Source organism: Coregonus clupeaformis, chromosome 15 (assembly GCF_020615455.1).
Source record: "Coregonus clupeaformis isolate EN_2021a chromosome 15, ASM2061545v1, whole genome shotgun sequence".
NCBI lineage: Eukaryota > Metazoa > Chordata > Actinopteri > Salmoniformes > Salmonidae > Coregonus > Coregonus clupeaformis.
In genome coordinates, this window is record NC_059206.1 from 59,278,159 (window position 1) to 59,339,106 (window position 60,948).

The window sequence follows — 60,948 nt, forward strand, 5'->3', positions numbered from 1 at the left end:
AAACTCGGGACAAGACTTTTCCTCGTGACAGCCACCTTGCTTCACTGTGAAACAGCACAGCTTGATGTTCAGCTCTCATCTCCTCACAGATAGCAGAGAAGACTCTTGTTTTTAGTGGTCTGGTCTTTATAAAATTGACTACACCTACAATGTCAGTCATAACCTCACTTAATTCAGAGAAAAGGTGCCTTGATGCCAGTGCTTCTCTGTGTATAACACAGTGTGTCCACTCAGCATTAAGTGAGGCCTTCTTGATGAGTGCCCGAAGTCCTTTTCTCATCCCTGCCATGGTCTGTGCACCATCACTGCAAACACCAATGCAGTTCTCCCACTTTAGCCCATTCTCAGTCAGGAAGCAGTCCAGCATTTTAAATAGCTCTTCAGCTGTGGCTCTGTCTCTGACATATTTACGAAAAAGTAGATCCTCACACAGGGAGTTTGTCATGTCAAAACGTACATAAGCGATAAACAAACAGTCTTTGTTGCTGTCAGTTGCTTCATCGAACTGTAAGGCAAAACGTTTGTCTTTGGGTTTATCTACCAGCTGTTCTTTAAGATCGTTAGCAATGTCATTTATACGTCTGGCGACAGTGTCATTGGACAGAGGGATAGTTTTTATTTTTGCAGCACTTGCGTCATCCAGCATGACAGAGACCATGTCTAATGCTGCAGGCAGTATCAGCTCCTCTGCTATGGAGTGTTTTTTTTTGCACTGAGCAATTTGGTACGCCACCTTATATGATGCTAACAGTGCTCGCTGGTTTACTGAAGTAGCATTCACAAAGCGGGACGATTGTTTGCAATTTTCGGCACGTTTTTGCTGAAAACTCAAGCGGCTTATCAGCGTGATTGAGGTGTAATGTTTTTAAGTGACGCATTAATTTATTTGGCTTCATGCTGTCCGCTGCCAACATTTTTAGACACAGTAAACATACCGGTCTTTCCTCGTCTCCCACCGTAGTCACAGTGAAGCCAAGCGCTACATACGCTTCATCATATTTCCTCGTCTTAGCTTTCGGGAGACTTACGTTTGTCTCAGTATCTCCGTCTCTCTCCGCCTTTCTTTTCATCCCTGTTAAATATTTTTCCATGGTGTCTCCTAAGGGTTTGTTATCTGCACTTCATATCTCCTGCTCTGTGCTGTGTGCTCTTGTTCGGTGCAAAAAAAACCTACTCCCTGCGGCAAAAAAAAGCATGTTCCCCGGGGTCACACGCGCCCCCCCGACATCGCTCCGAGCCCCCCCAGGGGGGCGCGCCCCACTATTTGAGAAGGACTGCCCTAAACAGAGTACACAGTGGCAGAATACCTGATTGGCCACTGTGACTGACCCACATATTTCCCACAGATCACACAGACCCACAAATAATTTGAAAACAAATCAAACATTGATAAACTCCCATATCTCTTAGCTAAAATACTACAATGTGCAATTACAGCAGCAAGATTTGTGGCCTGTAGCCATGAGAAAAGGGTAACCAGTGGAGCACAAACAACATTGTAAATACCACCAATATTGATCTGTTTATCTATCCTCCCCCACTATTTGTACATTGCTAAAACACTGTAGATAGCTGATAATAACACTTGAAATGCGCAAGTTGCAGCGGAGGGTGCAGAGCTGGTGGCCGGGGTAGTGGTAGCCAGGTGGAAAGCATGGCCAGCCGTAGCAAAATGCTTGTTTAAATTCTCAATTATTGTAGATTTATCGGTGGTGATAGTGTTTCCTAGCCTCAGTGCAGTGGGCAGCTGGGAGAAGGTGCTCTTATTCTCCATGGACTTTACAGTGTCCCAAAACTTTTTGGAGTTAGTGCTACAGGATGCAAATTTATGTTTGAAAAAGCTAGCCTTTGCTTTCCTAACTGCTTATATATTGGTTCCTAACTTCCCTGAAAAGTTGCATATCGCGGGGGCTATTCGATGCTAATGCAGTACACCACATGATGTTTTTGTGCTGGTCAAGGGCAGTCAAGTCTGAGGAGAACCAGGGGCTATATCTGTTCTTAGTTCTGAATTTTTTGAATGGAGCATACTTATTTAAGTTTGAGAGGAAACCTTTTTTAAAGAACAACCAGGCATCCTCTGCTGACGGAATGAGATCGATATCCATCCAGGATACCTGGGCCAGGTCCATTAGGAAGGCCTGCTCGCTAAAGTGTTTTAGGGAGCGTTTGACAGTGATAAGGGGTGGTCGTTTGACCGCAGACCCATTACGGACGCAGGCAATAAGGCAGTGATCGCTGAGATCCTGGTTGAAGAGAGCGGAGGTGTATTTAGAGGGTAAGTTAGTCAGGATGATATCTATGAGGGTGCCCATGTTTACGGATTTAGGGTTGTACCTGGTAGGTTCCTTGATAATTTGTGTGAGATTGAGGGCATCTAGTTTGGATTGTAGGATGGCCGGGGTGTTAAGCATATCCCAGTTTAGGTCACCAAGCAGTACAAACTCTGAGGATAGATGGGGTGCAATCAATTCACATACAGTGGGGGAAAAAAGTATTTAGTCAGCCACCAATTGTGAACGTTCTCCCACTTAAAAAGATGAGAGAGGCCTGTAATTTTCATCATAGGTACACGTCAACTATGACTAGACATAATCGAGGAAAAAAATCCAGAAAATCACATTGTAGGATTTTTTATGAATTTATTTGCAAATTATGGTGGAAAATAAGTAGTTGGTCACCTACAAACAAGCAAGATTTCTGGCTCTCACAGACCTGTAACTTCTTCTTTAAGAGGCTCCTCTGTCCTCCACTCGTTACCTGTATTAATGGCACCTGTTTGAACTTGTTATCAGTATAAAAGACACCTGTCCACAACCTCAAACAGTCACTCTCCAAACTCCACTATGGCCAAGACCAAAGAGCTGTCAAAGGACACCAGAAACAAAATTGTAGACCTGCACCAGGCTGGGAAGACTGAATCTGCAATAGGTAAGCAGCTTGGTTTGAAGAAATCAACTGTGGGAGCAATTATTAGGAAATGGAAGACATACAAGACCACTAATAATCTCCCTCGATCTGGGGCTCCACGCAAGATCTCACCCCGTGGGGTCAAAATGATCACAAGAACGGTGAGCAAAAATCCCAGAACCACACAGGGGGACCTAGTGAATGACCTGCAGAGAGCTGGGACCAAAGTAACAAAGCCTACCATCAGTAACACACTACGCCGCCAGGGACTCAAATCCTGCAGTGCCAGACGTGTACCCCTGCTTAAGCCAGTACATGTCCAGGCCCGTCTGAGGTTTGCTAGAGTGCATTTGGATGATCCAGAAGAGGATTGGGAGAATGTCATATGGTCAGATGAAACCAAAAGTAACTTTTGGGTAAAAACTCAACTCGTCGTGTTTGGAGGACAAAGAATGCTGAGTTGCATCCAAAGAACACCATACCTACTGTGAAGCATGGGGGTGGAAACATCATGCTTTGGGGCTGTTTTTCTGCAAAGGGACCAGGACGACTGCTCCGTGTAAAGGAAAGACTGGGGCTTTTGAGTGAAAACCTCCTTCCATCAGCAAGGGCATTGAAGATGAAACGTGGCTGGGTCTTTCAGCATGACAATGATCCCAAACACATCGCCCGGGCAACGAAGGAGTGGCTTCGTAAGAAGCATTTCAAGGTCCTGGAGTGGCCTAGCCAGTCTCCAGATCTCAACCCCATAGAAAATCTTTGGAGGGAGTTGAAAGTCCGTGTTGCCCAGCGACAGCCCCAAAACATCACTGCTCTAGAGGAGATCTGCATGGAGGAATGGGCCAAAATACCAGCAACAGTGTGTGAAAACCTTGTGAAGACTTACAGAAAATGTTTGACCACCTGTGTCATTGCCAACAAAGGGTATATAACAAAGTATTGAGAAACTTTTGTTATTGACCAAATACTTATTTTCCACCATAATTTGCAAATAAATTCATTAAAAATCCTACAATGTGATTTTCTGGATTTCTTTTTCTAATTTTCTCTGTCATAGTTGACTTGTACCTATGATGAAAATTACAGGCCTCTCTCATCTTTTTAAGTGGGAGAACTTGCACAATTGGTGGCTGACTAAATACTTTTTTCCCCCACTGTATGGGGTCCAGGGCACAGCTGGGGGCTGAGGGGGGTCTGTAGCAAGCGGCAACAGTGAGAGACTAATTTCTGGAAAGGTGGATTTTTAGAAGTAGGAGCTCAAACTGTTTGGGCACAGACCTGGATAGTATGATAGAGCTCTGCAGGCTATCTCTACAGTAGATTGCAACTCCACCCCCTTTGGCAGTTCTATCTAGATGGAAAATGTTGTAGTTGGGGATGGACATTTCTGAATTGTTGGTGGCCTTCCTAAGCCAGGATTCAGACACTGCTAGAACATCAGGGTTGGCGAAGTGTGCTAACGCAGTGAATAACTCAAACTTAGGAAGGAGGCTTCTGATGTTAACGTGCAGAAAACCAAGGCTTTTACGGTTACAGAAGTCAACAAATGATAACTCCTGGGGAGTAGGAGTGATACTGGGGGCTGCAGGGCCTGGTTTAGCCTCTACATCACCAGAGGAACAGAGGAGGACTAGAATAAGGATACGGCTAAAGGCTTTAAGAACTGGTCTTCTAGTGCGTTGGGTACAGAGATTAAAGGGGGCAGATTTCCGGGCGTTGTAGAATATTCAGGGCATTATGTACAGACAAGGATATGGAAGGATATGAGTACAGTGGAGGTACCCCTAAGCGTTGGGTAACAATGAAAGAGATAGCATCACTGGAGGCACCGATTGAGCCGGTCTCGGCGTGTATGGGGGGTGGAACAAAGGAGCTATTTGAGGTAGTTTGAGAATGACTTGGGGTTCTATATTGAAATTGTATAATAAGAACTAACTGGAACAGCAATAGGCAAGGCATATTGACATGGGAGAGAGGCATAAAGCAATCACAGGTGTTATTAGAGAGAGCTAAGACAACAACTGGTAATGGCGACGAAAGTTTGGGCTGAGGTTAAACAGATAAACAGGACAGGGTACTGTGTAAAGGAACAGTCCAGCAGGCATCAGCTGTGCAGCTGAGTGATCATAAGGTCCAGTGAACAGCAATATGTGAGTCCGAGAGTAGTTCGAATTGGTGCTAAAGCACAGCAAGCAGGAAGCACGGCTGTTGTTTGCGTGTGCTAGCGGACCGGGGCTAGCAGATGGATCTTCATGGTCATCGCAACGGGAAGCCTGTTGAAACCACAGACGATTACGTCGGCAGACCAGTCGTGATGGATCGGCGGGGCTCCGTGTCGACTCTAGGAGGTCCCGTCCGGTTGACAGAGAGGTAGATAGCCGGGAGATGTGCCTAACTCGAGGCTAGCTCAAGGCTGATTAGCCAACAACAACATCCATTTGGTTGCAGCTAGCTAGTAGCGATGATCAGGTGTTAAAGGTCCAGTGATTTAGTGATTCGGCAGAAAATCCGATATGTTCTGGGTCGATAACGCGCTGTGCAGACAGTGCAGACTGGCGGATAATAGTCCAGGCTAGAGCTGGCTGGTAGGTAGTGCAGGCCACGGACAATGGTGAAAAACCACTAACGGTGGCTAATAGCAAGTAGCAAGTTAGCTGGCTACTCCCGTCCGGTAGACAAAGAGGTAGATAGCCGGGATATGGGCCTGGCTCAAGGCTAACTGGTGTTTGCTTCGGGGGCAGTGGGGATTAGCCTACAGCAACATCCATTCGGTTGCGGCTAGCTAGTTGCGATCCGGTGTTAGGGTCCAGTGATTCAGTTATTCTGGCAGAAAATTCGATGTGCTGGGTGAAAACCGCTAACGGTGGCTAATAGCAAGTAGCTAGTTAGCTGGCTAGCTAGTTTCAACTGGAGATTCTAGATAAAGGTGAGTAAATAATAGAATCCGTTCCACATTGAGTGAGGCGGGTTGCAGGAAAGTATATTTAGTAGAAGGATGAAAAGTGTGATAGGGAAATATGTACGAAAAATACAAAAAAAATACAAAAACAGGCTATTTACACGGACACACAACAAAGAACATGACCACACTGCTACGCCATCTTGGCATCTTGGCATCTATACTTCACCTCGTTGACCCTCTGGAGAACCTTGAACGGCCCCACAAACTGGGGGCTCAGCTTCTTGCAAGGCAGGTGGAGGTGCCTGGTAGAGAGCCAGACACAATTCCCAGGATGGAACATGGGAGTCTCACTGTGGTGGCGGTCTGCCTGCTCCTTCTGATGGTGGACGGCGCACTGGAGTCTCTCGTGAGCGTCGCTCCACACTTCTTCTGCGCGCCTGAAACACACATCCACCGCAGGATCTTCAGTCTGGCCTGGGGTCCACGGAGCCAGGGCCAGCTGATAACCCAGGACACACTGGAGGGGAGTAAGCCCGGTGGAGGAGTGACGTAATGAATTCTAGGCATATTCCGCCCAGGGAAGGAGTCGGGCCCACTCCCCCAGCAGGTCCTGGCATTGACTCCTCAGGAACTTCCCCAGCTCCTGGTTCATCCTCTCCACCTGCCTGTTGGACTGAGGACGGTATCCGGAAGTGAGGCTTACCGTGACCCCCAGTTTCTTCAAGAAAGCCTTCCATACCCATGACGTGAATTGGGGGCCACGGTCGGAGACGATGTCCTCCGGAAGGCCATAGTGCCGGAAGACCTGCTGGAACAGTGCCTCAGCGACCTGGAGAGCAGTAGGGAGACCAGAGAGAGGGATAAAACGACAGGATTTAGAGAATGTATCCACAACCACCAAAATGGTGGTGAAACCATCAGAGGAGGGGAGATCAGTGACAAAAATCAATGGATAGATGAAAACAGGGACACTGAGGCACGGGAAGGGGAAGGAGTTTCCCTGCAGGAGCATGCCGGGGGGACTTAGCTTGGGCACACACATAACAGGAGTTGACGTAGCGAACAACGTCCTGCGCCAAAGTGGGCCACCAATACCTTTCGGAGAGAGATTGAATAGTACGGGTGATCCCAGGATGTCCAGCGATGACAGCTGTGTGTGCCCAGGTCAACAGCCGCTCCCTTATCCCCTTGGGAACGTAGATGCGCTCAGGAGGACAGGTAGTGGGTGGGGGTTCCATCTCCAGAGCCTGGCGAATGTCCACATCTACGTCCCAGACCACAAGGGATACGACTCGAGAGGGAACGGGAAAGCAGGTCCTCCGGCATTCGGGTGACCAGTCTGTGATTCTCATCCTCGACCATGAGATGGTGGGGTTATGGCGTTGGAGCCATGGAAGGCTGAGGATGATCTTGTGAGCTGGTGCACTAATGATGAAGAAGGGAATGTTCTCCTGATGAACAGACTCCACGGTGAGGGTGAGTGGTGTGGTGATGTATGTGATGGTTCCGGATCCTAGAGGCCGATTATCAAGGGCTTGAACCGGAAACGGAGAGGAGAGCGGTTATGAGGTGATGTTCAGAGAGGAGGCAAGGGTCTGGTCAATAATGTTCCCCGCGGCACCGGAATCCACTAGCGCTGTAGAAACAGTACATGAGGGACAGCCAGCTAGTGTGATCGACACTAAAAAGGGTTTGACAGAAAATGATGAGAGGGGATACTCACACCTGCCCCAGGAGGTGGAAGATCACGTGACCATCCCTCTGCTCTCGTGGATCCAGAGTTGGAATGTACAGGACACTGCTGAAGCTGGTGCCCCCCTTGACCACAATAGAGACAGAGCCCCAGCTGTCTCCGTCTGTGTCTCTCCGCCGCGGGGAGGCGTGTGACCCCTACCTCACTAGGTTCAGGCTCTGATACAGAGTGTTCACTGAGGGAGGGAGATAAGCGATGTGGGTACCGACGCTCCCGATGTAGGTTATCCAAACGGATGGCCATCGCGATGAGTGCGTCCAAGGAGAGGTTGTCGTCACGACATGCCAGTTCCGTTTGGACCTCCTCGCACAGTCCTCTTCGGAATAGCGTACTTCCATCCGCTGGATGCTGCTACTGTCCGAAAGGTGAGCGTGTACTCAGCATTGGTCTGGTCATCCTGCCGTAGTTGGAGTAAGCGCTCACCCCCCTCTCTGCCCTCCGATGGCTGATCGAAGATGCCTCTGAACAGAGCCATGAACCCCTCATACGAAGCCAGCTCCTCCTCTCGTCTCTCCCAGACGGCCGTAGCCCACTCCAACGCCCGCCCAGTCAGCAGAGAAATAACAATGGCAACCTTGGACCTCTCGGTGGTGGGGTCTCCCATCTGGTGCGCAAAATAGATGGAGCACTGGAGTAGGACGCCACAGCATTTAGAAGGGGTTCTGTCATATTTATTAGGGAGGGACAAACGGGCATCGCTGACCTGGGCGGACTGCTGAATGGACTGGTGTGCTGGCTCACCTGGTGGCAGAGTATCCTCCGCTAGTTGAAGGCAATGCCTCTCGGCTATGTTCGAGACGTTGAAGACTGTAAAGAACCTCTTCCATAGCCGTTCCATAGCCGTTGCCAGCTGGTTGTGGTGTTGACGAAGTAGGTGTCCCTGTTCGTCGATCTTCTGGGAGATGTCCTGATTTCCTGCTGCATCCATTTGTTGAGGCAGTATTCTGTAACGAAGGCGGTGGGAGTCGGGAAGCAAGTGCAGGTGGTAAGTTTAATACAACAGAGAACATGGAACGATACAACAAAGGCGTGGCGTCTTGACATGAAACACAGAAACAATACTGCCTGGGGAATGAACCTACGGGAGTGCCAGATAAAGGGGAGGTAATGAGTGAGGTAATGGAGTCCAGGTGTGCCTCATGATGAAGTGCAGGTGCGCGTAATGATTGAAGCCAGGTGTGCGTAGTGATGGTTGCCAGGACCGGTGGTTAGTAAACCGGCGACGTCGAATGCCGGAGGGGAGGAGCGGGAGTAGATGTGACAGTACCAATCTGTAACTAGAGCTGTAACCCATCACCTGCTCTCTTCTATCAACAGCTCTCTGTATAATCATTGAGATGCCAAAACGGAGCCTTTGCTATGATACTCACAGACACAGAGGGCCAAAATTATGAGGAGAGTGAAGAGAGTGACCACAATTACTGACCACAACAACTGACCACAACCACACAACAACTGACCGCAAAAACACAACTGCTTACCATATCTAGTGACCACAAACACAAAACTTTTGACCACAACCACACAACTTCTGACCACAACAGCACAACTTCTGACCACATCTAGTGACCACAACCACACAACTTCTGATCGCAACCACACAACTGCTTACCACATCTAGTGACCACAACACACAACTTCTGACCACAACCACACAACTTCTGACCACAACCACACAACAACTGACCACATCAAGTGACCACAACCACACAACTACTGACAACAACCATACAACTTCTAAATACAACCACACAACTACTGACCACATATAGTGACCACAACCACACAACTTCGGACCACACAACTTCTGACCACACATCTAACTACTGACCAAATCCACACAACTTTTGACCACAACCACACAACTACTCACCACAACTACTGAACCACATAACTACTGACCACTACTACTGACCACAACTTCTGACCAAATCTACTGACTATCGATGGGAATTAAAAATGATTTCACTATTTAAATAATATAATCAAAGGACAACTTTTTTAACTTATTTCACTACCACAAAAACAAGCCTCACACCTTTACTTGTAAAGTTACCATCTAGTTAATATTGTTTTTGTTTCTTCTCACTTTTGTTTATTGTTTATTTCACTTGCTTTGAATTTATTTTATTTCACTTGCTACAGGCAGACATCTCTGAGATTTTCCTCTTTTGATATATGTCATAATCTGTTTGTTTTTTATGTTAGATAGACTATTTTGTGAGAGAGAGAGAGAGAGAGAGAGAGAGAGAGAGAGAGAGAGAGAGAGAGAGAGAGAGAGAGAGAGAGAGAGAGAGAGAGAGAGAGAGAGAGAGAGAGAGAGAGAGAGAGAGAGAGAAAGAAACTGGCCGTATTGTTCATCATACTTAAGAGAGTAACAACTCCTACAGAGCTGAGAAAGTATTCATACCCCTTGATTTATTCCACATTTTGTTGTGTTACAGCCTGAATTCAAAATGAATTAAATAGATTTTTTTCAAACACATCTTGCACACCTGGATTGTACAATATTTGCCCATTATTATTTTCTAAATTCTTCAAGCTCTATCAAATTGGTTGTTGATCACTGCTAGACAACCATTTTCAAGTCTTGTCATAAATTCTGAAGCAGATTTAAGTCAACAACGTAACTCGGCCACTCAGGAACATTCACTGTCTTCTTGGTAAGCAACTCCAGTGTAGATTTGTCCTTGTGTTTTAGGTTATTGTCCTGCTGAACGGTGAATTAATCTCCCAGTGTCTGGTGGAAAGCAGACTGAACCAAGTTTTCCTCTAGGATTTTGCCTGTGCTTAGCTCCATTCCGTTTCTTTTTTATCCTGAAAAACTCCCAGTCCTTAGCGATTACAAGCATAGCCATAACATGATGCCGCCACGACTATGCTTGAAAATATGGAGAGTGGTACTCAGTAATGTGTTGTATTTGCCCCTAACATAACACTTTGTATTCAAAAAGACAAAAGGTTGTTTGTAGTATTACTTTATTGCCTTGTTGCAAACAGGATGCATGTTTTGGAATATTTGTATTCACCTAATATAAAAAGAAACAAACTCTCACACAATACAAACTTGTCAGCCATGTCTTTTTATGGGGTCGGTTTGCTCCATTTCGGTTTGATCTCACCTCACCCCAATGGAGATATCAAACCAATATGGTCAGACCTTTTAACTGCAGAGGCCCATAACATTTTGTATTCAGGATGTTGAGGAAAACTCATTCATGGAATCAGGCAGAACTAATTTATCAGCAATAAGAGGTTTATTTGAGCAATTGCAAGGAAGATCACTCTCTCAGGATGAACCCGGAGAGGATATTGTTCATTTACATATGACACAGTCTTCATATACTTCATCTACACAAAGAGCTATACCCCCTTTTAGGGGGAGGTACGCTTAGAAAAGAGATGGGGTATTTGGCTCCACTTCCTTAGAAAAATAGCACAAATGAGAACAGGTTCTAACCACTTCTCACAGCCTATATGTCCAAGATAGTATGAAAAAATATATATGTATGCACTCACTAACTGTAAGTCACTCTGGATAAGAGCGTCTGCTAAATGACTAAAATGTTAAAATGTAATAGATGAGCGATAAGATCTTTAAACCAGAGGAAACTAGATTTCCGCCTGGCTTTTAGAGGCCTTTAAATAATGAGCCAGTAATAACTTACTCCTCTGTGCAGTATGTAAAGAGGTTACTGGACAGCTGTGGAAAATTACCAGTGACTGTGGAAAATTACCAGTGGCTAGTACTATTCAACTCAAGCATTTACAAAGCATTAGACTGTAACAAAACCATATTGCACCCACAAGGACAAAAAGTTAATTGCTTAGCCACATTTTTGGCAGTATTACTTTAGTGCCTTGTTGCAAACAGGATGCATGTTTTGGAATATTTGTATTATGTACAGGCTTCCTTCTTTTCACTCTGTCAATTAGATTAGTATTGTGGACTAACTACAATGTTGTTGATCCATCCTCAGTTTTCTCCTATCACAGCCATTAAACTCTGTAACTATTTTAAAATCACCATTGGCGTCATGGTGAAATCCCTGAGCGGTTTCCTTCCTCTCCGGCAACTGAGTTAGGATCTTTGTAGTGACTGGCTGTATTGATACTCCATCCAAAGTGTAATTCATATCTTCACCATGCTCAAAGGGATATTCAATATTAGCTTATTTTTTTACCCATCTACCAGTAGGTGCCCTTCTTTGCGAGGCATTGGAAAAACCTCCCTGGTCTTTGTGGTTAAATCTGATTGTATGTGTTTGGTACAGAGATAAGGATGTCATTCATAAATTATGTAAAACAATATTTTTGCACACAGAGTGAGTCAATGCAACTTATTATGTGACTTGTTAAGCAAATTCTTACTCCTGAACTTATTTAGGCTTGCCATAACAAAGGGGTTGAACACTTATTGAGTCAATACATTTCAGATTTTCATTTTGTATTAATTTGTAGACATTTCGAAAAACATTATTCCACTTTGACATGATGGGTCATTTTGTGTAGGCCAGTGACAAAAAAAATCTCAATTTGATCCATTTTAAATTCAGGCTGTAACACAACAAAATGTGAAAAAAGTCAAGGGGTGTGAATACTTTCTGAAGGCACAGAAACCACTATATAAAAAAAATAGAAAGTGAGAGTATAGTTAATAACCTAATATGAAAAAGAAACATAAACTCACACAATACAAACTTGCCAGCCATATCTTTTTATGGGGTCGGTTTGCTCTCTTTCGGTTTGATCTCACCTCACCCCAACGGAGATGTCAAACCAATATGGTCAGACCTTTTAAGTGCAGAGGCCCAGAGTGCAGCCGTGAGTCCGGCTGAAGTGTTTACCCACCAGTGGCTGTATCTGTCAGGGTGACATATGAAGGCGCTTAGCCCCCGTTAGCTAGGAGAGGAGGGGGAAGCAGGGGAAAGAGGGGGAGGCACTGGGAGGATAGTGAGACAGGGGGAGGAGGGGATACACAGGAGAGCAGAGTGGGGTCGAACTGCAGGCACAGCATGTTTATAATGAGGGGAACACCACACTGCAGCAGTATACAAAGAAAAAGAGACTATCGCACATTAAGGTCTGAATGTTTTACCATGGGTAATAAAGACCCTCCTGGCTAATCAAATTCACAGAGAAAACACCATCCCTCAAGCAGTGTCCACGACCGGTAAGGAGAGTTGTTTTCCTCTAGAGCAGATCATATAAAATGTGAATATATCTGCCCTTAATGTAGTAGGGGTAGTTCTCAGATAGTTAAGGGGTGGGGGGATAGGGATTAGCATTGAATGTCCAAGTGGTATTTGGAACATCAAAACAGGTCATATTATTGACCATATCAAAGTCATCCCACTGGGCACAAACTTGTTGAATCAACGTTGTTTGAAGGTAATTTGTCAACGTATTGTGATGTGGAATCTACGTGGAAAATACATTGGATTTGAAAAAAATGTATCAACGTAACCTGTTGTTTTGAGGGTGACATTTCAACCACAGAATGATGTCAAAATGGTAACCAAATTTCAACATAAACAAACCGTGTATAAAATACACTGCATTCGGAAAGTATTCAGACCCCTTGACTTTTTCCACATTTTACAGCCGTATTCTAAAATGGATATATTTTTTTTATCCTCATCAATCTGCACACAATACCCCATAATGACACAGCAAAAACTGGTCGTTTTTTTGTGTGTTTAAAATAAATAAATAACATATATTCATATATCTCATTTACATAAGTATTCAGACCCTTTATTCAGTACTTTGTTGAAGCACCTTTGGCAGCGATTGCAGCCTCAAGTCTTCTTGGGTATGACGCTACAAGCTTGGCACACCTGTATTTGGGGAGTTTCCCCCATTCTTCTCTGTAGATCCTTTCAAGCTCTGTTGTATTGGGGCAGATACAACAACTCCTGCGTTGTCTTGGCTGTGTGCTTAGGGTCGTTGTCCTGTTGGAAGGTGAACCTTCGCCCCAGTCTGAGCAGGTTTTCATCAAGGATCTGTCTGTACTTTGCTCCGTTCATCTTTACCTCGATCCTGACTAGTCTCCCAGTCCCTCCCGCTGAAAAACATCCCCACAGCATGATGCTGCCACCACCATGCTTCACCGTAGTGATGGTGCAAGGTTTCCTCCAGACGTGACGCTTGGCATTCAGGCCAAAGAGTTCAATCTTGGTTTCATCAGAACAGGGAATCTTGTTTCTCATGGTCTGAGTCCTTTAGATGCCTTTTGGCAAACTCCAAGCGGGCTGTCATGTGTATTTTACTGAGGAGTGGCTTCCGTTTGGCCACTCTACCATAAAGGCCTGATTGGTGGAGTGCTGCACAGATGGTTGTCCTTCTGGAAGGTTCTCCCATCTCCACAGAGGAACTCTGGAGCTCTGTCAGAGGGTCCATCGGGTTCTTGGTCACCTCCCTAACCAAGGTCCTTCTCCCCCGATTGCTCAGTTGGGCCGGGAGGCCAGCTCTAGGAAGAGTCTTGGTGCTTACAAACTTCTTCCTGCAGAAATGTTTTGGTACCCTTCCCCAGATCTGTGCCTCGACACAATCCTGTCTCTACAGACAATTCCTTCGACCTCATGGCTTGGTGTCTGCTCTGACATGCACTGTAAACTGTGGGACCTTATATAGACAGGTGTGTGCCTTTCCAAATCATGTCCAATCAATTGAATTTACCACAGATGGACTCCAATCAAGTTGTAGAAACTTCTCAAGGATGATCAATGGAAACAGGATGCACCTGAGCTCAATTTTGAGTCTCATAGCAAAGGGTCTGGATACTTATGAAAATAAGTGATTTCTGTTATTTATTTTTAATACATTTGCTAAAATATCTAAAAACCTGTTTTCGCTTTGCCATTATGCGGTATTGTGTGTAGATTGATGAGGAAAATGTTTTATTTAATCCATTTTAGAATAAGGCTATAACGTAACAAAATGTGGAAAAAGTCAAGGGGTCTGAATACTTTCCGAATTTGTACCTTTAAAACAACGTCAGCTCTTCAATGTTATATCTATAGGCTGGGCAGCACCTCCTACTGGATAATTGATTCATCTACAGCTACCCTTTGGTCTGTTGAGTGAGCTCCACTTAAAAACTAAATCGATTCATTGTTGCTATAGAAGTCATTCCAAAGGTTAGGTTAAGCAGAGCAAATTAAATGTGACCACTTTATCACTCATATATAATCAATTATGCTATTTAGGCCTATATTGCATGGCAGTCACCAACAGCTATTGTTTCCCAGAATTCTTTCTAAAAATAGACAATACAATAATTATATTAAGTGATATTATCATTAGTGATATTAATTACATTGAATTGTGTTTGGTTGTCAACGCAACAATATATCAACATTTTAAGGAGATTAATCTTCTTCTTAGATAGTTCCATCTGACTTAGTCTATCTTTAATTCCAGTTCGTCTACAAATTAATAATTGATATGTTAAAGAATATGACTAAATCAAATTAAACTTTATTTAAAGTGCATTTAACATTTTATTTTATTTTGTCGTTAACGTTGACTTTTGGCTGAGATGGTGACGTGAATCCAACATATCAATTATTCATTTGTAGATAAACTGGAATTAAAGACAAACTAAATCAGTGGCATAGATGGAAGTATCCAACAGAAGATAAATCTCCTTTGAATATTGATAGTTGGTTGCATTGACAACCAAACACAATTCAATATCACTTTTAAAATACAATAAATAGCCTATTAACTTGTTGACAGGTTAACAGTAGCAGAAAAAGCACCTAATTTTCATACTTGAGTAAAAGTAAAGATACCTCAACAGAAAATGACTCAAGTCAAAGTGAAAGTCACCAAGTAAAATATGACTTGAGTAAAGGTCTAAAAGTATTTGGTTTTAAATATACAGTACCAGTCAAAGGTTTGGACACACCTACTCATTCCAGGGTTTTTCTTTATTTTTACTATTTTCTACATTGTAGAATACTAGTGAAGACATCATAACTATGAAATAACACATATGGAATCATGTAGTAACCAAAAAAGTGTTAAACAAATCTTCAAAGTAGCCACCTTTTACCTTGATGACAGCTTTGCACACTCTTGGCATTCTCTCAACCAGCCTCATGAGGTAGTCACCTGGAATGCATTTCAATTAACAGGTGTGCCTTGTTAAAAGTTAATTTGTGGAATTTCTTTCCTTCTTAATGCATTTGAGCCAATCAGTTGTGTTGTGACAGTTGTGTATACAGAAGATAGCCCTATTTGGTAAAATACCAAGTCCATATTATGGCAAGAACAGCTCAAATAAGCAAAGAGAAACGACAGTCCATCATTACTTTAAGACATGAACATGAGTAAATCCGGAAAATGTCAAGAACTTTGAAAGTTTCTTCAAGTGCAGTCGCAAAAACCATCAAGCGCTATGATGAAACTGGCTCTCATGAGGACCGCCACAGGAAAGGAAGACCCAGAGTTACCTCTGCTGCAGAGGATAAGTTCATTAGAGTTACCAGCCTCAGAAATTGCAGCCCAAATAAATGCTTCACAGAGTTCAAGTTACAGACACATCTAAACATCAACTGTTCAGAGGACAGTGCGTGAATCAGGCCTTCATGGTCGAATTGCTGCAAAGAAACCACTACTAAAGGACACCAATAATAAGAAGAGACTTGCTTGGGCCAAGAAACACAAGCAATTGACATTAGACCTTGGAAATCTGTCCTTTGGTCTGATGAGTCCAAATTTGAGATTTTTGGTTCCACATGCCGTGTCTTTGTGAGATGCAGAGTAGGTGAACGGATGATCTCCACATGTGTGGTTCCCACCGTGAAGCATGGAAGAGGAGGTGTGATGGTGTGGGGGTGCTTTGCTGTTGACACTGTCAGTGATCTTTTTAGAATTCAAGGCACACTTAACCAGCATGGCTAACACAGCATTCAGCAGTGATACGCCATCCCATCTGGTTTGCACTTAGTAGGACTATCATTTGTTTTTCAACAGGACAATGACCCAACACACGTCCAGGCTGTGTAAGGGCTATTTGACCAAGAAGGAGAGTAATGGAATGCTGCATCAGATGACCTGGCCTCCACAATCACCCGACCTCAACCCAATTGAGATGGTTTGGGATGAGCAGATTGAAGGAAAAGCAGCCAACAAGTGCTCAGCATATGTGGGAACTCCTTCAAGACTGTTGGAAAAGTATTCCTCATGAAGCTGGTTCAAAGAATGCCAAGAGTGTGCAAAGCAGTCATCAAGTTAAAGGGTGGCTACTTAAAATAATCTAAATGATGCTTTAGCAGTATGCTTAGGGTCATGGTCCTGCTGGAAGGTGAACCTCAGGCCTAGTCTCAAATCTCTGGAAGACTGAAACAGGTTTCCCTCAAGAATTTCCCTGTATTTAGCGCCATCCATCATTCCTTCAATTCTGACCAGTTTCCCAGTCCCTGCCGATGAAAAACATGGTTGGTGTTCTCTGGGTGATGAGAGGTGTTGGGTTTGCGCCAGACATAGCGTTTTCCTTGATGGCCAAAAAGCTCAATTTTAGTCTCATCTGACCAGAGTACCTTCTTCCATATGTTTGGGGAGTCTCCCACATGCCTTTTGGTGGACGGCCCTCTCTTGGCAGGTTTGTAGTGGTGCCATATTCTTTCTATTTTTTAATTATGGATTTAATGGTGCTTCGTGGAATGTTCAAAGTTTCTGATATTTTTTTTATAACCCAACCCTGATCTGTACTTCTCCATAACTTTGTCCCTGACCTGTTTGGAGAGCTCCTTGGTCTTCATGGTGCCGCTTGCTTGGTTGTGCCCCTGCTTAGTGGTGTTGCAGACTCTGGGGCCTTTCAGAACAGGTGTATATATACTGAGATCATGTGACACTTAGATTGCACACAGGTGGACTTTATTTAACTAATTATGTGACTTCTGAATGTAATTGGTTGCACCATATCTTATTTAGGGGCTTCATAGCAAAGGGGGTGAATACATACAGTTGAAGTCGGAAGTTTACATACACTTAGGTTGGAGTCATTTTCAACTCATTTTTCAACCACTCCACAAATTTCTTGTTAACAAACTATAGTTTTGGCAAGTCGGTTAGGACATCTACTTTGTGCATGACACAAGTCATTTTTCCAACAATTGTTTACAGACAGATTATTTCATTTATAATTCACTGTATCACAATTCCAGTGGGTCAGAACAGCTTGGAAAATTCCAGAAAATGATGTCATGGCTTTAGAAACTTCTGATAGGCTAATTGACATCATTTGAGTCAATTGGAGGTGTACCTGTGGATGTATTTCAAGGTCTACCTTCAAACTCAGTGCCTCTTTGCTTGACAACATGGGAAAATCAAAAGAAATCAGCCAAGACCTCAGAAAAAATTTTTGTAGACCTCCACAAGTCTGGTTCATCCTTGGGAGCAATTTCCAAACGCCTGAAGGTACCACGTTCATCTGTACAAACAATAGTACGCAAGTATAAACACCATGGGACCACGCAGCCGTCATACCGCTCAGGAAGGAGACGCGTTCTGTCTCCTAGAGATGAACGTACTTTGGAGCGAAAAGCACATGGGTGGCAGCATCATGCTGTGGGGGTGCTTTGCTGCAGAAGGGACTGGTGCACTTCATACAATAGATGGCATCATGAGGAAGGAAAATTATGTGAATATATTGAAACAACATCTCAAGACATCAGTCAGGAAGTTAAAGCTTGGTCGCAAATGGGTCTTCTAAATGGACAATGACCCCAAGTCTACTTCCAAAGTTGTGGCAAAATGGCTTAAGGACAACAAAGTCAAGGTATTGGAGTGGCCATCACAAAGCCCTGACCTCAATCCTACAGAAAATGTGTGGGCAGAACTGAAAAAGCGTGTGCGAGCAAGGAGGCCTACAAACCTGACTCAGTTACACCAGCTCTGTCAGGAGGAATGGGCCAAAATTCACCCAACGTATTGTGGGAAGCTTGTGGAAGGGTACCCGAAACGTTTGACCCAAGTGAAACAATTTAAAGGCAATGCTACCAAATACTAATTGAGTGTATGTAAACTTCTGACCCACCGGGAAAATAAATCATTTTCTCTACTATTATTCTGACATTTCACATTCTTAAAATAAAGTGGTGAGCCTAACTGACCTAAAATAGCGAATTTGAACTAGGATTAAATGTCAGGAATTGTGAAAAACTGAGTTTAAATGTATTTGGCTAAGGTGTATGTAAACTTTCGACATCAACTGTATGCATGCACCACTTTTCCGTTACTTATTTTTTTATAATTTTTTGAAAAAAGTTATTTTTTTCATTTCACTTCACAAATTTGGACTATTTTGTGTATGTCCGTTACATGAAATCCAAATAAAAATCCATTTAAATTACAGGTTGTAATGCAACAAAATAGGAAAGGCAAGGCACTGTATGTTATTTCATAGTTTTGATGTCTTCACTATTATTCTACAATGTAGAAAATAGTAAAAGTAAAGAAAACCCCTTGAATGAGTTGGTGTGTCCAAACTTTTGACTGGTACTGTACTTAAGTATCAAAAGTAAATGTAAATGCTAAAATATACTTTAACATCAAAAGTAAAAGTAAAAGTATGAATCATTTCACATTCCTTATATTAAGCAAACCTGACGGCACAAATTATGATATATATTTTTATTTTTTACAGATAGCCATGGGCACACTCTAACACTCAGACATCATTTACAAATGAAGCTTCACAAGTGCTGTAATAATTACATTTACATTTACATTTTAGTCATTTAGCAGACGCTCTTATCCAGAGCGACCTACAGTTAGTGAGTGCATACATATTTTTTTTCATACCCCCCGTGGGAATCTGCGCAGAATCACGAACGGCATTGAAAATACATTAATCTGTTGTATAAATAAACAATATTTCTGACATTGTATTCCCATTTTAACTTTATTGTGCTTTTAAATGGTTGAAAGTGCAGTGACAGACACTTGGGTGACAATTAAACCAAAAATCAGACATAGTTTTTCCATTGGAATTTGGTTGTGCTTTTAGATGTTTGAAAGTGATAACACATTGGAAATGCAACTAACTGGCAGTTTCTTTGAGTGGATGAATATAGGTTGTACTCACTGATCAACGTCTCAACCAAATATTAACCAATTATCCACGTTGAAATTAAGTGGTGTGCCGAGTGGGATATGCCATAGCATTGCATTACCATGTCATTAAAACATTTCCATTGTAGTCTATAATACCAGCCTATCCCTGAGGAGCTTATTGTAATGTTAATCTGAAATCCAGCCTGGCCTATACCACTTGAGTCTGGCTGTAGTGTTTACAGAGACCACTTCCCTCACACTATGAGCTCATCCTTTACATGTTTACATGCACCCACAACCTTATCACCATGACAAATACGAGGCGCAATCCACCGCTTTGTTCAACCGCCCTGTCGGTAACACCTAATGACACCAGTGTGTGTGGATGAGTGTATCTTACGATTAATTTAGCTCTAGAGGATTCTGGTCATTAAGAGTCTAATTCATTATGAGGTGCATCCCTCTTAATGACAAGTGGAGGCCCTTAGGGAGCAGAACAAAATGGAGTCCTTAAAAATGGAGCGAACATGGCCATTATCAGGTATTTTAATCTCTGCTCCAATCCTGTTGGACGTTATAGTAAATGTCATTTTTGTTTATCCTTTGATGCATGTAAAATTGGGGGAGGACGGATTCAATAAATGAATAAATACATAAAATCCCAGCCTATAGACCATCTGCTCAAAAACAGTCCACAAATAGCTCTACCCATAGTCATTCAATATCAATACCACTGACTTTGGTCTCTCAAACCATTTCTCATGATAGGTACAGTTGAAGTCGGAAGTTTACATACACTTAGGTTGGAGTCATACAACTTGTTTTTCAACCACTCCACACATTTCTTGTTAACAAACTATAGTTTTGGCAAGTCGGTTAGGACATCTATCTTGTGCATGACACAAGTAATTTTTCCAACAATTGTTTACAGACAGATTATTTCACTTATAATTCACTGTATCACAATTCCAGTGGGTCAGAAGTTTACATACACTAAGTTGAGTGTGCCTTAAAACAGCTTGGAAAATTCCAGAAAATGATGTCATGGCTTTAGAAGCTTCTGATAGGCTAATTGACATCATTTGAGTCAATTGGAGGTGTACCTGTGGATGTATTTCAAGGCCTACCTTCAAACTCAGTGCCTCTTTGCTTGACATCATGGGAAAATCAAAAGAAATCAGCCAAGATCTCAGAAAAACTATTGTAGACCTCCACAAGTCTGGTTCATCCTTGGGAGTAATTTCCAAATGCCTGAAGGTACCATGTTAATCTGTACAAACAATAGTATGCAAGTATAAACACCATGGGACCACTCAGCTGTCATACCGCTTCATCTCCTAGAGATGAACGTACTTTGGTGCGAAAAGTGCAAATCAATCCCAGAACAACAGCAAAAGATCTTGTGAAGATGCTGGAGGAAATAGGTACAAAAGTATCTATATCCACAGTAAAACGTGGATATATATCGAACGAGTCCTATATCGACATAACCTGAAAGGCCGCTCAGCAAGGAAGAAGCCACTGCTCCAAAACCACCATAAAAAAGCCAGACTACGGTTTGCAACTGCATATGGGGACAAAGATGGTACTTTTTGGAGAAATGTCCTCTGGTCTGATGAAACAAAAATAGAACGGTTTGGCCATAATGATCATCGTTATGTTTGGAGGGAAAAGGGGAACGCTTGCAAGCCGAAGAACACCATCCCAACCGTGAAGCACGGGGGTGGCAGCATCATGCTGTGGGGGTGCTTTGCTGCAGGAGGGACTGGTGCACTTCACAAAATAGATGGCATCATGAGGAAGGAAAATTATGTGGATATATTGAAGCAACATCTCAAGACATCAGTCAGGAAGTTAAAGCTTGGTCGCAAATGGGTCTTCCAAATGGACAATGGCTCCAAGCATACTTCCAAAGTTGTGGCAAAATGGCTTAAGGACAACAAAGTCAAGGTATTGGAGTGGCCATCACAAAGCCCTGACCTCAATCCTATAGAACATTTGTGGGCAGAACTGAAAAAGCGTGTGCGAGCAAGGAGGCCTACAAACCTGACTCAGTTACACCAGCTCTGTCAGGAGGAATGGGCCAAAATTCACCCCATTTATTGTGGGAAGCTTGTGGAAGGCTACCCGAAACGTTTGACCCAAGTTAAACAATTTAAAGGCAATGCTACCAAATACTAATTGAGTGTATGTAAACGTCTGATTCACTGGGAATGTGTTGAAAGAAAGAAAAGCTGAAATAAATAATTCTCTCTACAATTATTCTGACATTTCACATTCTTAAAATAAAGTGGTGATCCTAACTGACCTAAGACAGGGAATATTTACTAGGATTAAATGTCAGGAATTGTGAAAAACTGAGTTTAAATGTATTTGGCTAAGGTGTATGTAACTTCAGACTTCAACTGTATATCTCAAAATGCAAGGACGTACTGTATGCATCCTGCATATGAACATATGGCAGTAATGTATATAGCCAAAGAATATTCAAGAAAGACACTCTCAAGTGTTAATGTAAGTGCTGTTTGATCAAAGGGTTTGTGTTTCTATATCAGACAGAGGGTTTCCTGGCGTTTCCTGGTGACTCCTCGCTGAGAGGGGTCCTGGAAGACAGACTGTTCCGCTCTGCCGTACCGCTGACAGTATTTTTACTGAAATTAATTCCTGTCATCTCCTATGATTTTCTATGGAGTGCCAAGCGTCTCCAGTCATGAATGGTTAATGGACAAGACCCCACTTCCCCCATCCCCACCTGCTGAGTGGAATTCTGGGTAAGCAACAGAGTAAGTATTATGTATGATTCATTGTCTATGTAACTCTCCAATGAGCTGAATAGGGGTTCTGGGATAAACATTTTATTTTATTTTTTTACAGATTGGTAGAAAGCTCTGAGGTCATGAAGAGCTCAGGAGTTGAAAAGTTGACAGCTGAAGTTGATCAGAGTTGAAAACATAGTGTTAAATTTGACTTTGATCGGAATCAATAAAACTGATGTGCCATTAAGAGCATATTTTCAATTTTGCAGTGTATACATTTCAGCTTTTGGTTTTCTAATTCTCATGAAAAACTGCTACTGATATAAATCAATAATGTTTGTCTACGACATGCGATTGACAAAAACTTTGAACATACAGAATTTAAAATAAATAAAATGATACTGTTTTCTCCCAAGGTACTGAGACGGACCCTGACAAACACCACCAAATGTAAAAGGGAAAAATAGGCCTGTGAGTAAAATGAACCCAATTCATCAGGCTGGACAAAAAACAACAATGTTGTATCCCTTGACAACACTGTATGTCTGAGCTTCATTATGTTTTGAAGTTGAGCTTGAATAACCCTCTCTGTGAGAATAAAAATATCTTACTGTATGTCGCTGCTCACGACACTGTTGTTGACGAAGAATCTGCAAATAAATTGAACAGAATGAATGAAAGCACCTGAATGCATGTTGCTAACCATGGACGGCTCTTCTTTAATGAAATACAATTGGCTCTGCAGTCTGCTTTGAGCACTCCCTCCATTGTCAGAGCTGTGCGTCTGAAATGGCACCCTATACCCTATTTCGTGCATTACTTTTCCCAGAGCCCTATAGGAATAGGGTGCCTTTTGGGACACAGTATCTGTTCGTTTCTACTGGAGAGAGTTTGAGGGTGACATTAAGGAGACTCTGGGAGTGAGAGACAGGATTGGAGTGATAGGAGAAGTCAGTGATGCTGATAACAGACAGCCATCCCAGCAAGCCTTAATTCCATTTGTCTATCCTGTCTTTCAAAGAGCTGTGAGGGGGAAAGTCTTAAGAACTGGGATTGGGCAGAAAAAGAGTCTGGATCAGCGTAAACTGGCTGATAGTCACTGTTGGAGTGGAGTTATCCGCACATCCTATCCTCAGACTGAGAGAAAGGAAAAGCTAGCAGGGGTCAAAAAGTGACTAGGCCAAGCCACAGCTTATATCAGACTTAATGGATAATCTCTCTGTTTTTCAGAAGCCCCAACCATGGAGTTGACCCACCACAACAGCCGTTCCTCCTACAACAGCAAACACCAACAATAATATTGCCAAGCCATCTCCCACAGCTGTTGGATGCCTTCTCTACCATCTCTGGACCATCATCACCCACCCCACCTCTCTCCCCATTCCCTCCTCCACAACCCACTGCCTTGGCCTGGACAGCCAGGGGCGTCATGCACCCCAAAATTCTGAGGGGGCACAAAGTACTTGAGGATGGCTGGGGGGGGGGGGTGAAGATGAACAATTTTGCATTTTTCAAACACCTGAAACAGCTTTTTCCTGCAATCTAGAGGCATAATCATTATGACAAAAATGTGTTTATTTTTCTGTATATCTAAGCATACCTCTTGAGCTGTCTGTATCCTCCTGACTGGTGGTTCTTTTTTTTAAAGAAACTAAATATACTTCTCTGCATCTCTGCTAAAATCTGGGTAAAAGATTGAAAGGCATGTGAGTCTTATTCAGTACATTTAGTTATTGCTTGCTTTTCTACAGCAGGCATGCCAGCTAAGATAGTTAGACAAGCTAGCTACTCTAACTTGATTGATAGCCTGAAATGGCTTCTTGGTAGCTAGTTATGAGGTAGCTAGTTATTAATTTCATAAAATTGCTATGTGGCTAGCAGTATCACAAAGAAACAACAACAAAATGTTCTACCATTTATTATTATTGACGTTTTTTTAAACAGGACAAATCTGAGGGGGCAAGTGCCCGTGAGCCCCCTATGGGCATGACGCCTCAGTTTACAGCTGCCATGGCTGGGCTGGAGCCATGAGATCCATCATCCCACTCCATCCCCGCCACTCCGGCTGTCTGATCAATGATAGCGCTAATAATAACCTCCACACTGTCACCTCCATCTCGCCGGCCCAACCGGCACAGCCAGAGGCAGCTCTCTGCAGATTGCTTCCTCCGATTATGACCCCATTAGAGAGGGTTTTTCCCACACTCTCCCCTAGGGGCTGTCACGCTTTGTTTGCCCATCAAAAGACCCCGTGGAGACCAAGGTGACCTTTTGGTCAAGTTGGAAATTAATGTTATTTATGTATTGGTTAAATTGTCTGACAATTTAACCAATACAATTTTCATTGGCTGAGGCGATGCATTTTTGAATAGCACCTTGGGTGATGTTATATCACACAAGTTTTGAACTGTTTCTCTGTGCAGCCAACTTTTTACTATTTATGAATGCTTAAGCATCATGCATGTGTATACCCCTCCATAGTTCCACATTCTGAAAGGTTAAGCAAGGATACAGGCCACTCATCCCCTGTTCCCTCCATCACTATTGTATTCTAGGCCACATTTCACTGAGCTGTGGTGGACACTGTTTAAAGTTGTATTAGTCGTATGTACAGGATATGGTATACACCGTCCAACAAAAAGCTTACTTCCAGGTTCCTTCTTGACAATGTAACAACAATAAGAAATAATAAAAGATAAGAATACAAACATAAATGGTTCAGTAGAATAAACATTTTAGCATGGCATATAGAAGCAAACCGGATGGACATCATGAAAATGATCGGAGAGGTTCAGGAGCAAAAACAAATAAAATAGAATTATTGTAAAATTGACTGTGTCCATAAAATGTAGATAGTAAGTATAAGCTGGAAGTAGAGGCCTAAGCATTGTTGTTCACTAACTTACCCCAAGTAGGGAAAGGATGGCGGGGTTGAAAAGTTATAAAAGGGGAGTATATATATAAAAAACATGGGAGATTGGAAGTGATGCAGACAATTACATTGATGGAAGTTACAATCTATCTGCAATATTAAGCTGATCTACCCCCCCCCCCCCCCAAAAAAAAATAACATTTTAGCATAAGTTATAATATAGGAAGGCACAATTTATAGTCCAATACTTAACATGTGTTTTTGGGAAGGGGGATTGGGGGTCAAGTATTTCAATTGTGCAGTACTTAGCAATCAAAATAAAAGTCTGGTAGCAGCAGTTGTGATGTGTGTGTAGCATAAATGTGTGTGTGTGTGTGTGCGCACACTAAGGTGCAGAGAATCAGCGCAGGTGGACAGTCCAGTTCAAGTGTTCAGCATTCTGATGGCTTGTGGATAGAAACTGTCTCTGAGCCTGTTGGTATCAGACCTCATGCACCGATACCGTCTGCCCGATGGTAAGGGAGTGAACAGCTCGTGGCTGGGGTGTGTGGGGTCCTTGATGATGCTGCCTGCCTTCCTCAGGCACCATTTTGAGTAGATGTCCTAGATGGCTGGGAGCACCACCCGCTGGAGGGCCTTGCGGTCATGGACCGAGCATTTCCCGTACTGGACAATAATACTTCCTGTACTGGACAGTAATACTCAGTTTGTGGGTGATTGGAGCAGAGGGACGCCCAGCCTTTGTGCTCCTCTGTAGCCTTTAGCCTGTCTCTATGCCCTGGTGATGGGCAAAGGCCCCGTAAATCATTGGCCCTAGCACCCAACTCCATTACAGCACTCAGTTAAAACAATCATTAGAGAAAGAAGACATACAGTCTTGTCTATCCCTGCCCCAAGCCCTGCCATTAGAGCTCTGGGTATCAATCACTCGCTTCGCAAGAGGAAGAACAGAAAAGAACAAAGATCTTATTTTCCTTCAAAATAAGAGGAGGTGATTCACTGAGTTTCCCCAAGGGTAACAAATTATAATCCAACCTTTATGGAACATGTTTAACCAAGGACTTATAATACATGCAGAACATCATGGATGTCAGGCATTGTTGCCAAATATAGAGTTTACTGAAAGGGGACACTAGGGGCAAGGCAAGCACTACTAATGTAATTTCATAACAGAGATGGGAAAAAGCGTATTATACGATAAATACTAATGCTCTACCGTGATAATGTAACCTCCACTGCCATACATAACCAACTTGGCACCCTAAAGTGTTTCTCATTTTCAATGCCACTCTGCCCTTCCTGTGCAGCGAGAGAGAAACTACTGGAGTGAATCTCAGTCCATTATCAGGCAGGACTCTCTCCAGGTAATTTTTCTGGCAACCAAGTAATCCCGATAGACAGAATGGAAAAGAAAAATGTAATATTTCCTCTTCACTTCTTAATTCATGGGTCTTCTCCCTTATCAGCTCACTGGAGTCCTGACCTGTTTAACTTCCTGCAGGCGTTCATTGTGCGTGGGAGTGTCACACATACAGAGATACAGTATCAGGATAGGGGACATGGCTTCCCAAATTGCTTTCTTAAATTTGATTAGCATTTCACCGCCTCCACTCATCTCTGAGCATTAAGGGGGCTGGCCACAGCCTCGTTGTTCTCTGCTGTGTTCTTACAGTACAGTATGTCTGGGTTGTGGTCCTCTGTAGCTCAGCTGGTAGAGCACGGCGCTTGTAACGCCAAGGTAGTGGGTTCGATCCCCGGGACCACCCATACACAAAAATGTATGCACGCATGACTGTAAGTCGCTTTGGATAAAAGCGTCTGCTAAATGGCATATTATTTATATTATTGTTTTATGCTGGGGTGGGATAAGGTCGGGACTTGAATTTGCACCGATACAGGTTAAATGCCAACACACGTGCAATCTATACTTTGAGTGTGATCACTGCATCTAGATACATTTGTAATGTACATTCTCATTTCCATCACTCTGTTATGGAATGTAAAATCAAATAAGACACAGTATCTGATTAGATGTGACTGGACTAATCAAATAGCAGTGGGTTAATTGCACTGTTATTGAATGTAATGCAATCAAAGCAGAGTAGTTAAAACATAATTAAGATGAGGATTGGATTGTGGATGGGCTTTTGGTCGGGACCATAACTCAGGGAATTGATCAGTGGAGATGTGAGGAAGGAAGCTGCCAGGCAACGATGCCAATGAATGATAGATAATTAATCAGAGGGATCAGGTTGAATCAATGTCATACTGTACATGTATGCACTTCTGTGATCAAGACTTGTCAAAAAATATATAAAAATATCATATCCCCATAGAGTCTATTGACATGCCGGTGTGTCAATCTAATTGGTATAATAAAAAAATCCCCATCAAAATCTGTCTGTTTAAGCTAGAGATACAGTGAGCTCCAAAAGTCTTGGGACAGTGACACAGTTTTTGTTGTTTTGGCTCTGTACTCCAGCACAGGATTTGAAATAATACATTGACTATGAGGTTAAAGTGCAAACTGTCAGCTTTAATTTGAGGGTATTTTCATCCATATTGGGTGAACCATTTAGAAATTACAGCACTTTTTGTCCATTGTTCCACCATTTTATTGGACCAAAAGTATTGGGACAAATTCACTTATATCTGTATTAACAAAGTCAAAAGTTTAGTATTTGGTCCCATATTCCTAGCACGCAACAATTACATCAAGCCTGTGACTCGACAAACTTGTTGGATGCATTTGCTGTTTGTTTTGGTTGTGTTTCAGATGATTTTGTGCCCAATAGAAATAAATTTTGGAGTCACTTTTATTGTAAACAAGAATATAATATGTTTCTAAACACTTTTACATTAATGTGGATGCTACCATGATTACTTGTAGTCCTGAATGAATCATGGATAATGATGAGTGAAAAAGTTGCAAAGGCATAAATACAGTGCATTCGGAAAATATTCAGACCCCTTGACTTTTTCCACATTTTGTTACGTTACAGCCTTATTCTAAAATTGATTAAATAGTGTTTTCCCCTCATCAATCTACGCACTAATGACAAAGGAAAAACAGGTTTTTAGAAATTTTTGCAAATGTTTAAAAAATAAAATACTGAAATATCACATTTACATAAGTATTCAGACCCTTTACTCAATACTTTGTTGAAGTACCTTTGGCAGAGATTACAGCCTCGAGTCTTCTTGGGTATGACGCTACAAGCTTGGCACATCTGTATTTGGAGAGTTTCTCCCATTCTTCTCTGCAGATCCACTCAAGCTCTGTCAGGTTGGATGGGGAGCGTTGCTGCACAGCTATTTTCAGGTCTCTCCAAGTCCAGGCTCTGGCTGGGCCACTCAACGACATTCAGAGAGTTGGCCCGAAGCCACTCCTGCGTTGTCTTGACTGTGTGCTTAGGGTCGTTGTCCTGTTGGAAGGTGAACCTTTGTCCGAGTCTGAGGTCCTGAGCGCTCTCGAGCAGGTTTTCATCAAGGATCTCTCTGTACTTTGCTCGGTTCAACTTTGCCTCGATCCTGACTAGTCTCCCAGTCCCTGCAGCTGAAAAACATCCCCACATCATGATGCTGCCACCACCATGCTCCACCGTAGGGATGGTGCCAGGTTTCCTCCAGATGTGACGCTTGGCATTAAGCCAAAAGAGTTCAATCTTGATTTCATCAGACCAGAGAATCTTGTTTCTCATTGTCTAAGAGTCTTTAGGTGCCTTTTGGCAAACTCCAAGCGGGCTGTCATGTGCCTTTTACTGAGGAGTGGCTTCCGTCTGGCCACTCTACAATAAAGGCCTGATTGGTGGAGTGCTGCAGAGATGGTTGTCCTTCTGGAAGGTTCTCCCATCTCCACAGAGGAACTCTAGAGCTCTGTCAGAGTGACCATCAGGTTATTGGTCACCTCCCTGACCAAGGCCCTTCTCCCCCGATTGCTCAGTTTGGCCGGGCGGCCAGCTCAAGGAAGAGTCTTGGTGCTTCCAAACTCCTTCCATTTAAGAATTTTTTGAATTTTTTGTAAAGTGGTTATCCCACTGGCTATAGGGTGAACGCACCAATTTGTGAGTCGCTCTGGCTAAGAGCGTCTGCTAAATGACGTTAATGTGCCCTTGAGCAAGGCACTTAACCCTAATTGCTCCTGTAAGTCGCTCTGGATAAGAGCGTCTGCTAAATGACTAAAATGTAAATGTAAATGTAAAGAATGATGGAGGCCATTGTGTTCTTGGGGACCTTCAATGCTGCAGAAATGTGTTGGTACCCTTCCCCAGATCTGTGCCTCTACACAATCCTGTCTCGGAGCTCTACGGACAATTCCTTCGACCTCATGGCTTGGTTTTTGCTCTGACATGCACTGTCAACTGTGGGACCTTGTATAGACAGGTGTGTGCCTTTCCAAATCATGTCCAATCAAAATAATTTACCACAGGTGGACTCCAATCAAGTTGTAGAAACATCTCAAGGATGATCAATGGAAACAGGATGCACATGAGGCTCGAGTCTCGAGTCTCATAGCAAAGAGTCTGAATACTTATGTAAATAAGGTTTTTATTTTTTTAATTTTTAATACATTTTCAAACATTTCTAAAAAGCTATTTTAGCTTTGTTATTATGGGGTATTGTGTGTAGATTGCTGAGGAAAGAAATGTATTTAATCAATTTTAGAATAAGGCTGTAACGTAACAAAATGTGGAAAAAAGGAAGGGTTCTGAATACTTTCCAAAGGCACTGTATCTCACTAACACAATGCTGTTCTCCTTTTGCTTTATTTATAAGCCCACTAGGCTACATGACCCACAGGACTTGTCTGAAGTTAACCCAGTACAGGTTTAAAAAATGAATGGAAGCATGGAAGTAGTTTTGTGCCAAAAAAGGGGTTAATTATGGGTACTATCTTATATCTCTCAGATATAGGACAATCACTTCAAAACATACTTCCTTTTGATTAATTTTTTGCCATGTATGAATTTTTTATTCAATGCGTTTCTATGGACTAATAACAGTAAGGCCAAATTCAATGTTTCATCAACTAATTGTGATACCTACAGGGGTCATAAAATTCAAAATCAAACAGCAAAATGATCCTTGGTATGACCATCTTAAAACAATTCCATATGTTAGCTTAGTAGAAACCCAGCCCCGGGCCCTTCGACTTTCCGTTTCTGTTTATGAGTATTTTATTAAAGAATGTGAAACAGTGTTGTGTCTATTTGCTGCTTTTCATTTAATCATGTAGCTGTTCTTTAGGCTATGGCCTAAAATAAAATCATTCATACGGTCAGAATATTATACTTTGTAGCATAGGCTACTGGATTTATGAAAATAAACAGTTCTAAAATATTTGGATCTGGTAAAAGGCCAACATTTGGTTGTTTCAATAAAAAAAATACTATTTGTCACATGACAATAGAAATGGAAACATTGTGATTTCAGAGACACAAGTTAACAATAGCCTCTATGATTAAAGGGAGCGGAGTCCATCTATTACCATCATCATTATCAAGCCCACTAGGCTACTAACTTGTTGTCATTAAATGTCCTGAATAATAGAAAGAAAAATACCTTTGGGGGATCGTACAATAGCCTAGGCTATCCTACACAATTGCGCATAGTAGCCTTCCTCAGTGTCCAATCCGATGCACAGAAACATATGAAAACATTAACTCATTGCCTTAATGCTTTCTCTGTTAAATCTTTTAGACACTACTGTAAATTTGTAGACAATAGCAGATAATCAACATACATCAAATCAAATCAAATCAAATTTTATTGGTCACATGCGCCGAATACAACAGGTGCAGACATTACAGTGAAATGCTTACTTACAGCCCTTAACCAACAGTGCATTTATTTTAAACAAAAAAAGTAAGAATAAAACAACAACAAAAAAGTGTTGAGAAAAAAAGAGCAGAAGTAAAAATAAAGTGACAGTAGGGAGGCTATATATACAAATAGATAAAGTGACAGTAGGGGAGGCTATATATACAGGGGGGTACCGTTGCATAGTCAATGTGCGGGGGGCACCGGCTAGTTGAGGTAGTTGAGGTAATATGTACATGTGGGTAGAGTTAAAGTGACTATGCATAAATACTTAACAGAGTAGCAGCAGCGTAAAAAGTATGGGGTGGGGGGGCAGTGCAAATAGTCCGGGTAGCCATGATTAGCTGTTCAGGAGTCTTATGGCTTGGGGGTAGAAGCTGTTGAGAAGTCTTTTGGACCTAGACTTGGCACTCCGGTACCGCTTGCCGTGCGGTAGCAGAGAGAACAGTCTATGACTAGGGTGACTGGAGTCTTTGACAATTTTGAGGGCCTTCCTCTGACACCGCCTGGTATAGAGGTCCTGGATGGCAGGGAGCTTTGCCCCTGTGATGTACTGGGCCGTACGCACTACCCTCTGTAGTGCCTTGCGGTCAGAGGCCAAGCAGTTGCCATACCAGGCGGTGATGCAACCAGTCAGGATGCTCTCGATGGTGCAGCTGTAGAATTTTTTTGAGGATCTGAGGACCCATGCCAAATCTTTTTAGTCTCCTGAGGGGGAATAGGCTTTGTCGTGCCCTCTTCACGACTGTCTTGGTGTGTTTGGACCATGATAGTTCGTTGGTGATGTGGACACCAAGGAACTTGAAGCTCTCAACCTGTTCCACTACAGCCCCGTCGATGAGAATGGGGGCGTGCTCAGTCCTCTTTTTTTTTCCTGTAGTCCACAATCATCTCCTTTGTCTTGGTCACGTTGAGGGAGAGGTTGTTGTCCTGGCACCACACGGCCAGATCTCTGACCTCCTCCCTATAGGCTGTCTCATCGTTGTCGGTGATCAGGCCTACCACTGTTGTGTCGTCGGCAAACTTAATGATGGTGTTGGAGTCGTGCCTGGCCATGCAGTCATGGGTGAACAGAGAGTACAGGAGGGGACTGAGCACGCACCCCTGAGGGGCCCCCGTGTTGAGGATCAGTGTGGCAGATGTGTTGTTACCTTAGGGATATTGGAGTGGATCTAACGTGGATCAAAACTGTCTTCACTGGCGCAACAAAAAACACATTAACATATTCTGGACATTCTTTCTGGACACTGTTTTCCAGACTGGATGCTTTTGCATCAAGTGCTATATCACAACAGCTGTTTGTCACTTGACTGTAATTCAGAAAGATATTTCCTGGATCAGCTGATAATGGTTGACAATATCACTAGGCCTAACTAACAGCTGGATATGTGCATCCAACAAGTAGGTCTATTAGCCTACACATAGCCTATTGAAGACCAACGTAAGTTAGGAGACTTTCGGTTAGCTAGCAGCATTAGATTTTGCAAGCGCATACATCATTTTGGATTTGTGTTCCCATGAAATCTGTTTTCACAGCGTAGCCTAAAATATCAATATGAACATTTGATAAATCGGTGCTGCCGGTAATAGCACTCCATCTCATAGACACAGCAAGACTTGTTCCGCAGATGAGCCAAAAGGGGTTGATGGGTTTCGTATTCAGATGATTAAGCTTTCAGAACATTCACACCTAGCCTACTGGTCAATCAGCTCACAGTCGTCTGGACAGTTTCCTATGTGCAGTGCAGGTCAGTAATATTTCCGACTCCTTTTCACAGTGGTGTAAAGTACTTAAGTAAAAATACTTTAAGTACTACTTAAGTCGTTTTTGGGGGTATCTGTACTTGACTTTATTATTTATATTTTTGACAACTTTAACATTTACTTCACTACATTCCTAAAGAAAATAATTTACTTTTTACTCCATTCATTTTTCCTGACACCCAAAAGTACTCCTTACATTTTGAATGCTTAGCAGGACAGGAAAAGGGTCCAATTTACAAAATGATCAAGAGAACTGCCTCTGATCTGGCGGACTCACTAAACACACATGCTTCATTTGTAAATGATGTCTGAGTGTTGTAGTGTGCCCCTGGCTTTCCGTAAATTAAAAAAACAAGAAATTGGCGCCATCTGGTTTGCTTAATATGAGGAATTTGAAATGATTTGTACTTTTACTTTTACTTTTGATACTTAAGTATATTTTAGAAATTATATTTACTTTTGATACTTAAGTATATTTAAAACCAAATACATTTAGACTTTTACTCAAGTAGTATTTTACTGGGTGACTTTCACTTTTACTTGAGTCCTTTTCTATTAAGGTTATCTTTACTTTTACTCAAGTCTGACAACTGGGTACATTTTCCACCACTGCCTTTTCATATCGAAAAAATGCAACTGGTAGCATACTGATATGACTTTACATAGGCTGTTGGTGCCGATCACTATAGCCTAATACTCCAATCGATGGAAAGATTTAGTGTGCTGCTGACAAACAGCGGTGCAGAATCTCTAATAATTAACCTATCCTAAAAACACTCATCATAATGTGCTGAAAATGAATGAATCGGCACTCCTTGCTAAAGCCAATTATGATGTTTGAGTAGGCTATAGGCCTATTCAAGTATATCATAGGCCTAGTTTTATTATATTGATAATTAGATTCTATAGAGCAAATTGAAAGAACATGTATTATAACAGGGTTGAAATGTGAATACTGTTTTTCAAGATATTCGCCCAAGCCTGTTTTATTTATTCTGTCCAAAAGGAAGGCAACGAATGTTCGGCCCATTTTAACAAATGTATATACAATATTCTGCCCATATAAACAATCTTATTTTAGGGCATAAGTGAACCAATATATGAGAGCCTTCAGACAGGTTTCCCCACCGAGCCACCATCCAGCCGTCTTTCCCCAGCCAACCACGCACACACAGGCGCGTGTGCGGACAAGAGTCGCAGACAAAGGAGTTCGCTTCTGCTGCAGCCTTCACTGTAAAATTTAACGCATTGCGGCGGTGCTTCGCTTTTGACCTATGGGCAAATCGATCATCACGTCAATTGAGATCATACTGGAGACCATCATTTCCACATCTACAGTTATTGGACATGCTCTAATTTTATGAAGGAAAAACATTTAAGCACAAATATATTGCTAAAGATAGCTAAGAACATATAGCAGAGTACAATTCAGGTCAAGCATTAGAGGACCTTCATTAATAAACAGACAGTTAATTAAGGACTAGGGTGGTATTGTTGATGATACAGAGTTCATTTATGGTCTTCCTTTTTTCATTGATTGACAAAAGAAAATAAATGTAGAGAGAGAGAGACTAACCAATGGTTTGGCCCCTCTCCAGGTTATCTAGTCTGGTGTGGGACAAAAGCAGCTCTAGCAGGAAAGCATCACCATTTTGTAGGAAAGATATCACGTGTGACTAACACATTTCAGTTAATTACTATAGCTCCCGCCTTGGGCCATTCAGTGTAATTTTGTAAATGCTGGATTTCTATGGCAAAGAAGCATAATTCATTTCGTCAAAATCGGGCCAGTGCTGTCTGAGATATCGCGTGTGACTAAGGTATGTACGAACGGACAGAAACAGATCCACAGTCCCCTCCCTGATTTCATCTTGGGGTACAATATGGAGCTAGAGAGAAAAATAGAGGAAGGGGGAGAGGGGAGGGGGCGTAATCCACACTAACCGATGGTTTGGCTCCTCTCCAGGTGATCCTGGTCACAGAGGGGTCAAGGAGGTGACATCCATCAATGGGAACAGAAAAAAACACCCCTAACCGCTTTACTACTCCCCTCGCAGCAGCAGCAGCAGAGTGATGACAGCCTTGTCTCAAATAAGGGCCGATCCATTGGTCTGATTTGTGGCCGGCGGAGCAATTTCAATACCCGTCTTTGCACTGATAGATGAGGCCCCGTTAGATAAAGGGTCGATTTGCCACAGGGGCAATAGGGATGGAATTGCAGCGGTCACCTTTATTTTGTCCGCCCCTCAATCCCAAGTAAAACAGGTTTGAAAAAAACAATGCGTAGACCCAAGCAGGTAGAGTAAGAGGAGGTTTTCATTGCAATATAGCTCTCTTATTATCTGTGCCAGAGATAAAGATAAAGCCCCCCCCCCCCCATCCATTTACATTTTACATTTTAGTCATTTAGCAGACGCTCTTATCCAGAGCGACTTACAAACCAAACCCCAGGTTACAAACCCCAGGTTTGTTGTCTCTTCTTATGACTTTAAAGTAACTGTCCAGTGTTTCCAGATTTCTATGAAATATGACCTATGATTATTTTCAATATGAGTGAAAACGTTTCCTTACAAGAAAATTGTAATTAAGTATATGTTAAAAATCTGCTTTTCTGTGTTGAAATGGTGTGGCTGTAACCCAACAACAGAATTGTGTGGGCGTAAAATGGTCATTAAATATATTAATGCGAGTAGACCGATAATTGGCCAACTCATCCTCATCAGGATGATGACATCATCCTCTATGAGGAAATAGCAAGCATTTTTTAAACAGTCTGTTTGGGCAGCTGGGAGAGCAGTGTGAGGAGGGAGTAAGATGGCAGAAGTGGATGCTGAGTTTGAATCAAGCAGCAAAGTTGGTGAAGATGAATGTCCTGAATGGACAACAGTAGTGTCGAAAACTGGAACAAAAAGGAAATTGTCTAAAATTGGAGTGGAGGATACAAGTGTATGAGTCATAATGAATAGCTTCTTGTTGGGATGCATTTGTTGAGTAAGGATGCATATGTGGGAGACCCGTTTGAGGTGTCAAAAATGGTGAAGTGTGCGCTGGGAAAAGTGGAGTCTGTCGAAGTGACCAGGAGTGGCCTTATTTTGATTAACTGTATTTCTGAAGAATAGAGGAAGATTGCATTGGGCCTCAAAAGAATCCGGACAACAGAGGTTTCTGCTTTGAACTTCGGCGTAGAGCACCCGTCAAAGGAGTCATCTCAGGGGTGATGATGGATATTCAGGTTGAATATCTGAAGATATTTCTGGTGTGGTTGGTGCCTGGCATCTGATCCACTTGGTGAATGTAGAAAAATAACAAAATGTTGGTCCTGTTGTTTTTTGATAAAGAGCACCTAGCTACGCATGTGAAGCTTGGTTATGTAAGATAGGCTGTAAGAGCTTTCATCCCCAAACCACTGCAGTGTACAGACGGACGGAGTATACTGAAGAACGGTGTGTAGAAGGACAATGGTGTTGCAATTGTGGTGGGGATCATGATCCCGAATTCCTGGAGTGACCTGTAAGGGTGAAGGAGATTGAGGTGACAAAAGTTAGATCTATCAATCAAATCTCCTATGCGAAGGCGATTTAAAATAATTGAGAAAACAGGTGATGCTAGTGAAGATATGGTAGTGGATGCACCACAGCCTGTAGTATATGTTTGCTGCCAGTCAAAAGATACCCTGTGTGTTAAAAAGGTGGATTTTGTGGCGTTCATTGCCACAGTTATAAACTGTACGGCTCAAGTCTCAAAGAAGTCTAAGAAACTGAACAATTTTTGGGGCTGCGGCAGAAAAGTTTTTGGGACATAAGGATTTTACATATGAAGACTTGCTAAGGGGTACTGGCGCCAGAAGACGGCCCGCCCCCTTGAGCCTGTGTAGGGATCAGATCTGTAAAAAACATTTAACAGAAAAGTTGTTTGATTTAGTTGATTTTTTTCCATCCCGCACAGTAGGTGGCGGGATGCACATTAAATTGTGTGATCACCAATACACCATAGAAGAAGAAGAACAGTCTTTAAGATACAAGTTTGAGGTGGATGTTTTTCTCAAATTTAGGATGAGTCAACAACATTATTTGGGTATGAGTTAACAGAATATGAATAAGATTTTCACTTGACAGTTACTTTAACAAAAGAAGAGGGGGAAAACTGGACGATTTTGTTATTGGATTATAATTTGACAGGTGAGTTAATTTCACAGTCAACACAAACGTATGTTGTTCTATCAATCCTAATGAGGTTACTGTAAGATGCGGCCTAGGCATAGTCTGGGTACCAGACTGTTTAACTATCATTCCACTCCTTGCCCCTCCTGTCATGCTAAACATCTGTGTCATATGACAGAGAGTACAAGGAGTGGAATGTTAGCTAAACAGACTGGTACTTAGGCTAGCCTAGATGCTAGATTTTTCACATGACACTGGAATAACTTTTTTTGCAGGGCTAGTAGAAGGCTAGGCCTATTTGTTATCGTGTGCTGTTGCATCCCACTGGGCACACACTGGTTGAATCAAGGTTGTTTCCACGTTATTTCAATGAAATGACGTTGACCCAGCCTGGAATAGATGTTGAATCAACGTCTATGCCCAGTGGGGTGTAATTGCCTATTTATTCATGTTTAGATTAGAGCTCAGCATGTGTTAGAAATGGTGGTTCTTTACATTCATGCTTAGACCATGTCATTACGTTGCTTATTTTGCTAAAAATTACCTGTTTCTTTGTAACATTTCTACCGCTACTCACTATCTTGAGAGTCTTATATTGGGTGTTCTTCTGGGGAGCGCACTAGCACACCTGTCTCATCCACTACTTTCCTGTGTAGTGCGCACATAGTTTGGGATAATCCATTCTGAAATGTCAGTGACACAATATTACGTTTTGTGCTAATCAAAATGCATTACACTATTTCCACATTATATTTGTTGATGTAAAATACATTTTTATTGTGTCTTGTTTTGGGATATATTTTTGTTTCATGTGTGGATCCACCTGAGAAAGACCATTTCCTTTTTCAGCCATTTGCTTTTTCTTGTTAGTCATCATTTGCACTGTGGGCCTACAAAACTGGAAATTATTATTATTATTATTACAAATATATTTCTGATAACACTGCTCCGTCTTCCACCTGCTGTCCAACTGTGTGCTACAAAACCCAACTAACTAGGCTGTTGGGTCTTCTATCTTAACAATTACATACACAACATGAACTGCAGTGTGGTGTGTGTCTAAAAACAACATTGAAATAAGCAGGTTAGTATTCATATGCAGAATAGAATTATGCCATATTTGCAATGTCTCAGTGAAAATCACTGTCTTTGTGTCTCCTCCTTGATTCTCATTACAAAAAACATTTTTCAAACCTATCAAATTTGATTTGTCACATACACATGTTTAGCAGATGCTTGTGTTTCTAGCTCCAACAGTGCTGTATATCTAACAATTCACAACAATACACACAACCTAAAAATAAAAGAATGGAATTAAGGAATATAGAAGTATTAGAAATATTAGGATGAGCAATGTCGGAGTGGCATAGACTAAAATACAGTAGAATAGAATACAGTATATACATGCAACCAAACCTATGCAATCAAAGTGCACAGACGTGGTTCAGCATATTCATGAATACCATGCATACATACACCTTTATTCATCTGCTTTCATTTCACATTCAAGTGGTGCCTGGCATGAGGCCAATTAGCATTTCTGTCATAGAGGAAGCAGAGAGGGACCAGGGCAAGTTATTTGTTTCTCAACACTGTTGCTAAGGAACCTGTTTAAAAACATGTATTGAAAAGGTGACAAGGTATTGCTCACAATTCCACACAGGGTCTTTGTAGCCTAAAATTGTTCTCTCCGGGTTGCCATAGGTTAATGGGGACTTGGTCCCACATTAGTGGTCATGGCTAGAAGGGATACAGCTTTTGTCAAATTAACGTAAAAAGTTAAATTTATTTTGCATTTTAGCTAACCCTAATCCTTTTCCTAACATTAACCTAATTATCCTAACATGTTACGTTAATTCTCCTAACCTGCTGCGTAAATTCCAACTGCTACAAAAAGTCAAATCTGACAAAAGCTGTATGCCATCCAGTAAAAACCCACATAAGTGGTATTATGTAATGGGGTGGAGAGGGGTTTGGATCTGAGGGAAATTAATCTGATTATTATTATATTTATGTGCTTGCCCTCCACTGCCATATGTATTATCACTGATCATGGGCCTTTTCTTTTCCTAATCGGGTTTTACAGTAATAGATTATTAAAATATGCTCCAAAAGGACACGTCTTGGTTTACAGAGAGTCATTGGACCATGAGATGCATACAGTACCTCATTCAACTTTTTGTGAGCATAAATACATAAATAAGATCTATTTTTAGGGTATATTTGGTGCTTAAATGTTGTATTATCCTGAGAAATCTGGTTATTGTCCTGTAATCCTGTTTGTTTTTGCATTATCCTTATGAACAAAATACAGTCATTAAATGTAAATAGTCCCTTTAATCAGAGGAATTATCAGATCAGATAAGCCCATATCGGCCTCCACAGAGAAAGACAGGAGTTTATTGAACACTTGGACGGGGATGCGCATGCAATAACGCTCTGCAGTTTACAGTGATGAAATTATAATTATGAATCAGCCATTGATTAATCATTTTGACACATTGCCTAATTTCCCGGCAGAACAGGAGACTCCAAAGGGTATTTGTGAGGGATGCATGCACTTAAATCAAAACAGGATGTAATACGTTTTATAAGGCTGTTCCGCTGGGATTTAATACTCCATTAACACAGGGGCATGTCATTGTTAAAACACACATACACTCAAAGATATACACAAACCAATAGTTATCCCACTGTGATGAGGTGGTGATGAAGGAGTCAGGTGCAGGAGGGTAAATCACAGAATAACAGGCTTTAATCCGCAAAATACAGGTTTACGCAGAAATGCGTCAAACACACTCCGGGGCACAAAACAGGCGCACTGGAAAATACAAGGCATACGGGAAAAATACTCCTGTAGATACACGATACACGATACACGATACACGATACACGATACACGATACACGATACACGATACACGATACACGATACACGATACACGATACACGATACACGATACACGAGCTCCACGGCGCTTCACTAACCTCCACAAATAAACAATCACCCACAAGGACAAGGGGGCAGAGGGAACACTTATACACAGACTAATTAGGGGAATAGAACCAGGTGTGTGTGATTGACAAGACAATTGTGATGATGATTGGGGCGGCAGTGGTTAGTACTCCGGTGACGACGAATGCTGAAGCCTGCCCGAACAAGGAGGGGAGGCAGCCTCGGCGGAAGTCGTGACATCCACATACTAGGCTACACTAAGCACACAACTTTGCACTTGCAAAAAGCATACTTTGCACCTATCTTGATTTAAATTAGTTTATTTCCGTCAAGGGTTTTGAAAGCATCATGATAATTGATTCACCTGATAGATTGATTGAATGTTGATATACTTAGAAAGTTTATGTAAATGTAACAATATTTAACAGTAAGTCAGGGCTGGACTACAGCATTTGGGGCCCAGGGGCATCAACCTTTTTTAGCTAACTTCCTGCATTTCAACACATTTTGTGTAGAAAAAATGTGCCGTTTTATAAGGCTATTCTACACATTTTGTCATGAGGGTATGAGATAATGTTGCAATTTTAAAGCTAATTTCCTGCCATTCTACACTTTTTGCCATGGGTCATAGAGAAAATGTTGCTGTTTTATAGCTCATCTCATGCTACTGTTCACATTTTGCCATGAGGCTGAGAGAATTTGTTTTAGTTTTAAAGCAAATTTCCTGCCATTCTACACATTTTGCCATGAGGCTGAGATAGAATTTTGCAGTTTTAAAGCTCATTTCCTGCAATTCTACACATTTTGCTATCATATGCTATCTGGGGGGCCCCCAACCTCCAAGGGGCTCACAACCATTCGGTAAACCCACCCTGCAGTAAGTAATATTGCTTTATCACAATTCCATGTAGCCTATGAGCCAGCTATCATCCTAGACCTAGGCCATAGTGCAGGGGTAGGCAACCCTGTTCCTGGAGTGCCGCAGGTACTGCAGGATTTTGTCCCAACTAGACACCACACCAGACCAACTGAGCTAATTGATCAGTTCAGTGATTGCATAAATTCAACACACCTGGTCTTCCAGTGACTGCAGCACTCCAGGACCAGGGTTGCCTACCCCTGACATAGAGAAGGATAGAGGCCTCCAGTGGCCAAAAGGCTGTATTAGCATGGGCAGCACCATTGAGGGCTTCTAATGTAGTCAACTGGGTGGGACTTCCAACTTCATTTGCTGATCCCTCTGGATCAGCCTATTGTGAAGAAGAAAATGTACTACTTTGAAATGGAGATAGCCTCAATGGCGCTGCCCTATGTTGTCACAGACGCTATAATGGCACAGATACAAAGATGAGTCCTCTCTCTATCTCTATGGCCTAGCTCTACAAAAACTTTTTTGGGGTGGCACACTGCCATCCACCTACAAAATTGTACCTGGATCTTCCTTCAGCTACGATCCACACGGGAGCGCTGTGTTCACAAGAAATGCGGCGTTTGCCTGCCACATCATTTTCGCTTCACGTTGCTGTTTCTGATGGAAACGCGGTAGATTGGAAGTGGAACTCACAGATAGAACAAGGAAGGAGCTATAAATATATTTGATGACCTGGCAAGTCTGACCATTTTTAGTCGAGGGAGGTAAGGCACATTTTAAGTTATCCCAGTGCATGTTGCACTTGAGATTAGGCTATTTTGAAAACAAATTGCTTTGTCAGCCCGTAGCATTGTTAGTTGCTGCCTGCCACACTGTCAACTGGGAGGCATGGTGGTCCGGACTTAAATGGAGGGTCGAAATATGGCGGAAGCGGACGAGAAAGTGGATTCTGAATGTAATGGTGGTAGAATAAAGGAGAATTTGAGTAAAGTTCAAGAAGGGAAAACAGAGTAAAGTAGGATGAGCTCCCGAGTGGCGCAGCGGTCTAAGGTACTGCATCTAAGTGCTTGAGGCGTGATTGGGAGTCCCATAGGGCGGCGCACAATTGGCCCAGAGTCGTGCGGGTTTGGCCGGTGTAGGCCTTCATTGTAAATAAGAATTTGTTCTTAACTGACTTGCCTAGTTAAAAAAAAGAAAAGAGACTGTATATTGTAGGAGTATCGTTTGTTAATGAGGAGCAGCTGATCGAAGAACCAATCTGGAGGAATCCATTTGAGATATCAACTGGTGAAGAGGGTGCTTGGTAGAGTGAAGGCTGTGAGGGTCACGAGAGACGGGCTTGTTTAGAATTTTTTTTTTTGTGCTTGCGGATCAGAAGGATCGTGTGTTGCGTATCACCCGATTTGAAATGTTGTGTGTCTCTTCGGAACAGGGCACCCCTCAAGGGGGTAATATCTGGCGTCTCGTGGGAAGTCTGTGTTGAAGAGATTAAAATTATTCCTGGAGTGATTAATGCACATAGGATGAATCGTGTGGTGAATGAAGAGAAAGTGAGGAGTCTATCTGTTCTTTTGTTTTTTGATATGGAGTCTCTCCCTACTCAAGTGCAGTTTGGGTTATCAACTATAGAGTCAGAGCATTTATCCCAAGACCAATGATCATTGTAAAGTGTGATCATTGTAAAGCTTTTGGTCACGTTTCAAGAAGGGATAAGCCGAGATGTCCAAGTTGTGGAAAATATCATGTCATATGTTATAAGAGTGATCAAAATGTCATGTTGCAATTGTGATGGGAACCATGAAGCCAAGTCTTTTGAATGCCCCACGAGGGCGAAAGAGAATGAGGTGGCCAAAGTAAGAGCTGTCCAGAGCATTTAATATGTAGCAGCCGTTAAAAGGGTTGAGGGTTTCAGTGGTACACATGAAGAGTCCATGGTGGTGGATAGGCCTTCACTACAGGCTGCAGGGGTTGCCTTTCACCAAGAGGACCCTGATATTTTAAAGGTTAAAAGGGTGGCCTTTATTACGATGGTGATTAATTGCACTACCAAGGTGGGAAAAAAAGATCTAGGAAGATATAAATGATTGTGGTTGCAGCAGAGCGGTTCCTGGGGCTGAACGATTTATCGGCGAAATAATGGAATATTGTCAAAAGCCGTACCACCAACTCAGGCCCTAGTGCCTGGGACGGGAGATATGGAGATTTAAAAGAAGGAAGAAGTGGGAGTTGTGTTTTGTCAATGCACAATTTTAGTTGGGTGGATGAAGTTAGTTTCCCTATTATGTATGGATTTTCTTTGTACCTTGTTTTGGTTTGAACCCGTCCAGTTGGTGGCGACAATACATATTTTTTTGGGTTGTAGTCCGCCATAAAACCCACAGAAGAAGAAGAACTGTCAACTGGGTTAGCCGCTTAGCTAGCAAGCTGATGGCGGTACAGAAAGCTAGCTAGCAAACGTCTTAGGTAACGTTAGTTAGTTATCCAACGCCAAGCTATGTAATTACTGGTGGTTAAAGTTTCAGCCACGTTGAAATTTGATTGGATTATTGGCTATCTTGCTTCCGGTGTTTAAACGTTTTGTAGCCACATATGTACCCCTCGCTAACTAGGTAGCTAGCCAGCTAACTGTAGTTAGTTATGCTTCTAATTTGTTTGGTAGAGATAATCACAATGTCAACAAAGCCCCTCTGAACCATTTATGCTTTGTTGTCTATCCAGGTGACAATTGGATTCTGAATCGTGACCCCGTCTCGTCTAACTGGAATTTTCTATGGCTGCCCCTGTCTTGCAACAGTCCAGTTTCCTTCTGGTTAGTTGTAACTGCTATATTGTGTTGCTGTTCATCATGAGCAACGTGGGAACTTCTTGTTGCCTACTTGAACTTGTCATGAGCCAAGTCAATGTCACATAATAGCTAGCCTAGTACTTTGGCAGCATTAACTGTTGTCAGCAGTAATGATGTTGTCTGAGAAAGGCACTTAACCCTAATTGCTCCTGTAAGTCGCTCTGGAGAAGTCTGCTAAATGACAAAACATGTAAAATGTCTTCTCTTTACAGGCCAACCTGAAAGTTGACTTGACCACCAAGCCTTTTCTCCAGCGTTGCCAGGAAATGGTCAAGGTCATTGATGACTACCCTGTGAAGGTACAGTTTGTCTGTATAAACCAGTGTTGTCAGTGGTCTATCTAGCATGTGTTGGATTGTTGTGAGTTGTTAGATATACTGCACTGTTGGAGCTAGAAACACAAGCATTTTGCTTCACCTGCAATACCATCTGCTAAACATGTGTATGTGACAAATACAATTTGATTTGATTGAATTGTGCATGCTTAGGATCAAAACTATTTAGAATTTGAAGTATGTTGTCATGTGTGGATAAGACTGTCATTCTCAGTTGCTTGGAGGTGCATGATTTGCATAGAACACTTACTAGTGTTTATGTTATGTTTTGGAATGGTTGGGGCAGACTCATAAGTTTGATGCTTCATGTCTATGAGGGATGTGTTCAGGCAGCTGTTACTGTGGGGTATGGTGGGATCAGAGGGAATGTCAGGCCAGGGTGACACATCGTCTGGAAAACAGGGTCTCAGGAACAACTGCTACACTGCAGACCCCTCTCGCTGGGGGGCAGGCAGGCAGAGGAAGAGCACTTTTCTGTCAATAGGTCAGCTCATCAATATCCAACTATGTCAATGTTTAGTCAGTCAGCTTTGTGCCTGAACTCAGTTCAACTCAACCATGTTAACCAATCACATTCATCCTCTCCGTTAATATCTCTATCTGCAGGAGCTGCACCTGATCTTCCCATGGCTGGTAGAGAGTGTTTTTGGCAGTCTGGATGGTGTCATCGTGGGCTGGAACCTGCGATTTCTGCAGGCATGCAGCAATGAGTACAACATCGTCATGGACTTTCTCAATCCTAGGTAGTCTGTCATCCTATGTCTGTCTTTGTGTTCCTGTGTCTTTGTCTGTCCTTCACTGTCTGCCTTTATGATGCTGAATTTTAGAAAAGCAGTAATGTACTGACTTAATTATGATCTCATGTGATTTTCAGTGGTCCAATGATGAAGCTTGTGTACAAGCTTCAAGCAGAGGAGTACAAATATGAAATACCAGTCAGCTTTCTCCCTGTAAGTCGCATCTCTTTTTAAGCGTGACTTTTTCTCTCTCAATTTGACACACAGCAAGGACAGTGGTTGGTGTAAAGCTTGGTTGTTTTTCTCTTGCAGGGTCCTGTAAAGGCGTCCATACAGGAAGGCGTCCTCCCAGATTGCCCACTTTTTCACAACAAGCTGCATTTTCCTCTGCCTGGTCTGCAGACACTCAGCCTGGCGCTCAGTATCCTTGATGCTCAAACTCACACTCGGACCTCGCTTTCTCAAAAACATACACACAATGTTAACAATGACAATGTTTGCTTACATGATTTAGACTATTTTATAGTCTGGTGGTATGTCCTTAACCCTCTTCAGATCCCTTTGAATATTACATGTTCATGTTTGCCTCCAGTCTCATCACACCAAAGGTAACAATGCTCAACTGTCATTATAACAATATATTTTTTGATAGTTTGTGATAATTTAACCAGACTATATTATTTGACATCACATGTGTTTTGATGCGTTCTTCTCAGAACTACCCTCTAGGCCAGCATGTGAGCAGCTTGGACAGTGCATACTTTGTGCTGGTGGACACCTACCTCAAGTATTTCCTCCCTACAGAGGGCAGTGTTCCCCCCTCTCCATTCACAGACAACAGAGGCTCTGTGTCTCCACCTGCTCCCAGGTACTCTACAGTGGGGTTGGAACTCCATAGTCCGGTGTGAATGTGAGAGCGCTAACAGGGTTGTGAGAACATTTGAAAGATGCTACCTGAACTTGTCCAATAAGAGCACATACTTTCTTATTTCTTTGCCTCCTTTTAGTTTCTCTTTCCTTCCTAATGCTAGGAAACTCAGTGCTCACTGTCATGTCTTTGGTGTCCAGGGCTCCCAGCGTGCCTTTTGCAGGTTATGGTGTCCACAGCACCAGCCTCCTCAAGCGCCACATATCCCATCAGCCCTCAGTCACTGCTGACCCTGCAGCCCAGGAGATCTGGAGGTCAGAGGCATTACTACAGGTGAGTCTCCTTCATCCTTTGTCAGTCATGAATGGATTTGGTGTGACTGATGTCAGTCAGGTGTTTAGGGAATCTGGAATAAGACGTGTGTGTGTTACCTCCAGGTGTTTGTGGAGATGTGGCTGCATCACTACTCCCTGGAGATGTACCAGAAGCTGCAGTCCCCCCAGGTGAAGGTAAGAGCATGTCACACGTGGCCCCTTCCACCACCAGGCTCACCCCCTTCCACCACCAGGCTCACCCCCTTCCCCTCACTCCTGCACTGCAGCACCGAACGGCTGACTGGCTGATCACTACCGCCCCTCGCCCACCCCTTAGGAGCTTTCACTTGAACCACAGCGGGGCTCACCCTACCGAGTACCATGATTAGCCTTACCCCCGCTCACACACTCAGACATTGGCCCCACATGGTGATCTGCGTCAAATCAACCTGTCCCCAGGCTTTCACAACTGGGACACAAAACGTGTCACATTGTCCTCTTTTTAACTAGAGGGGAATATTTATATCTGAATAAGATGTGCACTCTCACACCTGGGCTATAGAAATGTCATTTGTATCTATCTCCTTTTCACTGCATAGGTATACTGTATAGGAGTTTTAGTTTTTTTATTCAATTTCTTATACATCTTTGAGGGTAACTGGAAAATAAGGCTGAAGGAGGTCTGGCTTTAGTTTGTCTTGAGACTCTCCTTATTTTCATAGATTATGCAACATGAATACTAGCAAAAGTTCAATGTCAAACCAATCAAAAAAGGGCACGGAATCAGGCAATGTCAAATTTTATCTGAAAGGATGGCTTATTTTTTGGAGGATTTTCTTTATTTTGTTGATGAATTATTGGCATATGGGCAACTGCAGAGCAAATGAACTGCACTGATTTGGCATGTGTATCTGGTAGTAGTGCTTTTTCTTCTCTCAGACCTGTGCATGCTGCCTGTGGCTCCATTCACTGTTTCAGTACCCTTCTGTTTATTAAGCTCTTTGTTGTTGGGCTGCTCGGCGGGTTGCCATCTCTACATCCGTTCAATATAATCTAGCCAACATGATGTTTCATTATCCATGCACCCCTCAAATCCCCAAAGGAGTACAAGCCATATTCTTCCCATCCCTGCTATCCCCTAGTACATACACCATCTTCTGTTAGATTGTATAATTAAAGTATGTGGTTCTCCATAGAGTAAGAGATGCACTTCCCCCCCTAAAAACTACCTGTCATGGCCATTGGACTGAAACAATCCTTTTACCTGTGGACCGTTCTTCCCAAAAATCTCAAACAAATCTGTTATTAACCATGTGTTGTGTTTTCTGTGTCCCTCGTTGATGAAGATATTAACAGTTGAATCCCTCCTGTCTTGGGTGTGGAAAGGGCTACTGCATCACCCTAGCTGTCATAGCATTGTGTTCATGTGGTCAATATATTTCTGTCTGTTTTTATCCTTTTTTGTTTCTACTTGTTTTCTCTTTTGGTCTTCACTCCTTTTTCCTTTGTGGACTCTATCCCTTTCTTCTCCTTTCTATTCCCATGTTCACCTCCCTCTCTCTCCTCTTTCCCCGACTGTGTTGTTGTCGTTTCCCTCCTCTTCCTCCCCTGGTTGTGACGGGTCGTACAGCTGGCGCTGCTGCAGTATCGCCTCAGTATGTCCAGCATGCCGTGCCAACCCCTGACCCCTCCTGGCTCTGGGACCTTCGACACGTACCAAGTACTTTCCCTTTTTCATTCAATCCCACTGGGCTTGCTGGAGGTAAACCTAGGCCCTGAGGACAGAGTAGCGTTAAGGTTAGGACAGGATGGTCAAGGGTACTTCTCTTCAAGAAAGCATTTTAATGCTGTTACAGTGCATTCTATAAAACCAACTGCCTGGACGCAACAAGTCAAATACCTATCCTTGGATGGAGCCCATTTTGACAGCACAACATTTTGACATAATGTCAGACAAACCTCTTACAGTAGAATCTGGACTAGAGAAGTATCCTTGAAAGGAGACTGTGCATTTTTAGAATTAGAAGAGATTGACGTTTTAATTTGTGTTTGTGCACGCACCCTTTTTTATTTTGTCTTGCTGATGTTGTGGCTCACTTATGTGGTTAATGTGTGTACCATTTTTGTCTTTCTCATTTCACATTTTTCCATTATGTGCAAACAATACTACAGTATACAAAACATGAATAACCAAATTGCCCTAAATCAATGAATTCTTCATCAAATTGTCTAACTCATCATTCTAAGAATAATGGACCTGAATATCAATTTAAAGTATGTGCCTGTTTCTGAGCTAGACACATTGAATGCCTTTTCCAGTAGGCATTTTCAACAGCAGGGTCATTTGAAACAGTACTAGGAATAGGGGAATGTTCCAAGCCCACTGTGTGATTGGTTATTGTTGTCCGAGGAGCTTCATGTGATTGACTGCTGTCCCAGTGGATCTGTGTATGACTGGCTGCTGTTTCAGGAGCCCTTCACCCCGACAGAGGAGCATGTTCTGGTGGTTCGTCTCCTGGTGAAGCACCTCCATGCCTTCTCCTGCAGCCTGAAGCCTGAGCAGGTCTCCTCCTCGCCCTCGGCTCACTCCCACCCCAGCCCCCTGGAGGAGTTGAAGAGGTGAGCTGAGCAGTGAGCACCACCAGGGTCCACATTCTATCCAAAACTTTACTGTAACTTTAAACCGTCTAGATCTAGTTTGGCTTCTAATTCATTATGGCCCCGTCATTGGTCTGTCTCTAGGGTGGTTGTCCAGCGTTTTGTCCAGCAGAAGCTATATGTGTTCCTCCAGCACTGCTTTGGTCACTGGCCTTTAGATGCCTCCTTCAGAGTGGTAGGTATCACACCTCATTCCTCAACCTTCTCGGGTTGGGTGTTGGTGTCAATCCCAACTTTCTCTCATTGGGTCCAACCAATACAACTTGCCACATCTATAATGGAGATCAATTTTTTTGTGCTCTTCTCTCTAAAGCACCACTGTCTCTCTGTGTTTAGGTGTTAGAGATGTGGCTTAGCTACATCCAGCCATGGAGGTACACAGGAGAGAAGACCAATCCTCAGACACACCAGAACAAAGGTGTACCTGAGAAATGGTGAGTTGTCTGTTGGATCACCAGATAGGTCAGGCTAAATAAATGTTAGCAGTGCTTCCTTCAAGTCTTTAATTCTGAGATACTGACTAGTATTGGTGTATTTGTCTTATTGCTTCCTCCAATTTTTATATCCATCTTCCTGACAGTTTTTCTCAACAAATTTCAGGAGCTCGTTTGTTCAGGAGAACCTACTCATGTACACCAACCTCTTTCAGGGCTTCCTAAACAGGGTGGTACGCACAGACCTGGTCAATGTAAAAAATGCACTAATGGTCTTCAGGGTGGCCAAAGTCTTCGCTCAGCCAAACCTATCAGAGATGATTCAGAAAGGTAAGGACAAACCGTCACCCAGCCTTATGATACTTGTGTGACGCATATGCACTAATAGTAATGTAATGGTCCAGCTACAGCAGTCTGAGCTGTCACTGCCCTGTCCCTCCCCTTCCTGTCCCTCCCCAGGAGAGCAGCTGTTTCTGGAGCCGGAGCACGTCCTCCACCACCGGCAGCACCGGGGCTTCCTCACGCCGGGCCACGGTGGCAGCTTTCTATCTGCACGGCAGCCTGTGGTGACAGACTGGGTGTTCAAGGTGAAGAGCCACGTGTACGGCCTGGAGGGACCGGACTGTCAGTACAAACAGATGTTTGGCACGGAGCTGAGGGGCGCGGTGAGTGGAGCTGAGGGGACCATAGTAGCGATCGAGTTCATTTCAATTCCAGGTAGTTTGTAATTCCCCCGTTCTGAAATTGAACCTAACTTTGGGAGAAAATATCTGAGATTCCTAAGCGTGCCACTGAGGGCTAATAGTGAGCTAGTATTAGCCACCAGCTATCAGCACAATCTGTGTGGATTTGATTGAATTAGCTTGGCTTACTGTTAGTGCTGAGCGGAGAGAAGAAAAAAAAAATTAAGAAAAAAAAAAGTTTTGTTTTTAAACAGCTAATTGACCAATGTCGGTTCAATTATTAGAATTCCTTTTCTTTTTTTGTGAGCTCAATGCGCACATTGCACAGTTTCTCTAGAGCTCAATCAGATCTGAGCTGTGCAATGTAGTAGGGAGTTGTACTTTCCAACAGGCCAATTTTCTACATAGTTTAGCGCATAAAACGTGGTAATTAACTACAATGACAATAATCCATTGCGCATCTACTTCTCCAGTCTGTTTCTTTTACGCCTGCTACGGAAGAGACAGAAGAATGCGCGATCATGAGGGGATATAGAGTGCAGCTGTTGCTTCGTGAGGTATCTACCTGAAAATACATGATCTAAGTGATTGATAGTTGATATTCAGCAGTCATCAAAATAGTGATTTTGTCAGACAGCATAGGCAGCAGCTCTATAGAGATGAGATTACTTGGAATGAAATATAAAGTCATCAAATAAAACAAATGTAATATACTCAACTGAAATATTTTAGTAATGTGAGTAAATTATGGTTAATAAGTGATGAGCAATAATGGGCAGTCACTACCATCATGGGACTTTTATTAATTGTTGTGTTCTGTGTTACAGCGTTCAACTCAAATAATCGAAAAACGTGATTTTTATTTTTTTATAATGTAACTGAAACCGAACCTCCTCAAAAAGCACTAATCACTCAGCACTACTTACTGTTCACTAATTGTATCACTCATTAGTTAACTGTAGTCTCAGTTGGGTAAAATGTAAAAATGGGGGGGGGACAATAAAATACAGTATCACAATATTATTTTTGACTAAAGGTATCGATTCTCATAAAAATGTGTAGTTAACATTGGCTAGCGCTAGTCGGCTGTACCTGCACCAAAACTTCGGTATATCAAATTGTATTTCTCGCATTCAACATGTGGAGACATTTACATTACATTTTAGTCATTTAGCAGACGCTCTTATCCAGAGCGACTTACAGGAGCAATTAGGGTTAAGTGCCTTGCTCAAGGGCACATTTACGTCATTTAGCAGACGCTCTTATCCAGAGCGACTACAAATTGGTGCATTCACCCTATAGCCAGTGGGATAACCACTTTACAATTATAATTTTATTTTATTTTTTTTGGGGGGGTAGAAGGATTACTTTATCCTATCCCAGGTGTTCCTTAAAGAGGTGGGGTTTCAAATGTCTCCGGAAGGTGGTGAGTGACTCCGCTGTCCTGGCGTCGTGAGGGAGCTTGTTCCACCATTGGGGTGCCAGAGCAGCGAACAGCTTTGACTGGGCTGAGCGGGAACTATGCTTCCGCAGAGGAAGGGGAGCCAGCAGGCCAGAGGTGGATGAACGCAATGCCCTCGCCTGGGTGTAGGGACTGATCAGAGCCTGAAGGTACGGAGGTGCCGTTCCCCTCACTGCTCCATAGGCAAGCACCATGGTCTTGTAACGGATGCGAGCTTCAACTGGAAGCCAGTGGAGTGTGCGGAGGAAGGGGGTGACGTGAGAGAACTTGGGAAGGTTGAACACCAGACGGGCTGCGGCGTTCTGGATGAGTTGTAGGGGTTTAATGGCACAGGCAGGGAGCCCAGCCAACAGCGAGTTGCAGTAATCCAGACGGGAGATGACAAGTGCCTGGATTAGGACCTGTGCCGCTTCCTGTGTAAGGCAGGGTCGTACTCTCCGAATGTTGTAGAGCATGAACCTGCAGGATCGGGTCACCGCCTTGATGTTGGCGGAGAACGACAGGGTGTTGTCCAGGGTCACGCCAAGGCTCTTCGCACTCTGGGAGGAGGACACAACGGAGTTGTCAACCGTGATGGCGAGATCATGGAACGGGCAGTCCTTCTCCGGGAGGAAGAGCAGCTCCGTCTTGCCAGGGTTCTGCTTGAGGTGGTGATCCGTCATCCATACTGATATGTCGGCCAGACATGCAGAGATGCGATTCGCCACCTGGTTATCAGAAGGGGGAAAGGAGAAGATTAGTTGTGTATCGTCAGCGTAGCAATGATAGGAGAGGCCATGTGAGGATATGACAGAGCCAAGTGACTTGGTGTATAGGGAGAAAAGGAGAGGGCCTAGAACTGAGCCCTGGGGGACACCAGTGGTGAGAGCACGTGGTGCGGAGACAGCTTCTCGCCACGCCACTTGGTAGGAGCGACCGGTCAGGTAGGACGCAATCCAGGAGTGAGCCGCGCCGGAGATGCCCAGCTCGGAGAGGGTGGAGAGGAGGATCTGATGGTTCACTGTATCAAAGGCAGCAGACAGGTCTAGAAGGACAAGAGCAGAGGAGAGAGAGTTAGCTTTAGCAGTGCGGAGAGCCTCCGTGACACAGAGAAGAGCAGTCTCAGTTGAATGACCAGTCCTGAAACCTGACTGGTTTGGATCAAGAAGGTCATTCTGAGAGAGATAGCAAGAGAGTTGGCTAAAGACGGCACGCTCAATAGTTTTGGAAAGAAAAGAAAGAAGGGATACTGGTCTGTAGTTGTTGACATCAGTGGGATCGAGTGTTGGTTTTTTGAGAAGGGGTGCAACTCTCGCTCTCTTGAAGACGGAAGGGACATGGCCAGCGGTCAAGGATGAGTTGATCAGCGAGGTGAGGTAGGGGAGAAGGTCACCGGAGATGGTCTGGAGAAGAGAGGAGGGGGATGGGGTCAAGCGGGCAGGTTGTTGGGCGGCCTGCAGTCACTAGTCGCAAGATTTTATCTGGAGAGAGAGGGGAGAAAGAAGTCAAAGCATAGGGTAGGGCAGTGTGAGCAGGACCAGCAGTGTCATTAGACTTAACAAACGAGGATCGGATGTCGTCAACCTTCTTTTCAAAGTGGTTGACAAAGTCATCCACAGAGAGGGGGGGGGGGGGGATTCAGCAGTGAGGAGAATGTGGCAAAGAGCTTCCTAGGGTTAGAGGCAGATGCTTGGAATTTAGAGTGGTAGAAAGTGGCCTTAGCAGCAGAAACAGATGAAGAAAATGTAGAGAGGAGGGAGTGAAAAGATGCCAGGTCGGCAGGGAGTTTAGTTTTCTTCCATTTCCGCTCAGCTGCCCGGAGCTCTGTTCTGTGAGCTCGCAATGAGTCATCAAGCCACAGAGCTGGAGGGGAGGACCGAGCCGGCCGGGAGGATAGGGGACACAGGGAGTCAAAGGATGCAGAAAGGGAGGAGAGGAGGGTTGAGGAGGCAGTATCAGGAGATTGGAGGGAGAAGGATTGAGCAGAGGGAAGAGATGATAGGATGGAAGAGGAGAGAGTAGTGGGAGAGAGAGAGCGAAGGTTGCGGCGGCGCGTTACCATCTGTGTAGGGGCAGAGTGAGTAGTGTTGGAGGAGAGCGAGAGAGAAAAGGATACAAAGTAGTGGTCGGAGACATGAAGGGGAGTTGCAGTGAGATTAGTGGAAGAGCAACATCTAGTAAAGATGAAGTCAAGCGTATTGCCTGCCTTGTGAGTGGGGGGGATGGTGAGAGGGTGAGGTCAAAAGAGGAGAGGAGTGGAAAGAAGGAGGCAGAGAGAAATGAGTCAAATGTAGACGTGGGGAGGTTGAAATCCCCCAAGACTGTGAAGGGTGAGCCATCCTCAGGAAAGGAACTTGTCAAGCTCATTGATGAACTCTCCAAGGGAACCTGGAGGGCGATAGATGACAAGGATATTAAGCTTAAATGGGCTAGTGACTGTGACAGCGTGGAATTCAAATGAGGAGATAGACAGATGGGTTAGGGGAAAAATTGAGAATGACCACTTGGGAGAGATGAGGATTCCTGTGCCACCACCCCTCTGACCAGATGCTCTCGGGGTATGCGAGAACACATGGTCAGACGAGGAGAGAGCAGTAGGAGTAGCAGAGACCTTACTGTGAAATGCTTACTTACAAGCCCTTAACCAACAATGCAGTTTTAAGAAAAATAAGAGTTTAAAATATTTACTAAATAAATTTAAGAGTAACAATAACGAGGCTATATACAGGGGTTACCGGTACCGAGTCAATCTGTGGGGGTACAGGTTAGTCGAGGTCATTGAGGTAATATGTACAGTTGAAGTCGGAAGTTTACATACACTTAGGTTGGAGTCTTTTTAAAACTTGTTTCTCAACCATCGGTACCCCCTTTATAGCCTCGCTACTGTTATTTTACTGCTGCTCTTTAATTATTTGTTTTTATTTTTTACTCAATTTATTACTTAACACTTTTTTCTTAACTGCATTGTTGGTTAAGGGCTTGTAAATATTTCACTGTAAGGTCTACTCCTGTTGTATTCGGCACATGTGACAAATACAATTTGATTTGAGTCAATAAATAATAATAATAATAATATGCCATTTAGCAGACGCTTTTATCCAAAGCGACTTACAGTCGTGCGTGCATACATTTTTTGTGTATGGGTGGTCCCGGGGATCGAACCCACTACCTTGGCGTTACAAGCGCCGTGCTCTACCATGGGCCAGCATCCCTGTGGAACGCTTTTGACACCTTGTAGAGTCCATGCCTCAACGAATTGACAAAAGTGGGTGCAACACAATATTAGGAAGGTGTTCCTAATGTTTTGTATACTCAGTATAGTGAGCAATATATTTGGAACATCGAATCACAATACATATAGAATCATGATAACTCGTGATACATAGTGGCTTGCGAAAGTGTTCACCCCCCGGCATTTTTCCTATTTTGTTGCCTTACAACCTGGAATCATTTGATTTACACAACACGGATACCACTTTGAAGATGAAAAATCAACAACAAATAAGACAAACTTACCTTGAGCTTGCATAACTATTCACCCCCCCAAAGTCAATACTTTGTAGAGCCACCTTTTGCAGCAATTACAGCTGCAAGTCTCTTGGGGTATGTCTCTATAAGCTTGGTACATCTATCCACTGGGATTTTTGCCCATTCTTCAAGGAAAAACTGCTCCAGCTCCTTCAAGTTACATTTACATTTTAGTCATTTAGCAGACGCTCTTATCCAGAGCGACTTACAGTTAGTGAATACATATTTTTTTAATACTGGCCCCCCGTGGGAATCGAACCCACAACCCTGGCGTTGCAAACGCCATGCTCTATCAACTGAGCTACATCCCTGCCGGCCATTCCCTCCCCTACCCTGGACGACGCTGGGCCAATTGTGCGCCACCCATGAGTCTCCCGGTCGCGGCCGGCGGCGACAGATCCTGGATTCTAACCAGGATCTCTAGTGGCACAGTTAGCACTGCGATGCAGTGCCTTAGACCACTGCGCCACTCAGGAGTACGGGTTCCGCTGATGTACAGCAATCTTTAAGTCATACCACAGATTCTCAAATGATTAAGGTCTTGGCTTTGACTAGGCCATTCCAAGACATCTAAATGTTTCCCCTTAAACCTTTACAGTGAGGGGAAAAAGTATTTGATCCCCTCTCAATCAGAAAGATTTCTGGCTCCCAGGTGTCTTTTTTTTATACAGGTAACGAGCTGAGATTAGGAGCACAGTCTTAAAGGGAGTGCTCCTAATCTCAGCATGTTAACTGTATAAAAGACACCTGTCCACAGAAGCAATCAATCAATCAGATTCCAAACTCTCCACCATGGCCAAGACCAAACAGCTCTCCAAGGATGTCAGGGACAAGATTGTAGACCTACACAAGGCTGGAATTGGCTACAAGACCATCGCCAAGCAGCTTGGTGAGAAGGTGACAACAGTTGGTGCGATTAGAAATGGAAGAAACACAAAAGACCTGTCAATCTCCCTCGGCCTGGGGCTCCATGCAAGATCTCACCTCGTGGAGCTGCAATGATCATGAGAATGGTGAGGAATCAGCCCAGAACTACACGGGAGGATCTTGTCAATGATCTCAAGGCAGCTGGGACCATAGTCACCAAGAAAACAATTGGTAACACACTATGCCGTGAAGGACTGAAATCCTGCAGCGCCCGCAAGGTCCCCCAGCTCAAGAAAGCACATATACAGGCCCGTCTGAAGTTTGCCAATGAACATCTGAATGATTCAGAGGAGAACTGGGTGAAGGTGTTGTGGTCAGATGAGACCAAAATCGAGCTCTTTTGGCATCAACTCAACTCGCTGTGTTTGGAGGAGGAGGAATGCTGCCTATGACCCCAAGAACACCATCCCCACCGTCAAACATGGAGGTGGAAACATTATGCTTTGGGGGTGTTTTTCTGCTAAGGGGACAGGACAACTTCACCGCATCAAAAGGACGATGGACGGGGCCATGTACCGTCAAATCTTGGGTGAGAACCTCCTTCCCTCAACCAGGGCATTGAAAATGGGTCGTGGATGGGTATTCCAGCATGACAATGACCCAAAACACACGGCCAAGGCAACAAAGGAGTGGCTCAAGAAGAAGCACATTAAGGTCCTGGAGTGGCCTAGCCAGTCTCCAGACCTTAATCCCATAGAAAATCTGTGGAGGGAGTTGAAGTTTCGAGTTGCCAAACGTCAGCCTCAACCTTAATGACTTGGAGAAGATCTGCAAAGAGGAGTGGGACAAAATCCCTCCTGAGATGTGTGCAAACCTGGTGGCCAACTACAAGAAATGTCTGACCTCTGATTGCCAACAAGGGTTTTGCCACTAAGTTATGTTTTGCAAAGGGGTCAAATACTTATTTCCCTCATTTAAAATGCAAATCAATTTATAACATTTTTGACATGCGTTTTCCTGGATTTTGTTGTTCTGTCTCTCACTGTTCAAATAAACCTACCATTAAAATTATAGACTGATCATTTCTTTGTCAGTGGGCAAATGTACAAAATCAGCAGGGGATCAAATACTTTTTTCCCTCACTGTAGCAGTATGCTTAGGGTCACTGTCCTGCTGGAAGGTGAACCTCCATCCCAGTCTCAAATCTCTTGAAGACTGAAACCGGTTTCCCTCAATTTTCCTGTATTAAGCACCATCCATCATTCCTTCAATTCTGACCCGTTTCCCAGTCCCTGCCGATGGAAAAACATCCCCACAGCATGATGCTGCCACCACCATACTTCACTGTGGGGATGGTGTTCTCAGGGTGATGAGAGGTGTTGGGTTTGCGCCAGACATAGCGTTTTCCTTGATGGCCAAAAAGCTCAATTTTAGTCTCATCTGACCAGAGTACCTTCTTCCATATGTTTGGGGAGTCTCCCACATGCATTTTGGCGAACACCAAACGGTTTATTATTTGTTCTTTAAGCAATGTCATTTTTCTGGCCACTCTTCCGTAAAGCCCAGCTCTGTGGAGTGTACAGCTTAAAGTGGTCCTGTGGACAGATACTCCAATCTCTGCTGTGGAGCTTTGCAGCTCCTTCAGGGTTATCTTTGGTGTCTTTGTTGTCTCTCTGATTAATGCCCTCCTTGCCTGGTCTGTGAGTTTTGGTGGGCGGCCCTCTCTTGCCAGGTTTGTTGTGGTGCCATATTCTTCCCATTTTTTTTAAATAATGGATTTAATGGTGCTCCGTGGGATGTTCACTTTTTTTTTTTTTTTTATAACCCAACCCTGATCTGTACTTCTCCACAACTTTGTCCCTGACCTGTTTGGAGAGCTCCTTGGTCTTCATTGTGCCGCTTGCTTGGTGGTGCCCCTTGCTTAGTGGTGTTGCAGACTCTGGGGCCTTTCAGAACGTATGTATGTATACTGAGATCATGTGACACTTAGATTGCACACAGGTGGACTTTATTTAACTAATTATGTGACTTCTGAAGGTAATTGGTTGCACCAGATCTTATTTAGGGGCTTCATCCCAAAGGAGGTGAATACATATGCAGGCACCACTTTTCTATTATTTATTTTGTATAATTCTTTTTTGAAACAAGTTATTTTTTTCACTTCACCAATTTGGTCTATTTTGTGTATGTCCATTACATGAAATCCAAATAAAAACCCATTTAGATTACAGGTTGTAATGCAACAAAATAGGAAAAATGCCAAGGGGGGTGAATACTTTTGCAAGGCACTGTATAGAATCAGGTCCCCTGTAGCTCAGTTGGTAGAGCATGGCGCTTGCAACGCCAGGGTTGTGTTTCCCACGGGGGGCCAGTATGAAAATGTATGCACTCACTAAGTCGCTCTGGATAAGAGCGTTTGCTAAATGACTAAAATGTAATATCGTATCGGCACCTAAGTATCGTGATAATATCGTATCGTGAGGTCCCCGGCAATTCCCAGTGTTAGTAAAATGAGCTAGCTACATTCTGCAAGATTAGATCTCTCTGAACTGTCTTCTGTGTTGCTTGCTGACTGTCTTGGGAAGACTACATTCTTCTTGCTTCTCACAACAGACCCAACTGCCCAGGCCTGCCCTTCGTCTTAGATGGACCAATCAGCAACTACTCCTTTTGTCTTTTTTTTTTTTAATGCTGCATATAAACGTGGTCAGTTGTCATCCTCCTTTGGTGTAGGTCTTAAAGCTTATTCGGATCATCGCCCAGGCAAGGCAGACCGCTGAGAGGATATCAGATCAGTCAGCTGAGGTGGCGGCCAGCAACTCCTTCATGTCCTGGTTTGGAATGGGCTCCCCCGACCTCAACTATACCTTCAATGGAGGAGAGGTGGATGACACCGGGGAGTGTGTCAAGAAGACCCACGAGTTTCTGGAGAGGTCACTGGACTACCTCTGTCAGATATTTCGGGTAGGTTTACACATCACTTTTCCTGAACATTTAGCATGAGCTAATGCTAAAAGTTGAGCACTGCTGCAATTGATATTTACTCAAACTTAATTCCTCAACTCATCTAATCAGTTTTGGTGAAAATGTCATGCTATGCTTTGTCGTCTACAGCTGAATGCAGGACAGCTGTCTCAGCTGATGGCTACCCTGGGCTCTGGTCAGGACGATGGGAACTCCAAGCAGCTACCAGACTCTGTTCAAGGGGAGAATGGACTCATCCTCACAGACCTGGGCCGGATGCAGGTCAGACTACTTATTCAACTCTAGTAACCTAACCCCAACAACACCTATATCATAAGGGATGGATCTATCGCTACATATCTCACAAACACTGTTAAATATGTTATGTTTTTGCAGGTCATCAATGGACTGCGTAGATTTGAGATAGAGTACCAAGGGGACCCGGAGCTTCAGCCCATCAGGAGCTATGAGAACGCCATCCTGGTCAGACTGTTCTTCAAGATCTCATCTCTGGTAAATGAGAGGGTATGTGACATGGCAATTCTTTGTGATTTGCAAAACTGATACCCTAAACCTGTCAATCATCTCTTTGCCTGTGAGACCTCAGCAGTGCTGTTAACTATCATTATGAAATATGTACATCAGTTGTATACACCCAAAAGATGGTGAACTGAGAGAATATGGGTTTTCATAGAAGTCAGAGTTCTGTCTGTATTGGCCTGTCATAATGGTTGCCCCTCTCCCATCCACAGTTCGGAGGTCACATGGATGCTCTGTGCTCGCGGCCGGACTCCCTGGGCCAATTGGGACGTTACTACCTGGCCAGCTCCGAGGCCATGGCGGATGGCAGGAGCCCGGAGACGCGACGAACAGCGGCGAGGAACCGACGGCCGCGGCTAAGCCTGCGCACGCTGGCGAGCTACAGAACTCTGCTGATGCTTCTACTGCTCTACCTGTTTGGGGCACTGTTCTCATTCGGCCCAATGTCCAGCACACTGCTCATCCTTACAGGAGGCTTTCTCTACGGACTCTTCATTGCCTTGTTTGGAGATAAACTCAAGTCCCAGTAGCAGGGGAATTAAATGGCTTTTTTTTGCCACTTGCCTTCATGCTTGGCCACCTATTGTGATAAATGTTCCTTTTTTAATCTTGTAAATAAATGCAAGTGCCTTGCTGTTCGGATGACGTTATGCTAAATATATTTTTATCAGTTTTACTGATTGACAGATGTAAAGGATTGTTTGATAAATTCTAACAAGATATTGACTGTTTTTCATTTAACAATGAAAGGATGGTGGTGATTATCCTTTAAACTACAAGATTTACAGTGTAATACCCAAATGTATTTATTCATGCGATGGCCATAAACAATTAATTACTGGTAATGTTGCATAGTTTTAGAAAGGTCTGGAACTTACCTTTCTGGTAAAAAAAAATTTTTTGTCATAAATTGCTGAGGTGTACTCACTTTTGAGGACACAAGCTCAAGGACAAATAATTTTAAATTGTTTTTCCTGTTGGGCAAATGGGGCTTGAAATAACTAAAATGCTTTATACGCTGAACAAAAATATAAACGCAACATGTGAAGTGTTGGTGTCATGATCTGAAATAAAAGATCCCAGAAATGTTCCATATGCACAAAATACTTATTTCTCTCTCATGTTGTGTCCAAATTTGTTTATATCCCTGTTAGTGTGCATTTCTCCTTTGGCAAGATAATCCATCCACGTGACGTGTAGCATATCAAGAAGCTGATTAAACAGCATGATCATTACACAGGTGCACCTTGTGCTGGGGACAAAAGGCCACTAAAATGTTCAGTTTTGTCACAACGCAATGTCACAGATGTCTCAAGTTTTGAGGGAGAGTGCAATTGGCATGCTGACTACAGGAATGTCCACCAGAACTGTTGCCAGATAATTTACTGTTAATTTCTCTACCATAAGCTGCCTCAAACATCATTTTAGAGAATTTGGCAGTACGTCCAACCGGCCTCACAACCGCAGACCATGTGTATGGCGTCGTATGGGCGAGCGGTTTGCTGATGTCAACGTTGTGAACCGAGTGCCCCATGGTGGCGATGGGGTTATGGTATGGGCAGACATAAGCTACGGACAACGAACACAATTGCATTTTATCGATGGCAATTTGAATGTACAGAGATAATGTGACGAGATCATGAGGCCCATTGTCGTGCCATTTATCCGCCGACATCACCTCATGTTTCAGCATGATAATGCACAGCCCCATGTCGCAAGGATCTGTACACAATTCCTGGAAGCTGAAAATATCCCAGTTCTTCCATGGCCTGCATACTCACCAGACATGTCACCCATTGAGCAAGTTTGGGATGCTCTGGATCTAAGTGTACGACAGCGTGTTCTAGTTCCTGCCAATATCCAGAAACGTCGCACAGCCATTGAAGAGGAGTGGGATAACAT

The 60,948-nt window shown here is 43.2% G+C and overlaps 1 protein-coding gene across 9 annotated transcripts; it reads left to right on the top strand.

Moving 5' to 3' along the window:
• The first annotated feature begins 41,386 nt into the window (after positions 1 to 41,386).
• Positions 41,387 to 60,136, top strand: LOC121582569 (sphingomyelin phosphodiesterase 4-like). Of its 9 annotated transcripts, none has more exons than XM_041898452.2 (21): positions 41,387 to 41,596; positions 43,551 to 43,641; positions 43,890 to 43,976; positions 44,619 to 44,755; positions 44,887 to 44,962; positions 45,062 to 45,170; positions 45,305 to 45,357; positions 45,466 to 45,617; positions 45,818 to 45,950; positions 46,055 to 46,126; positions 47,562 to 47,651; positions 48,402 to 48,550; positions 48,674 to 48,764; positions 48,926 to 49,023; positions 49,190 to 49,353; positions 49,483 to 49,688; positions 50,180 to 50,263; positions 58,276 to 58,506; positions 58,657 to 58,788; positions 58,903 to 59,031; positions 59,259 to 60,136. In XM_041898452.2, exons 2-21 carry the CDS (start codon positions 43,603 to 43,605, stop codon positions 59,574 to 59,576), a joined length of 2,550 nt encoding a protein of 849 aa, XP_041754386.2. In that variant the 5' UTR covers positions 41,387 to 41,596; positions 43,551 to 43,602; the 3' UTR covers positions 59,577 to 60,136. The 9 variants fall into 9 exon arrangements, with proteins under 9 accessions (XP_041754386.2, XP_041754385.2, XP_041754388.2 ...); XM_041898451.2 differs by lacking the exon at positions 41,387 to 41,596 and adding an exon at positions 43,193 to 43,295; XM_041898454.2 differs by lacking the exon at positions 41,387 to 41,596 and adding an exon at positions 43,193 to 43,295 and having other exon boundaries at positions 46,055 to 46,120.
• Positions 60,137 to 60,948: the final 812 nt, after the last annotated feature.

Coding starts and splice junctions, on each gene's coding strand:
- LOC121582569 (XM_041898452.2), top strand. CDS start 43,603: ATGGCTGCCCCTGTCTTGCAACAGTCCAGTTTCCTTCTG. Junction 45,358..45,465: donor CCAGTCTCATCACACCAAAG/GTAACAATGCTC, acceptor CGTTCTTCTCAG/AACTACCCTCTAGGCCAGCA. Junction 59,032..59,258: donor CATCTCTGGTAAATGAGAGG/GTATGTGACATG, acceptor TCCCATCCACAG/TTCGGAGGTCACATGGATGC.